At 51.2% G+C, this 67,473-nt stretch overlaps 5 protein-coding genes across 10 annotated transcripts; 3 read left to right on the forward strand and 2 right to left on the reverse strand.

Moving 5' to 3' along the window:
• Positions 1-288: 288 nt before the first annotated feature.
• CWF19L1 (CWF19 like cell cycle control factor 1) lies at positions 289-10,631 on the reverse strand. 2 transcript variants are annotated; one of them, XM_033154350.1, is made up of 14 exons: positions 10,555-10,631; positions 10,352-10,436; positions 10,177-10,255; positions 9,178-9,279; positions 7,773-7,990; positions 6,896-7,014; positions 6,321-6,405; positions 6,054-6,194; positions 5,053-5,164; positions 3,799-3,878; positions 3,146-3,355; positions 2,541-2,660; positions 1,435-1,532; positions 289-1,074 (listed from the first exon to the last, which is right to left on the reverse strand). In XM_033154350.1, the coding sequence occupies exons 1-14, from the start codon at positions 10,578-10,580 to the stop codon at positions 930-932; spliced, it is 1,620 nt and encodes a 539-aa protein (XP_033010241.1). In that variant the 5' UTR covers positions 10,581-10,631; the 3' UTR covers positions 289-929. The 2 variants fall into 2 exon arrangements, with proteins under 2 accessions (XP_033010241.1, XP_033010315.1); XM_033154424.1 differs by lacking the exon at positions 3,146-3,355.
• A 154-nt stretch (positions 10,632-10,785) lies between these two features.
• On the forward strand, positions 10,786-21,297 carry LOC117049743 (erlin-1-like). The gene is made up of 11 exons (XM_033154681.1): positions 10,786-11,018; positions 11,107-11,188; positions 11,438-11,484; positions 12,254-12,315; positions 14,214-14,339; positions 17,255-17,328; positions 17,604-17,662; positions 18,773-18,864; positions 19,796-19,885; positions 20,520-20,599; positions 20,790-21,297. The coding sequence occupies exons 1-11, from the start codon at positions 10,792-10,794 to the stop codon at positions 21,018-21,020; spliced, it is 1,170 nt and encodes a 389-aa protein (XP_033010572.1). The 5' UTR covers positions 10,786-10,791; the 3' UTR covers positions 21,021-21,297.
• Positions 21,298-22,510: 1,213 nt separating this feature from the next.
• Positions 22,511-34,865, reverse strand: TUBGCP2 (tubulin gamma complex associated protein 2). The gene is made up of 17 exons (XM_033154545.1): positions 34,666-34,865; positions 34,318-34,446; positions 33,547-33,738; positions 32,962-33,121; positions 32,120-32,327; positions 31,556-31,755; positions 29,728-29,917; positions 29,409-29,554; positions 28,648-28,828; positions 28,042-28,222; positions 25,679-25,851; positions 25,270-25,398; positions 24,632-24,752; positions 23,988-24,131; positions 23,758-23,886; positions 23,109-23,272; positions 22,511-22,837 (listed from the first exon to the last, which is right to left on the reverse strand). The coding sequence occupies exons 1-17, from the start codon at positions 34,837-34,839 to the stop codon at positions 22,726-22,728; spliced, it is 2,733 nt and encodes a 910-aa protein (XP_033010436.1). The 5' UTR covers positions 34,840-34,865; the 3' UTR covers positions 22,511-22,725.
• Positions 34,866-34,900: 35 nt separating this feature from the next.
• On the forward strand, positions 34,901-38,033 carry ZNF511 (zinc finger protein 511). Its single transcript, XM_033154809.1, has 6 exons — positions 34,901-35,011; positions 35,129-35,199; positions 35,314-35,518; positions 35,833-35,957; positions 36,745-36,942; positions 37,684-38,033. The coding sequence occupies exons 1-6, from the start codon at positions 34,916-34,918 to the stop codon at positions 37,751-37,753; spliced, it is 765 nt and encodes a 254-aa protein (XP_033010700.1). The 5' UTR covers positions 34,901-34,915; the 3' UTR covers positions 37,754-38,033.
• Positions 38,034-39,411: 1,378 nt separating this feature from the next.
• On the forward strand, positions 39,412-47,940 carry LOC117049870 (cytochrome b561). Of its 5 annotated transcripts, XM_033155036.1 has the most exons (7): positions 40,384-40,433; positions 42,077-42,081; positions 43,817-44,051; positions 44,516-44,614; positions 45,105-45,208; positions 46,218-46,375; positions 46,796-47,940. In XM_033155036.1, the coding sequence occupies exons 3-7, from the start codon at positions 43,844-43,846 to the stop codon at positions 46,989-46,991; spliced, it is 765 nt and encodes a 254-aa protein (XP_033010927.1). In that variant the 5' UTR covers positions 40,384-40,433; positions 42,077-42,081; positions 43,817-43,843; the 3' UTR covers positions 46,992-47,940. The 5 variants fall into 5 exon arrangements, with proteins under 5 accessions (XP_033011111.1, XP_033011016.1, XP_033011198.1 ...); XM_033155220.1 differs by lacking the exons at positions 40,384-40,433; positions 42,077-42,081 and adding an exon at positions 39,412-39,446 and having other exon boundaries at positions 43,821-44,051; XM_033155125.1 differs by lacking the exons at positions 40,384-40,433; positions 42,077-42,081 and adding an exon at positions 39,972-40,066 and having other exon boundaries at positions 43,821-44,051.
• Positions 47,941-67,473: the final 19,533 nt, after the last annotated feature.

Consider the following 67,473-nt stretch of genomic DNA (forward strand, 5'->3'; position numbering starts at 1 on the left):
GGGCTGGACTAGATGATCCTCAAGGTCCCTTCCAACTCTACGATTCTAGGATTTGATAAGAGCCAAAATGCTCCTCTCATTCCAGCTGGTATCTCTATGGGTGGGAAGGTCAATGGGCCCAGAGGAAGCGACAAGGCAACACCCCCTGACTCTGTGCTGTCACATTACGGCTGGTATGAAATGAAGGTCCTTTGGAGCAGCCATTAGCCACCCCTTCCCCTCCACACCCCTCCCTCTCTGATAGCCACAGCCCCAACCGACTAGCCAGGAGCAGACAGGCTCAGCCCATTTATTTAAATATATAAAAACACCCTTTTATTTGAGGATTTTCTTATGACAAAACACTTTTTTTGCAGTACAACAATCAGCATATGTTCAAATTATATACATCCCCCCAGAGCAATCCCTAGGAATCCGTCTTTGGCCGGCAGTTAAGATTTCCCAGCAGAAACGAGGAGCAGCATCTTCTGAGCTGAAGCGAAGCCATGAAGAGGGGAAGAGGAGTCTGTCCTGCCATGGCTTCTAATGCCCGTCCTGCCTGGGTGCCCTGGAGGACCTTGTAGCAGAGAGAGACCCCTCTCTCCCTGAACCTCATAGGAGATGCTCTGTGTAGGATGAGTCTGCCTCCCTTTCAGAGGGAACAGCTGCCTTCCCTTCCTCCACAGCACAGTCTGGAGTTGTGCGCAGAACCCCCACTTAGACCCAGCAGCCACCTCTGCTCTGGAAGCCACAGACAGGCCAATGGTAGCTGATTTGGGGTGAGGTGGGGGTCAGGTGGATGTGGCTGGCCACACTCCCTCCACGCGGGAAGTCTCTGTGGCTGTGGAAAAAGAGCCCTCGCAGGGAGGGAAAAGGAGGCTCCTCACCGGAAGAGAGAGGGCAGGATCCAGCTGGTCTGTGCTGCCGCCTGCTCAGTCCTGCCCTGGCCCTTAATCTTCCTGGGCGAGGTCAAAGGGCTCAAAGGCCTGGCGGAAGTCTTGGGCTGCTGCAGCTTCTTCCTCCTGCCCCGCTTGGCAGCTCCTCCAGTCTGCCCGCCCAGGCATGCCCAGGATGGCTTCGCTGGCCAGGACCTCCCTGAGGGAAGAGAGAGGACACCCAGGAAAGCGTCAGCCCTGCCTGCTCTCTCCAAGCGCCCCCAACCCCACCAGGCCCACAGAGCAGTTGGCTTCCCGCCCCCTCCCCAAACCATTCCTGATTGGGGCATCTTCTGCTGGGGGAGGTTGAAGGGGCAGAGATACTGGAGGTTTCCAAGCAGAGGCTGGATGGTTTCAGTTGAGATTCCCGCATTGCCGGGGGCTGGGCTGGATGACAACTGGGATCTCTTCCAACTCTACAATTCTAAGATTCTCTGACCAAGAGAATCCTGGTGCTCAGCAACCACCCAACATGTTCAGAGCCCCTGCTATTTGGGGGGGGGGGGTACAAATGACAAACCTTCCAAACTGGAGGGGAAAGCTCTTCCTAATACGGTGGAAGAGCTTCTCCCCATTATCGAGCTCCACATAGAAATAAGGCGTCCCTGGCTGGACTATCTGAAAGACAAAACCCAAAGCCTCAGAACATCTCTGTGGCAGCATTTCCGCTGCTGGGACCCCAAGGCTCAGGGTGGACAGAACACCAGAGCAGCCTCCTTCTTGCCTTGCCAGCCCCAGGCTGAGCTGGAGGTGCTGGGCCCAGCCTTGGAAGAGGTGTCAACAAGTTATTTGCTAAGTTTATTCTGCCCATTGCCCCAAAGGCAGCAAACACGCCGGGGTAAGGTAGGACCCTGCCCACTTGCAGCCAACTTGCAGCTTTGGTTTTTGAACATTTTGGAAGTTGAACGGTCTTCCGGAACCGATTACATTTGAAAACTGAGGTACCACTGTATTATTATTATTCATGGCTGCAGCAGGACCCAGGAAATCTGGAGACCCTTAAAAGCAGCCACGGAGTGATAGAGAGGCCAATACTCCCTCACCCCCCGTGCAAGTGGCTCTGTGGGCTGCCCCAAGACACAGATGGTCTGGGCAGCTGCCCCAAAGGCCACTGAAGAGGAGTCTTCACACAGCCTAGAAGGGGAAGCCAAAAGGACTCCCGTTCAGGAATCTGTCAGCAGCAGCTGCAGGGCCTGCATGACTCTCAGGCCTTCCTCTGATTACACCTGCCTCCCCCACCCCCCCGAAGGGCCCTGCTATAGGCCTACTTCCTTGTGAGTGTCCCCCTCAGCTGATGGGGAGAGAGGCAGAAACGGCTCCAGGTTAGGTGAGCCACTCTGCAGTCAGTGACTATGGAGCAGGTGGCAAAGGAAGGACTGGTGACTGAGGTCCCCTGGATTAGCTGTGATTCCTGGACCAGATGACCCTTGAAGTCCCTTCCAAACCTGCAATTCTGATTCCTGGCCATCCAGATGAATTTTGCATAAAAAGGTAGCTCCACACAGCCACCAGCCGTCTCTGAGCATGGCCCACCCACAGGGTTTGCTCCAAGGAGGGGGAGTTCCAGCCTTGCTATGGAGGAAATGGACCTTGTGGCCCCAGGAGACCCTGGTGTGCTCCTTCTACCTGCTTCAGAGCAGAGTGCTCTGGGATCTCCAGCAACTCGATCTGCTGCTCCTCCGCCTGGACGATGAAGGCCTCCTTGATGTCTTCCGTAGTGCAGCAGTTAAGGGGAACAGGAACCACCTGGGGGATGAGAATCACAGCACAGAGAACTTGGCATGGTGCATTGCAGCCTAAGAGCAGAACTGCAAAGCAAGCTGAGAGTGCCATCACAGGGGCCCACAGGGCGTCCCTCAGTATAGCTTGTCATCATGGTGAAAGGCAGAGTGCCTCTCCTGCAGGCTTAAACTTATGAAATTTGAGGAAAGAAGGAAAGGAAAGCTTTCCTGTAGCTGTAGGAGGTGAGCAGCAGCAGCCGGGGACTCTGCACCCTCCAGGAGCCCTCCGCTCTCTGGCCTCCTCCACACTCTCTGTGACAGCCAGACGCCGCTCAGACACTGTCTCTGGCCGGCTACGCAGAACTGCCACAACAGCGGCCCAGGCTCTGAGAGCCCAGCAGCAACTGCGATCTGCTCCCCAGAAGGAAAGGGAGGAGGAGCACCCCACTGCTCTCACGCCCATGGCCATCCCTCGCCTGTTCCCGAAGGACTAACCCAGAGGCCTCTCACCTGGAGCTGGAGGTGTTGACTACGGTAGTTCCTCTCAAAGGCCACAAATCTCTTTCCTCTGGCCCTGAAGAACCTTTTCAGGGTGGACTTGTACTGCTCTACTTCTTCCACCACCTCTGATCCCAGGTCCACCATCGACTGACAGTGCCCAATGGGCAAGATGAGGACGTGGTCTGGAGTCAAGCCCCCTTTGGCCAGGGCCAGGTAGCACTGCAGCAGAACCAGGCGCAGAGAAACACAAAGGGTGAGCACCCCCCCCTAGCTCCGGCAGCGACACCAGCTGGGCCAAAGCTGAAGCAGCCCAGAGCCCCAAGATGGCTCTTGTGGCAGTGGCGGCGGCAGGGGGCTCTCCCTGTGGCCATGCTGAGGTTTTCCCGGATCAGCTGCTGCTTCCTTGCACACTGAGAGATACCAAAGAGCAGCTCAAGAGCATCCAGGGACGGGACAGAAAACCACGGGAAGCCCATTAAGAGGGAATCAAGCCTCCCTGCCAGACTTCCTAGCAGCCTCCCCTCCAGGAGGCCAAGTCATGGCCAGCCTCGCTGCATCTCAGTCATGCTGCAGCAACTCCTGTCCTCAGCTGTGAGCCCATCTCAGACCCACACAATGCCCAGCAAGCTCCGAAAGGGACCAAGGAAGAAAGAAGGACTCACGTGCGTGCCGATGCTCACCACCAAATGCTTCTCGACTTCTGGGCTAGCAAGGCAAAACCAGCAGGCGGCTGTTGGCAGGGCTTAAACAGGCAGGTGGGTGGGGGGGGAGAGACAAACACTCACATGTGTGTCGCAGGATGGCCAGCAGGAGGCAGCAAGAGCACTGTTTCCTCCAGGCAACTTGGTGGGCCAGGCCTCCAGAAAGACCCTCCTGCAGGCCAAGGCTGTGCTGGACTCATGTGGGGAAGCTGACATTCCCTCACTTCTTGCACCTGGGCCCCCAAGGCATGGCCACTGCTACTCCCCAAGCACAATGGGGATCTCAGGGGTGGCCTGACAAGCAGAGAACAGGCATGTGCTACGAGGGGGCTCAAGATGACTTGAGAAAGGGAGCCCATCCCCCTTGAGGATCAAAAGCCCACCCAAGGTGGGAAGACACTTTCACCAGCCAGCCACAGACAACTCCCTTCTCTCAGCATAGGATAGTGGCCCAATGGGGACCCTCTGGGCAGGGGGAACTTGGCAACCTCAAGGCTGGACTACTGCAATGTGCTTCATGGGGGGCTGCCCTTGGAAGCAGCTTGAAAGGCTGAATTTGTGCAGCTGCTTGACAGTTGACAGGTTGGAGGCAAGCAGATCCTATAACGTGAATCCTGTTACAGCTCTGCTGGCTGATTGGGCATTTCCAAGCCTCATTCAAAGGGCTGGTTTTGACCTTGGAAGCTCTTTGCGAATTAGGGATTAGCCCTAATGTTTTATTGCTTCTTCTTCTTCTTCTTCTTCTTCTTACTATTATTATTATCCCGTTGGCTGGGCAATCCCAGCAGATGGGCAGGGTATAAATAAGAAATTATTATTATTATTAGGACCCTGTTATCTTCTGGAGCCCCTCTCCCACAAAGGAGACCCCCTGAGGGAGACTGCGAGGGTGGTGCAAGCCTTTCTTGCTGTGGCTCTACATCTGCAGAGTCCTTTCCCCAGCTGCCTCCACTGTGTGTGTGTGTGCTCTTTAATGGTGTAGCGCAATTACCTTTATGTTTGGTACTTTGTTGTAACAAGTAAGCAGCAAGTCTAGAGCCTCCCCCTTAAGTGGCTCTGCCTGCTGCTCAGTCAGGGTCTCCATGGAAGAAGTGTGGAAGCAACCACACAAAAGGCAAATCCAATTCCTGGCCTGAAGGGAGAAGTCCACCCTCTGACCCCCATCTGGCCGAAGGGCTGCCAGCCCATGGAGAGAGGCATGGGCCTGGTACTCACGGGGCTTGCCGGGGGCACGCTTGGGCTGCTGCCCCTTCCCGCCTTCTTGGCGGCGCTTCCTTCCTTTTGGCTTGCTGCTTAAGTCAAAGAAGAACTGGGGAGCCGGCTCCTCCTGCGAAGGAAAGGAGAAGGGCTGCTATCAAGCCACCATCTGGAGAGCAGACTGGGGAAGGACTGCTTCCATGTACTTTGAGGCCTAGCAATCCTTCCTTTGGAACCCTAGGAGCAAAACTCTTTTCTGAAGGAGCTGCAAAGTGGGACTGGGGAGCCCCAAAATATTGAGCAGGACGAGCAGACAGGGCACAGCTGGGCCATACAGGCAGCCTGCTGGGAGTTTCTTTTGGAGGAAACTTGGGAGATGATCCAAATTCAACTCTTGTGCAGTGCAGAGGGAGGATCAGTGGAACTCACGTGTTGTGCCAGGATGAAGGCTGTGTCTGAGAAAGCATCTCAGCTCCCCAGGTGGAACAACCCCCCCTGTACTCCCCCCATGAACTGTTTTTGGGGGATGCAGGGGGGAGAAGGGCAGTCCTGCTGCACATGGAAGTGAATTCTGGCCAGGATCTTCTGGATGCAGAAAAGGGAATGGCCCCTTCTACTGACCATTTCCTGGCTGCTGAAGCCACCAGCTCTGCAACCTCCCTCCCCCATGTGCCCATCACCTCGCCGGCTGGCCAGAAACGGCCAACCCTCCCAAACCCAAATGCTGGGCATCACAAGTGGCTGGTGTGCCACTTGTGGGCTCCCCGTAGTGGACACTTGGCTGGCCATCAAGAGAGGAACAGGATGTGGGACTGAATGGGCCTCCTTTGGCCTGATCCTGCCACTGGGCTCTCCTTACATGTTCTTATACATGCCAGATTTATATTCCACCTTCCTCTTGGGGCAGGAAACACATTAGTGATAAGCCAATTAAAGTGTGTGAAGACAATTCCAATGCAGAAGCAAACGAGGGGGGCCCTTTGCTGGAAATGCACATGCGCAGCCCCCGCCCCCGGTACCTTTTCATCCAGCAGCAGATGGGCACAGCTCTTGCCACCCCCAGGCCTTTGATAGGGGTTCTCTGTCACATCTTGTGGCTGCTTGACCAGCTCTGCAGGCTCCATGGAGCTCATTGGGAGGATGCTGAAGGCGTAGAGATACTGGAGGAAGCGAACAGCAAAGAGAGTCAGGAGAAACGCAAACTGACTTGTTTCCATCAATGAAACGGTGATAACTTTGACAATTCTCATCAGAGGAGACAGGAAGGTCCCCGGAACTCTCTGTACCTTCCTCTTGTCAGAATTGCCCACCCCGGCCAAGGCGATGAACCTGCTGACATGCTGGGCTGCCTCCTGGAGAACCGTGTGGTTCCTGCAGAAGAGAAGAGTCCAGCAGGAACCAGAGGAACCAAAGAAGTGCCATGCACAGGTCAACATGGAATCCGGACAGAGTTCAGCTTCTTCCAGAGAAGCTCAGCAAGCCACACATTGAAAGCCTCCAGGAAAGGAGATTCCAAAACTCCCATGCTGAAAGGTGTCCTGCTTCACAGCACCACTTTCCAGTTATGGGAGGGGCACGAGATGGGCTACAGGTAGAACCATCAATGCAGAACAAATTTGGAATTCTATAAAATCCCGAAATATCAGGGTAGCAAGCAGATTCCCCATCTGCCTCTCCAAGAGGACTCAATGCAAAGAAATTGCCTGGAGAATTTCAAAAGGCCACTTATGCACAGCAATAGTTATTATATAAATAGTAAAATAATAAACAATATCCCCCCCCCCCCCGGCCTAATGCATGGGATTGCATCAACACAGAGACACCAGCCAGTCAGCAAACTGCTATCCCAGGCTCTGCGTACCTGTAGGGAAGTCTTTCGTAATAGACCTTTTGCAGGCCAGCGAAATGGTACCTTGGTTTCAGACTCGCAGCTAGTAAAGATACCAGGCCGGAGCCACATTTCTTAGTGTCTATGTCACCCTGTTTAAAACACAAACACACGTATTTTGTTTCATATTTCTGTGGATTTGTTAGCAGCCCAAAGAAAGAAAGTCCCCCTCTGCCCATGTTTGTGAACTACAGAAGGAAAGGATTGTTTTCTTGGGGAAAGTAAACCTGCTTCCTAGAAAGCCTCTCCCTCCAGCACAGCCCCCTCCACATCTGGGCCCAGGCTGCTGAAAGGCCATCTGGCTTCCATGGTAAACGGCTCACCTGTGGAGGTCTCTGAAGGGGGCCTCGAGCTGCACCCCCCCCTTTGTCTGATCTCAAGCTGGTGCCTGGTGGCTTCCCCATGGCGGGCCCCAGGCCTGAGAAGGGTCTTCAGCCAGAAGCACATCTGGCATTCCGGCTCTCAATTTAATGGAGACTTTCTTCTTCTCTCAGACTTTTGAAACAATGATAGCATTTGGTTTCCACTCCCCATTTTAAACTTTATTGGAGCTGATAACTGTTTACCACAGTTTTGGATATAATGTTATGCATTTCCTTTGTCCATTTTAGAAAGGGTTGGGCTATTTCCTGTTACTTTATTGTCACTGCAAAATTTATTTATTATGCCTGCATCCCACTCTTGTAGTCAGCATTTATTTTCTTTCAACACTGAGCCACATTTATCTACTGCCATCCTCTGGGTTCAGTATTGCATCACCACATATTTTTGTGGTCAGGGTTGCAACCAGAATGTGGATTTCTATGGAACAGAACACACAACCCCCTTCCACCCCAAATTGGATACTTACAGGGATATTTCCAAAGATTTCTACTCCCTTTGGCCAAGAAGATGTCAGCAAGATGTCTACACCTTTGAACTTAGAGGTGGACAGCAGGGAGGTTTTGAGATCAGTCACATCCTTGGTGCTGAAGCAGTGGGCTGGAGTTGGTTCCCCCCCTGTAGACTCAGTCCCACTGAGGTAGGCAATCTGCAGCCCAGAGGCTCCGCTGAATACCCCTTTACGTCCTACATGCACAGCACAGAACAGAACAGGATGGAACCCTTTGACCACCAGCAACGTGCCTGAAGACTGAACACAATTAATTCTACAGGGAGAGCCAGAGAGATCCTAGTTGGGTGTATATGCTGGAATTCTGATTTGTTCAAGAGACAGGGAAGGAGCCTCGCTGCCTTGTGCTGGAAAGAACTTTTCCCTGGCCAGTAAAAATGCCCAGTCTTTTCCCAGCCCCTGGTAGAGCCTGGCAGATCCTTGTGTAGTTATGACCCATTCAATTCATGGGTCAGGTAGATTGGCATGGAGTGGGGTGGGGGCTGAGTGAACAGGGGGAGAAACCTTGGGGAGCCCCACACCATCACCTTCTTGGGGGCATTGAGAGAGGTCAGAGGAACACCATCCCTCTCCTCCAAACAAGAAGGCTGAAGATCAAAAATCTTTGTTCTCCACCAAAGATGGGGCAGATGGTAGCCCTGCTCCCAAGCCCAGACCCCAGCAAGGAATGACCCAAGTGAGAATTCTTGTTTGGCACAGTAACTTCCCATTTGGAAAAAGAAGCAATTTCTGATGGGGATCAGATAAAATCCACACCCTGCTGGTTTGAAGGAAATACAAAATATGGTTCCCACAGAGCCCTAAATCGGGGCCCAAACCATGCCTGAGTCCCAAGAGCAGTCAGCTCCTCCTCCCCTCATCAGCTTTTAGGTGCAAGCCTGAAATTTTTCTATTTGCTCGGGCTTTGGTGGTTCTTCACCTCTACTGTGGTGCTCATCTTTTAGTGGGCATGGGGAAGGATCATCCTTTTTATTGGATTGTTGGACGAGCAGTTTTAGGATTCTGTATGGTACATCATTTTAAATCTGGCTTTTAACTGATTAATCTCTCTGTATTTTTTTAAAAAAGCTAAAACAAAATAGAAAATTCTTTCCAGTAGCACCTTAGAGACCAACTGAGTTTGTTCTTGGTATGAGCTTTCGTGTGCATGCACACTTGTATCTGAAGAAGTGTGCATGTACACGAAAGCTCATACCAAGAACAAACTCAGTTGGTCTCTAAGGTGCTACTAGAAAGAATTTTCTATTTTGTTTCGACTATGGCAGACCAACACGGCTACCCACCTGTAACTTAAAAAAGCTACTCGCAGACATTATTTTCCTTCCTCTTAATTAAATGTAATAAACAATAAGCATAAAGTTACCCAGGTAAGTGATGTTCTCCGCTAGTTCGCATCCGCTGGCATCTGGAAAACATTGTGCTGTTTCACTGTTGTTGGCACCCAAGACGTATGTCTGTATAGGAGCTGAGGAAGACAAAGCCACTGTGGCCCACATGAGCTGAACTTTGCAGGGCAGTTATTTCTCGGTGGTGGCGCCTGCCCTGTGGAACACCCAACAGATGTCAAAAAAACAACTACGGTATCTGACATTTAGAAGGCATCTGAAGGCAGCCCTGTTTAGGAAAGTTTTTAATGATTGATGTTTTAATGTATTTTTAATCTTTTGTTGGAAGCCACCCAGAGTGGCTGGGGAAACCCAGCCAGATGGATGGGGTATAAATAATGATAATAATAATAATAATAATAATAATAATAATTTCTTTCTCCACAGACATTTCAGAGAAAGTGCTGGCTTTTGAAAAAGATATGATTGGGCACCGTGGTGGTAGGCTAGAGGAAGCTTCCACAAGAGAGTGAGCTTCCTACGTAGAAAGGGGTCCTTCACAGGGAGAAGGATGCAGATGTGTAACCCCACAGTGAAAGTCTGAAGGGCCGCAGCCCAGACACAGATCATCACCTTGGCTGGAAAACGGCCTGAGGTGAGGGAAGAGGGGCTTGGAGTCAGGGTTTGAAACACCCATTGTTCTGGGCGCATTTTGTGACAGGTAATTTCATTAGCATGAGCAGTTTCTGAGCTCTAGGTGCAGGAGTGTGCCTAAAATTTCAGATTAAAGCTACAGAGTGGAAGGAAAGGAGGACCCTTTTCTGTTTCCCCACTTCCAGCCACTCTCTGAAGACTGGAGAAGGGACCCTCATAAGCATATTAGGGGGGCGGGCAGGGGAAGCATGGCTTTGTTTTTTGCAGTATACAGATGAGGACTAGGCCATGTGAAAAGTGAACATAAGATTTTAGCTGCAGTTCATTCATTTTCAGCTTTGTATCAGCTCCCCGTTTTCCTGTCTCCTGCAACCTCGCCCTACCTTTCTTGGCTCCTGTCTGGTATTCCTCCCATTCCGGGTCTTGAGCCGAGCCAAAGAAGTTCCCCACGCACAAGAGGAGCTGCAAGAGAAGGCCAAGGGGAGACGTTCAGGAAGGAGGCCCCGAAGGGGAGACTCGGCGCCCCGCCGCTGAGAAGAGGGGGAGAGGCGCCCTTACGTCGAAGGCGCCGCTCTTGCTCTGCACCGCCTGGACGCGGCTGTACAGGGAGCCCAGGCGACCCTCCACGTCCCCGCAGACCAGCCTGGAGGGGAGAGAGAGAGAGAGAGAAAGGGGCGTCAGGGGGGAAGGAAGGCGGGTCTCCGCGCGGACGGAGGGGGAGAGGAGAGGAGGCTCGCTCGGCCGGCCTGTATCGGGCTCACACTCTCAGGGCTCCTCCAGGCGCCATAGCTCTCCCTCGCGCTTCCTCTTTCCGGCGGAAGGGGCGGCGCCAGAGCACTTCCAGCTCGGGCGGGCGGTGCGTCGCCCAAAGTCCTCCGTCCCCCCCCCGGGAAACAGGAGCGAGAGGCGGCGGCGGCGGCGGCGGCGGCGGGAGAGGCGCTTCTGCGCGTGCGGCGCCCCGAGAGAGAAAGAGCGAAGGGAAGAAGGAAGGAAGCGCCATGTCCGGCGGCGGCGGCGGCGGTGGGAGCAGCGGAGGCCTGGCCGGGGAGGGGGACGCCCGTCGCTGGCCCGGCTCGGCTCCTCCGGCGCCGCGCTCCCTTCCCGCCCGACCTCCCCGCTGGGCCGGCGCCGGGGCGAGTCTGGCCGGGGCGGCGGCGGCGCTGCTCCTCCTGCTCGGCGCCTCCGTCCACCAAGTGCAGGAGGGGCACCTGGCCGTCTATTACAGGTGAGGGGGGGGGGAGGGGAGACCCCCAGGGACCCCCCCCCCGACCCCCCTCCGGCCTGTCCGCTCAGCCCCCTCTCTCTCCCCCCAGGGGCGGGGCGCTGCTGGCCACCCTCAGCGGCCCTGGCTACCACCTCATGCTGCCCTTCGTCACCACGCCCAGAGCCGTCCAGGTCTGTATCTCCCCGGGGTGTGTGTGTGTGGAAGCTCTGACTGGCAGCCGCCGCCCTGCCAGCTGCCAGGCAGGAAAAGGGGCCTCTGCCAACCCGCGTGGGGCTCCTGCCGGGGAGGAACAGGCGGGACCTTCCCTGCTCCAGGTTCTCTCCCCCCCCCTCTTCCCTGAGCCCAGCTGCTGCTTCTGGGGTTCGCAGGGACCCTCCGCCCTCCCCCCCCGGGGCTGCTCAGTCTCTCTTCTGTTTCAGACAACGCTGCAAACAGACGAAGTGAAAAACGTGCCCTGCGGGACTAGGTGGGTCGCCCTTTTTTTGGCTCTTGCTGCGTCCGAGGCTGTGTAGGGAGGAGTGCCTTAGGCTGGGTGCGGTGGTGCCTGAGCTCATCTTGGGAAAGATGCTCTCCTGTGGGGCTGCTGGCCTTTATCTTGCCTGGGGGGACTAGTCAGCTGTTTGGCGGTGCCCCAGTCTGGTTCTTGGCAGCTGCTGGATGCAGCCAGGCTACCCAGTTATCATTCAGTTGTAGCAGTGTGAAGGCAAAGGAGGGAGCTGGGGCTGCCTCTAGAGTCCTGTGTTGCTTCCTCTTCATTTTCTCTTGCATGTTGCTCAGTAGATGTGTAGGCTGACTTTCAGTCTGTGCCGATAGCAGTGCAATAACCATGGGCTTTGCGTCTGCTCCAGGTCACTCGGCTGGCGGCTTCATTGCCACCCGCTCTGTGACACAGGCTGTGAGGAACCGCGAAGGCTGTTGTCTTCGTTGGCTCTGGCGGGAGTTGGTGTTGTGGAGGGAAGTGCTGCTGGTGCAGCAGCCCAGCTGGGCGGTCTGTGCCACTCGCTCCTGTGCCTGTTGTTGAGGGCCAAAGGTCATCTGGGGTCTCCTGGTTCCGACCCTGAGATGAGAGCAGGAAGCTGGTTCAGATCAGCCCCCTGCCCACCCCCGGCTCTCTTGCACTTAAATTCTGTGCACGCTGTCTCTGCCTCTCTCCCTCTCGGTGTAGAAAAAGGCTCCAGGAAACTGAGTTTGCCCCAAGGGGTGGCGTAGCTCATCTTCCTCCTTTTTCCTTGCAGTGGAGGAGTCATGATCTACATTGATCGGATAGAGGTGGTGAACATGTTGGCTCCACATGCAGGTATGGTTCCTTTTCCTGTGCCTGAAAGCAAATCCTGGAGGAAGGAGAGAAGCAGAGCCCCTCGGAGACAGGGGCGGGTGGGCTCACCAGCAGAGAGAGCTGAGGGAGGTGGAGGGTTGGCGGGCATGGAAAGGGGCTTGCAGAGGGAAGTTGGAGGGGCTCATGTTGCTGAAAGGAGGGTTTCCTGTTGACTGTTTCTGACTTTTGATGTTGGCCCAGTAAGGATTGCTAGGTTGATGGAAAACAGCCAGGGGCGAGGGTCCGGAAGCTGATGCTCCTCAGTGTTGTTATTGGTGACTGGCATGAGCAAGACTTACCACCCTCTGAACGAACTGATTTTGGTCCAGCCGAAAAGGCTAAATTGCTTCTGAATCTGTCAGAGTCAAAGGTGTGTTTGGGGCATGCTGAGCAGGCAGAGAGAGAGAGACTCTCCTTGGGCACCTACAGGGGAGGCATTGGACAGAGCTGTTCTTGCGGGGCGGGTGGGGTGGTGGTTGGGGCAGCAGGAGAAGGGGGAAGAGAAGGGAAGTGGGGTCCGGAAGGGCACCAGCTGAAAAAGGAGCGCAGGACAGGGCTTCTTGGGGAAGGCAGAGGGTGAGCTCTGAGAAGAAGCTTTGCAGCTGGGCTTCTAGGAAAAAGGAGAGACTGACTCCCACTGGGGCCTGGCTCTCACCACAGTCCCTGCGAGGCTTTGCAGGATGTTGGGAACTGCTGCTCACTGGACTTGTAAAGGTGGACTTCTGTATAGAAGCCTTCAGTTGCAGTTGACGTAGGAGGAAAAAATATTATCAGTCTCCTGTAACATCACATTGTAATGTTTTCATTAGAGCTTCTCACTTTGGAACTGCTGAGTAAAGAATAGGACATTTGCTCATTAGGCCACTGCCATTTTGGGGGGGCTGCAGCCTTAAGCACACTTTCTTGCAAGTAAATCACACTAAAACCAGTTGGACTTCCTTCTGAGTAAATATAGCTAGGATCTGGCTTCAAATGTGTGGACAACCTTTTATACTTACAAGTCATATTCATTTGTTAGCTAGAAATTGTGATTAATTCAGAGAAATACCGTATTTTTCGCTCCATACGACACTCCTGACGCACCTAGTTTTTAGAGGAGGAAAGGGGGAAAGCCCTGGTTTTTTTGAGGATCAGCTCAAATTTCTGCAGCTTTTTTGCAAAGGGAAAAGCCCTGGTTTTTTGAGGATCAGCTCAGATTTGTGCAGCTTTTTTTGCAAAGAGGGGAAAGCAAAGCTTTTTTGCAAAGGGGGGGGGGGAAGCAAAGCTTTTGCAAAGGGGAAAAGCAAAGCTTTTTTGCAAAGGGGGGGAAAGCAAAGCTTTTGCAAAGGGGGAAAGCAAAGCTTTTGCAAAGGGGGGAAAGCAAGAGGAAAAGCCCCATTTTTATGGGATTCAACTCACATTTCTGCAGATTCTTAAGGAGCCCTTTCTACAGTTTGCAGAAAGATAATCTAATCAGCCAGTTACATGTGGCTGGGGAAACAGCCTCCCTCTGCTGGCACATTCAACAATGGAGGCCTGGGCAAGGGGGCGGGGCCCAGAGGGAGCGGAGTCTTATCTCTCTCCCGATCTCTTGCTGATCAGCTGCTGAGTGGGGTCCTTTCAACACTCCCTTCTCTCTCTTTCTTTAAAAAAAGCAGGACCTGCTTTTGGCCCCTGGGCAATTCAGCTCCAGGGACCACCATTCGCTCCATAAGACGCACAGACATTTCCACTTACTTTTTGGGAGGAAAAAAGTGTGTCTTATGGAGCGAAAAATAGGTAGCCCCCATGTGTTCAGGAAACGCTGAGCACCAGCATCTTGAATTTGCCACACAGGTGAAGAGAGCACCAATGGCTTCAGAGTGACTTTCCGGTGATACTTCTGCTGTTCCTTTTCTTAGTTTATGATGTTGTGAAGAACTACACTGCAGATTATGACAAGACCCTCATTTTCAACAAAGTCCATCATGAGCTCAACCAGTTCTGCAGTGCCCACACCCTCCAGGAAGTCTACATTGAGCTCTTTGGTAAGCAGGTGACAGGGGGCTTGCTTTTGTTGGTACCGTTTCCCCAAAGCACATCCAGTGGATTGGAAATGGAGCAAGGATGTTTACACAGTTCCATCTCTCCTCTTCTGGGACTGCATGGAAGAGGAAGCCCACAGAGGTCTTGTGCCTCTTGCTGGGTCAGGACATCGTCTTCCAGCTCTCATCTGATAACGATGATGATGATGATATTTTCTCATATACCGTATTTTTCGCTCCATAGGACGCTCCGGACCATAGGGCGCACCTCATTTTTAGAGGAGGAAAACCAGGGAAAAATATTTTTCTGGTTTTCCTCCTCTAAAACCCATGTGTTTTTTTTTAGAATCAGCTCAAAGTTTTGTAGCTTTTTTGCAAAGGGAAAAGCCCTGCTTTTTGAGGATCAGTTCAGATTTGTGCAGCTTTTGCAAAGGGGGAAAAGCATTGCTTACAAACCAGTAAGCATCAGTACAAACCAGTACAGACAAGTAAGCACCAGCAGGTAATAGGAAGCAAGAGGAAAGCAAACCAGTACAAACCAGTAAGCACCAGTACAAACCAGTACAGACCAGTAAGCACCAGTATAAACCAGTACGCACCAGCAAGCAATAGGAAGCAAGAGGAAAGTGAACCAGTATAAACCAGTAAGCACCAGTACAAACCAGTACAGACCAGTAAGCACCAGTAGGTAATAGGAAGCAAGAAGAAAGCAAACCAGTAAGCACCAGCAAGTAATAGAAAGCAAAAGGAAAAGTAACAGAAAGCCCCAAATGGCTGAAAAACTCAATTTCCCAGGATCCTCAGCCCTCCCAAAGGAACTACTGTGCAAGGGGGCTGGGCGGGGCAGGAAGGGAGCTAGCTCCCTTATCTCCCTCCCAATCTCCTGCAATCAGCTGTTGAGCGGGTTCCTTTCAACACTCTCTTCCCCTCTTGTTAGCCTTTAGCTCTTTCTAAAACAGAAAAAGCAGGATCTGCCTTTCCCCCCTGGGCAATATGGCTCCAGGGACCATGTATTCGCTCCATAAGACGCACAGACATTTCCCCCGACTTTTTAGGAGGAAAAAAGTGCATCTTATGGAGCAAAAAATAGGTATACACCACCCATCTGGTTGGGTATCCCCAGCCACTCTGGGCAGCTTATAACATATCTAAAAAATAATAAAAACTTCAGTCCTTAAAAACTTTCCTTAACAGTGCTGCCTTCAGATGTCTTCCAAAAATCAGATACAGTGGTACCTCGACTTACGAGTGACTCGACCTCCGACGTTTTCGACTTCGGAATCAGTTCCGGAAGCAAAAAAATGGCCACCGCTTCCGAAATTTTCGAGTTACGAAGGGAAAGCGGTGGCACGATACCTCGACTTATGAGGTTTTCAATGCGGTTTTTTTGACTTGCGAATTTTTTTTTCCGTTCCGAGATAGCGCCTTTGACTTACGAAGATTTCAACTTACAAGGGCGCCTTCGGAATGGACTATCTTCGTAAGTCGAGGTACCACTGTAGTTGTTTATTTCATTGACATCTGAGGGGAGGGTGTTCCACATGGAGGGCGCCACTACCGAGGTCCTCTGCCTGGTTCCCTGTAACTTCGCTTCTTGCAGTGAGGGAACCAGCAGAAGATCCTTGGAGGAGGACCTCAGTGTCTGGGCTGAGCGATGGGGGTGAAGATGCTCCTTCAGGTATACTGGGCTGAGGCCGTTTAGGGTTTTAAAGGTCACCACCAACACGTTGAATTGTGCTCGGAAATGTACTGGAAGCCAATGTAGGTCTTTCAAGACCGGTGCTATGTGGTCTCGGCGGCCGCTGCCACTCCTAATCTAGCTGCTGCATTCTGGATTAGTTGTAGTTTCCGGGTCACCTTCAAAGGTAGCCCCACAGAGAGCGCATTGCAGTAGTCCAAGCGAGAGATAACCAGAGCATGCACCACTCTTGCGGGACAGTCTGCGCGCAGGTAGGGTCTCAGCCTGCGTGCCAGATGGAGCTGGTAGACATCTGCCCTGGATACAGAATTGACCTGCACTTCCATGGACAGCTGTGAGTCCAAAATGACTCCCAGGCTGCGCACCTGGTCCTTCGAGACACAGTTACGCCGTTCAGGACCAGGGAGTCCCCGACCCCTGCCCACCCCATCCTCCAAGAACAGTACATCTGTCTTGTCTGGCTTTAACCTCAATCTATTAACCACCATCCATCCGCCAACTGCCTCCAGACACTCATACAGGACTTTCACTGCCCTCACTGTTTCTAATTTGAAGGAGAGGTAGAGCTGGGTCTTCCTGGTCCTCCTGAGGTGCTGGATTAGGAGGAATGCAGGAGCCCTTTGTGTTGTTGGACCTGCCCCAATTTCAGAATCTGCACTCCTGCTTCCTTAGATGTCCGGCAGGCGGGGTAAGAGGCTGCATGACCAGACCGGGATGGAGTGCTTGGGGAATTTGGGATTTCTGAAGAATATTTTTAGGAGAGAGATACAGCTGGCAGCAGGACATTGTGCACCACAGAATTACTCTTGATAGTGAGAACAATATTTATTATGGCATCCTGATATTTTGCCAGCTACTCTTGGGCTTGTCTGGCAGATCCGATTCTCTGCTTTTGGGAATCTTGGACTGGGTTGCCTGAGGGCCCCATCCACAGCTGGGCAGTTGGCAGGGCAGTCTGGTGTCTTCATTGACTCTTGCCTGTGGTTGGCACAGGGGGCGCATGTGGTTCAGTGGCGCAACATCTGCGGTGCATGCAGAATTCCTGTGGCTCAAGTCCTGGCAGCGTTTCTAGGCGAGACTGGGAGCATTTCTGACCTGAAGTCGTTGCGGCTGGTCAGTGCAGGCAGCACAGAGCCAGCTGGAGAAATGCTGGGACTCTTGTGTAGCTGACTCTCTTTGGCTGATGCTCCCTTTCATCTTTTCTTCCCCCTCATCCTAGATCAAATAGATGAAAATCTGAAGTTGGCCCTGCAGCAGGATCTGAATGCCATGGCTCCAGGTCTCACCATCCAGGTAGTGCCCCCCTCCTCTTTTTAGCTTTGGTTTTTCCTTTTCCTGGCTCTTGGTGGATTTAGGACTAGCCCACTTCTCTGCGTGGGGATGCAGGTTGAGGAGGGAGAGCTTCTCTCTGTCAAAAACGGAAACTTGCCATATTGCTGGCTGGGGGGTCCAGTCCAGCAGGATGGGCCCAGATGCAGGGGGCCACTTCATTTCTTTGCAACAGAGGCACTTGCACTTGGGGAGCTGCTGCAGTCTTACGAGGTTTGCTGGCTTTTGTGTGTGTGCAGGCAGTGCGTGTGACGAAGCCCAAGATCCCAGAAGCCATCCGAAGAGATTTTGAACTTGTGTGAGTATTTGCTGAGAGCACCAGAGAAGGGTCAGGCCAAAGTGCAGGGCCAGCGTTTCAGGATTCCCACGGGGCTCTAGGCCAGCATTTCAGGATTCCCACGGGGGCCAACCAAACGCCTCTTCTGGGAAGCCCTGGCAGGCAGGCTGGACCTGAACTCCACCAGTTTTCACCCCCCTTGGGCTCCTCAGCTCCTGCTCTCCTGAGGTATCTCCTCTGTCCAGCCATGAAGGTAGTACACAGCCACAGCGTGGTTTCGTAGACATGGACAGCCTCCTGTGGATTTGTGCCCACTATTTTCTCAGAGGTCTCTCCCCATTCTGTGCAGCCGATGCCAAGGCCAGGGTGGGAGAAGCGCCTCTCAGGCGGCTTTGCTTGGCGTCTCCTTCTCAGGGCTTTCAGGCCTGGGCTCCCCTGCAGTTGCCAGGAGAATCAGAGCGGAGTGTCTCTGCTTGCCAGGCCCCTGCAAAGAGGAAAGGAGCAACCAAGGCTGTTGCTGGATTGCCCTGGGCTGTGCCTGAAACTGCTCAGGTCTGGCCCTTCTATGGCATAGGGGCGGGCATGTGAAGAGAGAGATGGTTATTCGGGGGAGTTGGGGTTTAGATTCTGGCATATGGAGAAGTAGTGGCCGTCAGTTGGACTGCTGTAAACTGGCAGAAGATGGCAGGAGTTGGAGACCACCTGTGGTGCCTGGAGGTATTGGGCAGAGCAGGCCAAGAGATGTGGCTGGAAGGCTGAAGGAAAAACATCTCAGGCAGCTCATTAACTTCAGGACCAGTGCCAATCTGAAGTGCAAATGTTTATCTTGTGGGTTTCCCCCCCAAACCTGCCATGTATCTGAATGAGAAAACATTCTGTCTAGTGAAGGGAAGGGCCAAGATCCAGTGCTGGAAAAGAAAACTTGTGAGTCTGGAGCAGGGCAAAAGCTGGAGGGGATTTAAAGGCCAAGCTCCTGTTTTGCGCAGCACCTTGGGATGCAAACAGCAGAGGAGGGGTCAGCCACCCCCTCCCAGGGACCCTTCCTCCCCAGGGCAGGAGGGGGGGGGGAGGGTGGCTGGGGCCCCACACCAAGGAGGAGCAGGGAGGGACCTTTCCTGTTTTGCCATTCAGGGAAGCAGAGAAGACGAAGCTCCTGATAGCGACCCAGAAGCAGAGAGTGGTGGAGAAGGAGGCCGAGACGGAGAGGAAAAGGGCCCTCATAGGTAACCAGACTCCCTTTGGGGCTTCCTTGGGAGAGTCTCTCTCCCCCCACCCCCGGTCCCTTATCTTCCCTTGGGACAGAAAATGGGGGGGGGGAGGCATGTGTGGTACGATGACCTTAGAGTCTAGGCTTCTGGCTGGGCCTAGACACATCCAAAAAGCATTTCAGTAAAATGCATTGCAAACCTCATGAACAATGGAACTCCACAGCACCATATTTGTTTCATACAATTTATATACCATGTGATGGTTAAAAAACCCTAAAGTGGTTTACTAAAAGCATAAAATCAGAAAATCAGAAAAAGCAGTTAAAAACAGCAATTTAAAACAATTAGATAAGAATTGAAACCAGCAGTAAGCTAAAAGTGGATTAAACATCTTACATTTTTGGGCAGGGTTGTCTAAACAAATATTCTTAGCAGGCGCCAAAAAGTCCACAGTGATGAAGGCACCTGCCTGATGTCAATAGGCAAGGAGTTCTGAAGCGTGGAGGCTGCTGCAATAAAAGATCAGTTTCTGGCAAATGCAGAACGAGACTCCTGTGGCAGCTGTGTAGCTTATTGCTTAACATGGCAAACAGTTGCTAGTGCCTGGTTGCAAAGACAACCTGGAGCCATGGACTCTGGAGAGGGGCCTGTGTCGACCACGACTTCCCTTCTGGCAGAGGCCAGAGTGTCTTCTTTCCCCAGGCCCAGCAGGGCCTTTCTGAGAAGAGGACGTGGCCTGTGAGGTCCCAGTGATGGTGTGTCACAAGCCGGTCCTGCGGGCCCTTTGGGGCTCTTGGATGCCTGCTGCTAGAGCGCTGTTGCCACGGATTTCCTCTCGGGAGTCCTGGAACGCTGGCTGTGGGGCTTGGCTTTGCCTGGCTCTGGAGCATTTGTGCCCTTGGCTGCTGGTGCTACTGGTGTTTGACTGACTGCTCTCTCCTCACAGAAGCAGAGAAGGCGGCTCAGGTGGCAAAGATTCATTGCCAGCAGAGGGTCATGGAGACTTTGATGGAGAAGCAAATTTCTGAGCTTGAAGGTAGCTGTGCAGCCCTTACCTCTATCTCCTCCCTGCCTGCAAAGCAGAAGCTGTGAGCCAAATAACCCCATGTCTCTGGCTGTGCTGCCCACAAGCATTTTGTCTTCAGCCAAGCAGAGCGCTGGGACTTTGCCTGTCTTCTGGGGACTGAGAAGCCAAGTCCGGGTGCAGCCTGGGTGTCTGGCCATAGTTGAGCATTGATGTCCTGGGGATGGCCCAAGGCAGGGGCTCCTTTGCTCCAGATTCACTCGTGTTCATTGGTTTAAGATTGCTTGAGCCTGAAAAACAGACCTGCAGAGCCTGCACAAGCTGTGTGTCTTGTTGAGAGTGAGAAGGGGTGGGTGGGTGTGTCTGTCTTGTCCCCAAAGCTTTGTGCGCAAAGCGTAAGCCAGGTCCCCAAACCAAGGTGGGCAGGGAGGAGCCAGACAGAAAAGGGGCTGCTTTCTGCTCTGGTGAATCCTCTGGACCGTGGGGTTGGGGCTGTTTATTATTTTCATCATGGGTCGAACCAGTGAGAAACCAGCCTGTGCTTGAGTGGGATGTTGCTTTGCTGTGGGTTTCCAGGACCATATCCCCATGGGGCACCCTGGTGATACTCCTTTCTCCTGAGCTGCCTTCATTGGTCCCTTCCCAGACACGGCTTTCGTGGCGCGAGAGAAGGCGAAGGCCAACGCCAACTTCTACATGGCCCAGAGAGCAGCTGCCTCGAACAAGGTGAGTGTTGACTCTTGGCTGCCCGTGTATGCTGGGGGTGGATCCTGAGCCATCCTCTCAGAGAAGGAAAATGATTTTGCCTCAGAAATGCATAATTGGAAGGATGGCTGCACCGTGAGTATCCTGTGGATGCTCATGACACAGAAATCCTTGCCTCATTTGTTCTCCTCTCCCTCCCTGCCCTGTGTAGCTGAAACTGACACCTGCCTTCCTGGAGCTGATGAGGTACCAGGCCGTGGCCTCCAACAGCAAGCTCTACTTTGGCAGCAGCCTCCCCCCGAACCTCTTTCTGGGCTCTTACACCTTTGAGCCGGCAGAGGCGAGGACTGCTAGAGACAGCCGCATCCTCTCCAAAGCAGGAAAGCTGCGCCTCCAGCACGGGGGAGGCGGGGCCAGCTCTGCCACGGCAGCTGCCACTTGATGCCTCTGCTGCACCAGCTGTTGTGTCTGCTCCGTGGTCTGAAACTGCAACTCACCGGCCGCCTCAGATCTGCCTTATTCAGGGCAGCACAAACCGTCCTTGGAAGTTGCGTGGTCCTCCACAGCCCAAGGGTCAGCTTTCATGGAAGTTTTATGGCTGCTGCATCTGCCCCACGGAGGAGGGGTGTGTGTGGGTTGCTCTGGAGGACCTCAGCCGTTAAGTCCATGGAGGGTAGACTCTACCGCAGACCTCCTGTGAGGACAACTTTGACACAGCAGAAGGGGGGGGGGATTGATTTTACCACTGGTGCTTGCTTGGTCATGGGTTTTGTTGGAAAGCTGCTCTTTAGCCTCCTTGCAGGGTTTGCTTGTGATGGAGGAGCATCTGTTGCAAAAAGTGCAGGAGCAGCAGACATACAACCCCCAGGGTGCGTCCTTTTGGAGAGTGTTCCTCACTCAAAACCTTCCTCCAGGTAGTACTTTCAAGCAGATCGGCTTAGGGTGCAAGCTCCCTTGGGTGTTGGTGTGTTGTGCTGCTTTATCATTGCTTCTTTCTCTGTGTCCCCTGGGTGGGGCATTTCCCTTCTGCGGAGCCCACCCCACAGCATGGTACTGGATGCTCCATGGCTCTGAGTGTCTTCATTCTGGGGGCCAACAGTGTATGGCCAGGTTGAATGAACCGCCATGCCAGGGCATGTGCAGAAGTGGGGACACATTTGTTGGGTTGTAACTGTAAAGTGGATTAAACTGGTGGGCAGACTTTGCTTCAAAACTAAAATGCATTTATGGAAGGTAAACCTGCTGACTGGAAGTGTTTCCTGGCCTTTTTTTGTACGGCTTCTATTTCAAAAGAGTGAGAGAGATATATGCAAAATGTTGAACTTTGGATTAAGGGAAAATAAAGTTATTTTCATAATCTTTTCCTATGGCATCTGTATCTACGCTGCAGTTCCTTGATCTAGTGGTTGCCTTCTAGCCTTTAACAAACTGCTCTTCATCACACACAATCTGCATTTCACCAGAGCAGATTAGTCCCCCCCTTGAAATATAATGGTGGTGTGTGTGTGAAGAGAGTGAGTCTGAAGTGCCAGGTTTCTCAGCTCCAAAAAGGCAGGTTGCAGCAACATTGCCAATGCCATATGAACAAGCAAGAAGCTTCCCTTTTTGTGGGTGTTACAGGGGAGCTTTCAATATATGGTGTGGGTGTCCTCTTTAGCAAGCCCACAACTAAGACAGTCTAATGGAAAGGACCCTCTTTCCCAACAGGGCATGTAGAACACAGTGCGGGTGAACACCCACCCACCCACTGCCCCAAGATTATGGGGTGGGGCCTTGCTGTGCCCCTTTTGGCTCCATCACCATCTCATAGGCCTCAACGCCTCCCTCCCACCACCTGTGTCATAATAATAGTAATAATTTATTATTTATACCCCCCCCCCCCCCAAATCTGGCTGGGTTTCCCCAGCCACTCACATGACAGGACTTCAGGAACTGCTTACAGGTACTTTTTATGTCAAGTAAAATACACCAAATTGTTCAGCTGTGTTGAAAAAGTAGATGCATCCAGAAACGCCACAATTCTTTATGGACAAGCAATGGCGGCTGCAGTGGGAGTGTCTTGCTGCAGCTCTAGGTTACCTATGCAATAAAAGTGCTAAATTTACCCAGGGAGTTTTGGGTGCAGCCCCTGGGGAGGGGGAAGGGGGTCACTGGGTGGCCACCAGAGGCCTGGGGGCCCCTGCCTGCAGCACGGCCTTCTGGCTCCGCTCGGCAGACATGTGCTCCAGCCGCTCTGTGTAGAAGCCGTTGAAGTCCAACCTGGGGGGGGGAGAGAGAGAGAGAGAGCGGGGAGGGTGGCAGCAGCACAGGAGCGTGACCAGGAAGTCCCTCTGCCACAGCAGAAGAGCAGGGTCTGGACAGTCCAACCTCCTGCTTCCTGCCATGGCCAAGCAGGCACCCCAGGGAAGAGCCCCCTCCCTGCAGAGCCGCCCTGATGCTGGGAGGAGGACAGAGCCTCCACACGAGCCACAAGCTCCCTCCAGCTGCCCAAGAGATGCTGCTCTGTCTGCCAAAGAGGGTCCCTGCTCACCTGTAAATGATGTTGATCATGCTGTGCTCGCAGTCGTTGGTGCTGTAGATGCTCAGCTTGTCCAGCAGGTCCAGGAGGTGGGCTGAGAAATTGCTGTCAAACTTGTTGATTGTGGCCTCGAAGCCAGAGGTGATGTGCAAGGAATCAGCCTGCTCTGCTAACAGCTGCAGAGAAGGAAGCGGGGGGGGGGGGGGAGTTAAGGCTCACAAGGGAGAAGGGAGGCCAGGCAAGGAAGCGGCCCTGGCCCTGCTGCCATGGTTTATCCTGGGGCAGGATTTTTTGGAGAGCACAAGGACTTGGGAAGGAGCCAACGGGTGCTCAGCACCATGAGAGAAGGGCTCTGTCCACACTTGAGGTGCTTTCCTCAAAAGGCACGAGAGGGATTTGGCTACCTAGCGGACTACGAGACATTGGCAACGACAGCAGGAATGCAGTAGACAAGACCATGGCTCTGTCATGCTAAGCCGTTGTCTGGTCTACCCCCTCGGGGAGTCGTCCTTCCAAGCCTACAGAAGCAGAGCACTGAAGCTGGGGCATCTGCAGGAGGACATGGGCTCTAACATGCAGCTCCAGACCTTCCCAGCATCCCTAAGCAAAGGGTTGGGATCTGCAAATGAAGAGGCACCTTCACCCTCCCCCGCACCCCTACCTTGTTCGCCAGCTGCTTCCGGGCGGATTCCTCTGTGCGCTCCTGCTCAGTGGGGGGGCCCCTCATGGTCCCGTGCTCCACTGTCAGGCGTCCCAGCTCATTGTCCAGCTTTATGCTGTGGGATAATCTCTGGTGGGTGGGACAAAGGCAGGCATGAGCCCAGAGTACACTGGTGCACCCAGGGGGTGCCCCTCGCTCCCCGTGGCAGAGGGACGTAAGAGGGAGCTCACCTGCATGCAGTTGGTGAACATGACGCAGACAGACATCATCTTGGAGAAGATCTTCAGCAGCTCTGGGTTGGTGAGCATGCAGTCCTTCAAGCAGTTGTCCAGGAAGCTGGTGTGGTGGCTCAAGACATCATCAATATTGGAAGCCTGCCCAGAGGAGACAGCAGCCCATCAGAAATGCCCCCCCCCTCCAAGGCAGCAACGAGGGAATCGGAAACAGCCATGGCCAGAAACAGTTCTCTGCTAACTCTGTATGTTGATTGTAACAAAAGTACAATGACAAAGCCTTATTTTCAGGGGCTGAGGCAGGTGGCAAAGGGAGCGCCATCTGACTGTCACATTGGAGGAAAGGGAGCACTATAAGCCGAAACGTAGCCAAGGGGGCTTTGGGGCCAGTGGCCTTCTGTGAGCAGCTACTTCAGGCTCTCCGGCACAGCAGAAAGCTCCTTACCAGCCGGATCCTTGCTTTCCCAAAAAAGAGCCTGACACCCTTCCAACTCACAAATGAAGCCCCTGCTTTAGCGGAAAAAGAAGAAAGCCCCTTGAGAACAGAGGCCCCACCCAGTCCCACCATTGGGAGGCGAAATGAGGAATCGGGGGCCAGGTGTGGCCACAGAGGCTCTGAGAGCCACTGGCCCAAGACTGACCGACTTTAGGTTCTTCTCCAGGACGTGCCAAGTCGGCTCCATCACTTCGAACATCATGTAGTACTGGATATTCTGCACAAAGTTCAGCATCCGTTGGCGGAGAGTGAAGGCACCAGCAAACCTGGGAACAGGGGAGAGGGAGGAGCCTGGAGGGGTAGATGGGAGGAGAGACCCTGTGGGGCAGCAGGATGCTGCCCAGATGCCCAGGAAGGAGCCGAAACCAGCTGCCAGGATGGCAGTGCCAGGCAGGAGGAGCCCTGCAATGGGGGGGGGGGAGGAAGGCAGCAAGGAGAAGAGACCCCCTCCCCCCAGTTCTGACTACCAAGGTCTTTACCCCTTGAGCGGCTTCTGAAGCCTCAGTGCCCCCTTCCAGAATCTGAAGGGGGAGCTCCCAGGGCCAGGGGACTTACAAGGAGAGACCCTCTTGCTGCCAGGGGACAGCAGCCCAATGCCCTCCCATTGGCCTCGTCCATGCAAGAGGGTGTTTATTCTGCAGAAAGCAGGAAGGCCCAGGAAGTGCCCACAGCTCAATGGGCTGAGTACCCACGGCGCATGCGGAGGGGCCAGGCTCCGCTCTGGGCCTGTGCCTACAGAGACTCTGCTGGGGATTGGGTCTGCTTGGCTCAGGGAGAGCTCACCATTTGGAGGAGTGCAGGGAGCACTTCTTGGCCGTCTTGCTGCTGATCCAGACGTTGCACAGCTGGCGCTCCACATGTTTGCAGTAGAACATGTGCCGGAAGAGCATCTGGTAGCGCGTCAAGGCCTTCCTAGGAGACGGGGAGAGGCGTGGAGGAGCTGCTGCTTGGCCAGGGCCCGGAGGGGCCAAGGCAGGTTACCTCAGGGCCAGCGGCCGGCCAGCCAGTCCTCTTTCCTCCAGAGGCACTGAGGAGACCTTTCCAGCATTCCCTTCCCCTCCAGAGTTATGATGCATTGACTGAGGCACATGCATGGAGGAAGGAGGATCAGGATCAGGCCAATGGCTGGCTGTGCTCTGCCCCCTCTGGATGGAAAGGATGAGCCACCATCAGCCGAGCTGCTGTGCCTTACCTGTTGATGATCAGCGAGAGAGGCCACTTCACGATGTAATCAAACGAAAAGGCTTCCAGGCCGCTGAGCGAGAGCTCCGTGGGGTCTGCGTGGATGATGGCCTTCTCCTGCTTGGTTTCAATGGCCAGGACTCTCAGGAGCTGTGTGATGAGATCGTGGGGCATCAAGTCAACCTGGAAAGAGGGGAAAGGGCCGTGAGAGGAAGGAGGCCAGTCAGATACTCAAGCTGCCAAACAGAGCATGTGAACAGACTGTCAACAAACAAATGATAGCAAATATTTGAATTTTCATTCACTGACAGTCCATGAGGCCAAAGTCAAACCCTGAACCAGCAGAAACGCTCCTTAGTAATCTTAAAAAACCTAGAACAAAATAACAACAACAACAACAACAACAACAACAAAAATAAATAAATAAATAAATAAATAATTAATTAATTTATACCCTGCCCATCTGGCTGGGTTTCTCCAGCCACTCTGGGCGGCTTCCAACAAAGTATTAAAATACATTGGACCGTCAAACATTAAAAGGTTCCCTAAACAGGGCTGCCTTCAGATGTCTTCTAAAAGTGGGGTAGTTGTTGTTCTCTTTGACATCTGGTGGGAGGGCGTTCCACAGGGCGGGTGCCACTACCAAGTAGGCCCTCTGCCTGGTTCCCTGTAACTTGGCTTCTCGTAGTGAAGGAACCGCCAGAAGGCCCTGGGCACTGGACCTCAGTGTCTGGGCAGAACGATGTGGGTGGAGACGCTCCTTCAAGTATACTGGACTGAGGCCGTTCAGGGCTTTAAAGGTCAGCACCAACACTTTGAATTGTGCTCGGAAATGTACTGGAAGCCAATGTAGGTCTTTCAAGACCGGTGCTATGTGGTCTCGGCGGCTGCCAGTCACCAGTCACCAGTCTAGCTGCAGCATTCTGGATTAGTTGTAGTTTCCAGGTCACCTTCAAAGGTAGCCCCACAGAGCGCATTGGAGTAGTCCAAGCGAGAGATAACCAGAGCATGCACCACTCTTGCGGGACAGTCTGTGCGCAGGTAGGGACTCAGCCTGCATACCAGATGGAGCTGGTAAACAGCTGCCCTGGACACGGAATTGACCTGCGCCTCCATGGACAGCTGTGAGTCCAAAATGACTCCCAGGCTGCGCACCTGGTCCTTCGAGGCACAGTTACCCCATTCAGGACCAGGGATTCCTCCACACCTGCCTGCCTCCTGTCCCCCCAAAACAGTACTTCTGTCTTGTCAGGATTCAACCTCAATCTGTTAGCCACCATCCATCCTCCAATCGCCTCAAGACACTCACACAGGTTCACCGCCTTCACTGGTTCTGATTTGTAAGAGAGGTGGAGCTGGGTATCACCTGCATATTGATGAACACCCAACCCAAAGCTCCTGATGATCTCTCCCAATGGCTGCATGTAGATGTTGAAAAGCATGGGGGAGAGGACAGAACCCTGAGGCACCCCACAAGTGAGAGCCCAGGGGTTTGAACACTCATCCCCCACCACCACTTTCTGACCACGGCACAGGAGGAAGGAGCGGAACCACTGTATAACAGTGCCCCCAGCTCCCAACCCCTCTAGATGGTCCAGAAGGATGTTATGGTTGATGGTATCAAAAGCCGCTGAGAGATCCAGAAGTAGGAAACAGCTCTCACCTTTGTCCCTAGCCCGACGGAGTTCATTGACCAACACAACCAAGGCAGTTTTAGTCCCATGATGAGGCCTGAATCCCGACTGGAAGGGATCCAAATGGTCTGCTTCTTCCAGGCGTGCCTGGAGTTGTTCAGGAACCACTCGCTCAATCACCTTGCCCAAGAGTGGGATTTGAGACTGGGTGATAGTTGGCCATATTGGCCGTGTCTAAAGATGGTTTTTTAAGAAGCGGTTTGATAACCGCCTCTTTCAGTCGGTCTGGGAAGGCTCCCTAACAGAGAGAAGCCTTCACTACCCCATGAAGCCCATCGCCCAGCCCTTCCCGGCTAGGTTTTATAAGCCAGGATGAGCAAGGATCAAGGAGACAGGTGGTTGGCTTCACTTGTCTAAGCAGCTTGTCCACATCCTTGGAGGCAACAGATTGGAATTGATCCCACGCAACTTGACCAGACAGAACTCTAGCACTCTCCCGCCCTGGCCCTGGCCCTGCTCCCACGGTGGAGTCTACCTCTTCCCGAATCTGAGCGACTTTATCTGCAAAGTCTTTTCTGTGCTTGGGTGGGCAAGGGCTCCACACCAAACGTCCCCCAGAGCCCTGCTAGTCCTGCTAGCCAAGCCAAAGCTACTTGCAGGGTTGCCCAGGCTCAATGGGGAGACACCAGCAGCACCTCTGGGGCTCAGAGGCCTTGCCTTTGTGCCGGACGTCCTTTACCTTCAAGTCATCCTTGAAGGGGTCTGTGTTTGCTGTGCTCATCCGCAGGGCCAGCTCCAGCAGAGCCTCCAGCCGGGTGGGGACGATGTCGTCCACCTGCTTCTTCAGCTCCTCTTCAGTAAGGTCCATGAAATGGACGTAGAAGTCCCCCTGGTCCATGAGGAAGTAGTGCTTGATGGACCTGCTCACAGAAAGGGGCCACCAGTCAACTCACTGTGGCAGGAACGGAGGAGGCAGGAGGGACCCTTCACCCACCGCCTGCCTCCTCCCGCCTGGTAGAAACAGGAAGACGTGGAATAAGAAGTGCTGCAAATATCTTTATGCCATCTGCAATAAAGCAGTCCCTTGCAATTCAGCTGGGAGGCAGGAAATGGGGGGACTCCCTTGAAGTGGGGGGTCCCATGGCCCCTGCCCCTCTGCCCGGCTCCTCCTGCAGCCTCAGGGCAAGTCCATGAAAGTGCCTGCCTCCTGCCCCCTACTGGGAAAGCACAAGCTCCTCCACACTTTTGCCCAGTCATTTCCCAAATCAGCAGCCCCTAAAACTGTCCCAGCTGGCCTGGAGAAGAAAAGCAGCCTGCAAGAGATGCTACCTGGAGGGAAGCAAACCTTAGGTGGGCCACAAGTTCTTTCTCTTCCATGAGGAAATCGAGCAGCACTTTGCTGGCGTAGTTGTAGGCTTTCTCGATCTGCTCCACATATTCCCGCTCCTTCAGTGTGTAGATGACCTCTTTGGCCAGGGGGCAAGTGACGTCACGGCCACACTCCCGAACGACATTCAAATACTTCCCTGCAGGATGGGAGGGACAAAGGGACATGAGGACAGGCTCAGCTCTTCACTAAATGCTCTTCAGACCTTGTACACAAACAAATGAGCACATTTCTTCTCCCTTCCCTGCTGTCACCCTCATCCTCCCAATGCGTAAAACTTAATCTGAAATTAGTCTCCGCTGAAACTCATTTGGTTAGTTTGGGCTGACTTCTCCAATCCGTTAAGGTATTTTTGTATCCCGATTCTGTCTTCTGCAGCATTAGCTACCCCTCCCAGTTTGGTATCCTCTGCAAATTTGATGAGGATCCCCTCAATTCCTTCATCTGTCATCTGCCTCCTTGAAGGAAGGGCAATGGAAAGAAGCCAGATAAATACAACAATCAGCTTTTGGAGCTTGAGAAAAAGCTCACAGGATCTCCTCCATACGACTCGCCCAGAGGCAGAAGGGAAGAGCTGCAAAGGGAACCAGACCTCCCAGGTACTCCACAACCTCTCCCCAGCCCCCACCTCTCCCTCTGCCTGGGGGCTTCTCCATCCACTGCATGATCCTCCCTCCACCCCTCCCACTTTCCTGTCAACCAGGGAGTTGGCTGCTCACCTGTGCTGAGAATTTTGTCTGCAATCTTCTGGAGGAAGGAGGGGATCTGCTGCTGGACGATTGTGTACCTCTGATCCCAGTACTTGTCATTATAGTCCTCTTGGATCTTCTCCTTCTGGAGCTCATGCTCTTCCACCATGAATTCACTGTGGAATTAAAAAGCGGTTAGGCCCATGGCGGGGAGGCGCGGAGCAGGAGGCTTCCCAGGGCACTTCATCCAGGCAGTCCCAGGACACACCGCCCTGCTTGGACTCCCAAACAGACCAGAGGTTTCTCCAGCTCACATGCCAAGAGAGGACCACAAGGTTCCTCTGCCCACCTGTAGGGATCATTGATGATGCCTCGGTAAATCCATTTCTCCAGGATTTCGAAGTAGGGGACGCTGGCGGCCTTGGTCAAGTAGAGGCAGAGCTCCTGGGCTTGGCTGTCTCCTGTGTAGTTGAATGTCTTATCGTGCAGCAGGCTGAGTGTTGACCCTCCAACACACTCCCCTTTGTCCACAGAAGTGGCTGCAACAAAAAGCAAATGCCAAGAAGAATGAAGTCCCGCTGAAGCCAGGGCAGAGGCGCCCATCCCTGGAAGACACACCTGGATGTTGCAGGGGCTCCCCGCCCCCATCTGAAAAGGGGTCAGGAGGAGATGGCTGCTCTGGACCATGGCCCGGGACACCAGCTTACAAGGTGAGCGCCCAAAGAGGAGGCAGTGTTTCCGTGGGGCTCAATAGGCTCAATAGGCCCTTGGGGTTGCTGAAGCGAAACCTGCCTCTCAGATGTCACTTGTGGCCCCCAAAGGTGCTCAAGAACCTCTGAAAAGAGGTCACTGGCAACCATTTCAGGAGCAGAACCTCTGCCAATCCCTGAATGCGTGATTGAGGTGCTCCAGCCAAACTGCTGTGCTGAATCTGAATCATGTACAACTGTTTATTCAAAGAATGTCCCCCCACCCAACCCAATTCAGTTGAAAGAAGCTTCTGCAAAATCAACAAATAATGTACAGCTCACAGACTGCAGACACAGACACACAGAAACAGAGAGAGAGAGCGTGCCAGCATTATTCCCGCAGTCAACAGGAGGGACCAGGGGATTGGTATTAATAAATGTATTATAAATTGTTATTGTTATTGTAAGGGATTTCAGTGAATGCTCATGAGTAATCAGTCGGACGCCGTTGTTTCTAAAACCAAGTTTCTTTATTGTGCAGATATGTACAGTGCAGCACCAAGAAATACGTCTAACTCACCCTTCGTCAGAGTCCGGGAATGGCCCTTTCCGGTTCTTTGCCCAGCAAAAAAGCCGCGGGATGCGGAACCCCCGCCTACCCCCTCTGCGCCCTCCCCCCCAAGCAAGTGAGGAGGCGGAAGAGGCGCGACACCTCCAGTCCCTGCTTGATGCGAGGGCTCTCCTTCCCTGTCAGAGCCCTGACTCCTACTTCCCCGTCCCGTCTCCCCCTCCCTACTGGAGGGATCACTGCCCTCCTCACTGGAGGAAGACAAATTGCTGAGCAGGTGGGGCGGGGGCTCGCGATAGCCTGAAAGTCCTGGCAACCCTTTGGGCTGATGTGAGGGCAGTTATAATGAGGATTTTATTGGATTGTAATTGAAAACTAATAAAAATTATCATCTGCTCTGGGGCTCCAGGGTAGGGGGGACTTGGGAGGCTTCCACAGCATTTGCGGGGGGCGGGGTGTGTAAAAAGGAAGCTCCCCTGCAGCTCCTCTTTCTAGGGCTGAGGGATGGGGCTCCTTGTGGGAAGGAGGAGCAGTGGCATTCCCAGGGGGCCCTGGTCCTCCCTCCAGGGGGTGGGTAGGTCCAGAAGTAGCCCCTTTGACTTTGCTGCCCACAGGAAAAGGAATGACCAAATCACTGGCCTCACCTGAGACTGGCATGAGGGAACCCCTTTTAGCGCTGGGCTGCTGGACTCCCTTGGAAGGACCCTCCCTGCAGCAACATCCCAGCAGTGGACGGAGCCAGAGCTCCACCTGAATACATGGACCCAGCTCCTTCCCCCGCCCCCCCCCCCCTTGATGAAGGAGAGCCATCTCCGCCTCTCCTGGCAGTGGGGCTCCAAGGTCAAAGCCTCCCTCCCTCCCTCCCTTGCCCCCTTCAGGGGAGCTCACCACCCTCCAGAGAGACCCTGCCCCGCACTCACCTAGGGAAGCCAGGATCTCCATAGTCCTCATGGTGGGCTGGATGTAGAACCAGAGCTTCTGCAGGGAGAGCAGGCCTTGGCGCTGCAGGTGCTCCAGCTGTGTCACCAGGGTCATGTACTCCTTGACCAGGGCCCTCATGGCGGCCGCCAGCGCGTGGTTCACCTGCCCGTACTCAAAGGAAGACTTCTCTTCCACAAACCTGTCAGGGCGCAGGACAGAGAGCTGCTGCTGGAAGCCAGCCCCAGCACCTCTGGGCCCCTCCAGAAACGTGGCCCACCAATGTCACACCCCCCCCCACCTGCCCAAGACACAAGGAAGCCTTGTTCTTGTGCAGCTCGGCAATGAGAAGAAGCAGGAAGCTCTCTAGGCAGGTGGGCAGCCCCTCATTGCTCCCTGAGTGCCAGGGGCCTATGGGGCTCTGAGCGGCTGCTGCAGCCCCCAGGTGGAAGGAACACAAGAGGCCCACCCCCCAGCCCTCAGCTGGAGGGATGGGACATAGGCTGTTGCTGCGTCTTCTTCGCCTCCCCCAGCTCCATCCTTGATGAGGAACCCCAGGCTGCTACCTGGTGACAATGGAGTAGCTCGCTGCCACGGGGAGGATCCTGGTGACCAGCTCCTTGACCGACATATCCAGGTTGGGGTCCACCAAGAAAGTGCGGCTCTCTCTGCCCACCAATGGCTGCGCAGTGATGTACCGGCCATCCACCCCAATCAGGACGTAGAGCAAGTCCTCCACCACGGCAGATTCCTGGGCTGCCAGAGGCAAAGTCCCTGGCAGAGGAAAGTGGCATGTCATGCGCTGGCGCCACTCAAACAAATGCATCTAGGGAACCCGCCTGAGGGCCAAAAGGGCAGCTGGCCATTCTTAAAAAGAGCAAGGTCTCTCACCACTGGGAGGGGAGGGGGCATTTTACAGGTGGCTGCATTGAAATGCTCTTTGACTTTATCCCTATTGATATTTTGTGTACCTGGACACGGTTTCGCGTGCTTATTTTTTATGTCAAGCTGTTTGACACTGTTTTTATTGCGCCTGCTGGGCTCATGCATAGAACTCTACTCATATTCACGTGTTTTTAATCTATGGTAAGCTGGCAGTTGTTGGCAGCTATGGGAGAGGAGAGGGCTCTTGGGCTTGGATCCTGCCTATGGATTTCCCATTGGGGGCATCTGGTGGGCCCCTGTGAGGACAGGATGCTGGAATGGATAGACCCCTTTGGCCTGATCCAGCCGCCCCACTCTTCTTGTGTTCTGGACCTTCCGTGCTACACTGCCCAGACCCACGTCAGCAGAGCATCACCAGCTGCCAGGCTGCCCATTAACGGTCCCAGAGAAACACCTAGCAGGCAGGGTAGGCAGAAACAGACCCAGGCTGTGAGACCCTCCGCTCCTCTCATGCAAGACTCACCTATAGGCACCGTGGTGTCCAGGCTCAGGCTGGAGCTAGTGAGGAAGTCCCCGATGAGGGCCGGCCTCTCATACACCCAGGCGGGAAAGGATGGGATGGGCTGCCCAGAGTTCTTCCTGTTCTGCTTGTCCCTGAGCGACTTCCGCACCAGCTCAAGAGACTGCCAAGGAAGAGAGCGAGTGACAGGCCAGCTCAGAAACTGAACTATCAAGCAGCCATGGTGGCAGGGTGTGTGGCAGCTGGGCTCCCACTCACTGCCAGTCTCTGCCCCCTTTGCTCAGGGGGCAAAAGAGGCTGGCACAGTGTTTGCACCCAGGGAGGCCTCTTAGGACCCACCCCCAGTCCCCTTGGCAAACCGGAGAGCAGCCCACCCACCCGGAGCATTGGACAAGGCAGAACTTCCTCTGAAGTAGGCACTACAGGGAGCCCAGCTAGGGGCCTCCTGCAGCTGCCCACTGAGGTCATTGGCTTCCCCATCCCAGGCTTGCTGTGTGTGCGAGAGAAACCCCAACGGTTTTGGCTGCAGCAGAACCTTCCCTTCCCTTCCCTAGTAATGAATCAGGGGACCCGAGAGAAGAGAGGGACCTGTGGGGCGCTTGAGCTGGTTGTGACGGTGCCCAGCTGCTTCCGTAACTCCTCCAGCTCCTGGACGGTCATTTTGGCTGCTGTTGAGGGGATGGAGAAAGTGACGCTGCTGCTGGCTCCACCACTGTTGGCTGCTGTGTTGGCTGCCAGCTCTGCCCTTTCCTTGGCATTTTGCTGCAAGTACTGGAGGGTCTGCAAAAGCCCCACAAAAAGCAGAACTCAGGAACGGCACCAAAAAGCCCAAGAGGCACAGCCCACAAGGTGAGTGGATCTTCCAGCCGCCTCCCCAGTCTTGATATATGACAGCCGAAGTGGAGGCCAAATTCAAATTCAGGCCTCAGGCCAGAGCAACCTGTTTCTCTCTTGTCAGTCTGCTGGGTGGGAGGGGAGAGGGGGGAGCAGGGGGCTCTGGACCCTCCAACCATGGGCTGCAGGTTCCACCCTCTGCTTCTTCTCTTGATGGGGAACTGGTGAGCCAGCGCCAGTTATCAAGGACAGCGCTGGGCTGAGAAATGGCTGGCTGGGGGCAAGGCAGCTTGGCTTGTTCATGCTGACTCGGCAGGGCTGCTTCGGGGGGACCCCACCGAGGTCTGTCCTGTCTCTCTGTCCCCGCTCTGGGCCCCACCCCCCTTCCCCGGATCTGAAACTGCTTTCTTTGTCTCCATCTCCCCCGACCAGGAGCTTTGTCCCCTTCTCAGCTGGAGGGGAGGGGGCTCATGTCTGTCCCATCCTAGGCATCTGTCCCCTTTGGCGCCGCTCTCCTCTCCCCACCTCCTTGTCCTCGGTGAGCTTGGAGAGCAGCTGCACCAGCGAGTCCAGGTGCCGCGTGTTCTTCGACTTCAGCTCGTCGTACTTGGTCAGAAAGTCTTCCGGCGTCCGAGAAAACTCCGCGATCTTCACCTGCGGGGAGAGGGGGAGGGCAGCGGGGGAGGTCAGCGCCCGGCGGGGGGAGGCTCCGAAGCCCCGGGAGGAGGAGGGGGAGTCCCTGGGGAGGGTCCCGGGGCCATCGAGCCCCCCACCACAGGGCGAGGGAGGGAGGGAGGGAGGGAGAGGGGGGCCCGTGGGAGGTCCTTCCTTCCCCCCTTCCCCCCTTCCCCCCTTCCCTCCCCGGGGCCTCGCCTTGGCTCCGAGGGCGGCGGCGGAGGTGGCGAGGAAGGGCCCGCTCTGGCTCCTCTGCAGCAGCTCCACGTAGCCCTCGGCGCCGCCGCCTTCCCCGCAGGAGCCCCTCGCGCGGAGGAGCCGGAGAAGCTCGTTCACGTCGTGGTGGAGCCGGAACTCGCTCATGGCCGCCATGGACCGGGAGAGGAAGCGGAAGCGGGAGAGAGAGAGAGACCCGCCTCTTCCGGCAGCAGGCGAGGAAAGCGGGAGGATGCGGGACGAGGAAGGCGAGCGAGACGGAGGAGGAGGCCCCTTCCGCTTCCGCCCGACCAGGCTCCGCTTCCCCGCCCAGCACCCCTTCTTCGAGGCAGGCGAGCGGGCGGGCGGGCAGAGGGGGGAAGCCCTGGGCTGCCGAAGGGGCCCTCCCGGAAGTGGCGTTATCGGCGGCGCCCCCGCTCATCCGGGTCTTTCTTCCCTTGTTTAGGACGGCGACGTCCAGCGGCATCTCCGCCTCCAGGATGCGCAGCCCAGCGACCCCCCCGGAGGGGCCTCCCGGTAAGCGTCGCCCGCGGGCGCCCCTTCCCCCTCCCTCGTTCGCCCCCTGCGGGGCGGGTCTGGATGGCCTTTGGGTGCCCCTTGCGACCCCCCCCCTCCCCGTGTCTCCCGCAGGCCCCACGCTTCCTTCTCGTGCCCGGCCGTGGGCTGCGCGCAGGTCTTCGACTCCCTGGCCAGCTGCGAGCATCACTACGGCCTCCTGCACCGCAGCGCCTGCTCCGCCTGCCAGCGCACCTTCCCCTCGGCGCACCTGCTGCACCTGCACCTGCTCGAGTGGCACGACGCCCTCTTCGGGCTCATGGCGGAGAAACACAGCCTGGTGAGCGAGGGCAGGGAGGGGGGGGGGGAGAGCCAGAGGCCCTGCCCACCGCCCGAGGGCTGCCCCTAGAAGGCTCCTGACTGCTCCATGAAGTGGCTTATAGTCCGTATAATAGACCATTGGACCAGTAGCCAGCTTCTTCTTCATGATAATAATTTTATGATTTGTATCCTGTCCATCTGACAGTTTTGCCCCAGCCACTGGGCGGCTTCCAACAAAATATAAAAATGCAATAAGACATAAGTTGGTTTTTTTTTAACCCACCCCTGCTTGAGTGGCTGGGACCCCAAATGCTGACCAGCCCCCTTTTCTAGTACCAGTGCCTGGTTGAGAGCTGTCCAGAGAAGTTCAAGAACAGCAAAGAGCGCAAGGAGCACTTGGTCCGGGCTCACTGCTACCCGTCGGACTTCCGCTTTGATAAACCCGTGAAGGCAAAGAGGTAAGTCCTCAGGTGTGGATAACGGGGGGGGGGGGGAGGGAGGCAGACATGCTCACTGTTCAGCAGACCGGCTTTGGACATGGAGCAGGGTGGAGCAGACAAAACTTCTATCTAGTACTGTTTGGCTTTCTTTGGAATCCTGCCCTTTTCACCAAGGAGCCAGGGGCACGGCTCCCCCATCCATGCTATGTCGCCACAACAACCCTGTAAGGTAGGTAAGGCTGGGAGGAAGTGCCTGGCCCCAAAGTCACTTGGTGAGCCTCATGGGTGGGGAGGGATGCTGCTGCTCCAGAGAAGCGGACACGGGGCAATGGATTCAAACTACAAGAAAGAAGATTCCACCTAAACATTAGGAAGAACTTCTGACAGTGAGAGCTGTTCGGCAGTGGAATTTGCTACCAAGGAGTGTGGTGGAGTCTCCTTCTTTGGAGGTCTTTAAGCAGAGGCTTGACAGCCATCTGTCAGGAATGCTTTGATGGTGTTTCCTGCTTGGCAGGGGGTTGGACTGGATGGCCCTTGTGGTCTCCTCCACTCTATGATTCTATGAAATCCTCTTCTAAAAAGTATTTGCCTGCCACTGTGACTGCTGCACCACCCAGGCTCCTGCCTGCATGTTGCAGGAAGAAAAGCAAGCCTGGGGTGAGAAGAAGCTGACAAGGGAGAAGGGCCAGGACTCACAGACAGCCTCCATGTGGTGAGAGAAACTGGGGTGGTGGAGGCAGCAAGGTCCTCATGCCTTTTCATAAAGTTCACAAGGGTTTTGCTCTGGGCTGTGTTTTTGCGCCAGCACAAAGGAAGTGAGATCTCCCTCCAGAGAGAGCGCCTTCCCAATGGATGTGCGGGAGGGAGAAGACTGCAGGGAGCCAGCAGCAGACGATGGCATGGAAGTCGGTCCCAGCGAGAGCACAGAGGAGAAGCCGCCCCAGCCTGGGGCAGAGGACACGCCAGCCTTTCCGCTGCCTGAGAGGACACTCTACAGGACCAGGTCGGTGCCTCTCCTGTAGCGGATGTCCTCGTCTTAGCATCCGCTTGTTCTTTGTGTGTGGAAAATGATGTCAATGCTTGCTTCTTTAGTCAGCCACAAACTAAAAGGGTCACAAAACTTCCAAGAGAAAATAGCTTTCTCATCTTAAAATCCTGCCCCAAACCTTTTAGAATGGCTGGAAGCTGCATGAATGGCATTGTGTGAGTGAAACTCGGGGTGGTTTGCCACTACTAACAAAAAATGTTATTTTAATTTAATGTATATTAAAATTATATCTCCCTTCCTCCTGAAGAAGCACAGGGTAGCATCGTCTTGAAATGTGTACGTCTGTGGCCTCTGGAGTAAGGAAGAGCTGTTCTGCTTTTGGAATATTGTTTGCATGTATATATGTTTGCATAGCTTTGTTACTGAACTGGTGACTGAGTAATTTGTTTTACTAATCAAATGACAATGCTGCATGCACTTGTGGTAACATGAGCTCAATGTGGAGGTAACAGAAATGAGTTAAAATAAGGAACTACACCCATTGTTGAGCCTGAGGGGCTGATCAACAGGAAAGCGGAACAAATTTCGATAGATTTCTGGCCTTCTGTAGTCACACAAATTATCTTCAACGGCAACGCTCACATACGGCATTTGGAAACCCGAGAAGCCCCAGCCAAGCCTCTGATCCACCAGGAGCCCTTTTTACTGCTGGCCACAATGACACTGAAAGCTCTCTTGCTGTTCCTTCTATTCCAGTGTCCCACCCACTGTTTGCTTTGGACAAGGGGCAAAGCGCAGCTTCCAAGGCAGAAAAAAGAAGGCCTGAGGGACCCAAGAGGAATTTCCAGAAGCGGCAGAACAAAGAAAGACTCTTGCAAAGCCCAGATGGCCTTTCCTCGGGCGGAGGAGCTGGTTTTGACCCTTCAGCAGAGGCAAAGTGGGCTCCGGTGTAGGGAGGTGTGCCTGCCCTACCTGGCAGAGACAGCGAACTGAGGCCTTCTCCAACTGTGAGCTGCTCCTGCAGGCTAGGAGTCCCCAGAACCAGAGCTGGGTGCGGAGGGTGAAAATTGTTTCCGTATTTTTGAAAATAAAATTCTTGGTGTTTACAGAGTCCTGGATGTTGAAAAGAGCAGCTGGTTGATTAAGCCACAAGAGGCAAATGGAGGGTCATCTCTCTCTGAACAAAATGCACAAAATACACAATCTGCATCTAAAAGTAATCTGTTCCTGTGTGGCAAGAGATTTCCTATCGTCTATCGTCTCTCCATTGATCAAAGGGGCCAAAGTATGATCTTCCCAGTCAATATCAGTCTTTTGGCAGAAGTAAGGGCACTAAGAGTCCATCTAAGAGAGCCAGTGTGGTGTAGTGGTTAGGAGCAATGGACTCGTAATCTGGTGAACCAGGTTCGATTCCCCGCTCCTCCACATGCAGCTGCTGGGTGACCTTGGGCTAGTCACACTTTTCTGAAGTCTCTCAGCCTCACTCACCTCACAGAGTGTTTGTTGGGGAGGAAAGGAAAGGAGACTGTGAGCCACTTTGAGACTCCTTAGGGTAGTGGCGGGATATCAAATCCAAACTCTTCTTCTTCATCTAGATCGACCAGCTGCCAAGCCCCATGTAATTGGCATGGCATTTAGGATAATGTTATCATCTGACAATTTTATTTCCCCCCCAAATATAGTATTTATACATCCTAAGACTTTAATCCAAAAATTCATAAACGTCAGACATTGCTTAAACTTGATGTTTCAAAGAAGCATTTTCCTAATTACATCTTCTGCAACATGTTGTGCATAGTCCCTTTCAGTACAAAAGTACCAGTACAATTCTAAATATCTTTTGTTGCACAAGATGTAGTTTATAATCTAACAACACATTTACTATGGAAGCTAAGACATAACGTTTCTTAGTGGGTTTATACAAAGAAAATCTCAAAGCAACTTAACAATATAAAATAGAACTGGATAAAACCAGTTAAAAATTGGGGTGGAGGGAGACCCCTAACAAAACAATCTGTATCTATGAAACATCGGTAGATGCTGGTGGCTCTATCTTAAGGTGCCTGTCTTAAAAGGACTGTTTCCAAGAGAGACCTAAAAAGCGACAGGGAGTTCCACCGGGCATCCTCCTTCCTGTGGGGCCACCAGCGCATTGTGAGTTTCTCAAGCAGGGACCCCCCCCCCAGCACAGCCAGCTGCAGACGGCAGGGAGACTCCCTCAGCAGGGAGGGTGGACTTATATCGCCCCCCCCCCCAGCCGGCGCTTCGCTCGTTGGGGCTCAGGGCAGCCCCCATCGCCACCCGAGCCTGCGCCCCTGCACCTGCTCAGCCCGGACGGGCAGGGAGGGGTCCCTTGGCTGCACTCCCTCTTCCTCCCTCGCCCCGCAGCTCCCCCAGTTTCCATGGCGACGTGGTGGGGGTGGGGAGGGAGATGGCAGCTGCCGCCCCCCCCCCAGCCCGGCCGGGAGGAAGAGGCGGACGCAGAGGAGCAGCAGCGACTCGGGCAGAGGCACCGCCAGGTGAGTCGGGGGGGGGGAGGAGAGGGGCGCCTCCGTCGGCTGGCGGGCCCGGAGCCCCTCGAGCAAGCGAGCGCCAAGGTGGCCGCGCATCCTCCAGAGAAGACCCGACTGGTCGCCCCGCCACCCCGTAACTCAGGCCTGGGCGGGTGCGGGGGGGAAAGTGGGACGGGCAACCTCGCCCTCCCCCGCGGAGCGACCCAGAGTTCTCCCCCCCCTTCCGGCCAGCCCAGCCCTCCCCCCCGACCGGGATGGGCTTCCGTCTGCCCACACAGGACCCCTAGCGCTTGCGGGTCTGGCTCCCCCTCCTGATCCCTCTTCAGACGGAGGCTTCTGCAAGGAGGCGCCCTCGATCAGGCGGGTCCTGGCCGGGGTCCTGCCCCTTCGAAGAAGGAGCAGGGGGCCCTTCAAAGGCTGCCCCCCGACTCGCCCCTCTTTGGAAGCAAGGGAGACTGCACTACAGGGGGTTGGACTAGATGACCATGGGGTCCCCTCCAGACCCTGCCATTCTTGGGTCCTATAGACATCGCAGGAAGCCAGGGGCCCAAACCGGTCCCCTCCCGCGGGGCTGCGCGTTTCTCTCCGTCCTTTTCTGGCTTCCTGCCTTGGCGAGAACAGGAAAGGTGAGTCATGTTAGCTGAAGGTGGGTCCATCCAGTCCCGTGTGTTCCCCCCCCCGGCCCTTCTCCGAGGAATCGGACCATCCAGCCCGCCCCAGGCAAGAAGGATCCCCCCGGCTGAGTGGGCGTGGGCAGTTGAGGGCGCCCCTAGTCCGGAGCAGAAGCGCCCTCCCCGCCGCTCTGTGTGCGCAAGGGGCGGAGGTGGCTGCTGGGCACCAGAGGGGCGGGAGGGAGGTCCAGGCTCTCGCCGGAGGAGGAGGAGGAGGAGGAAACGGGAGCCTTGTCTCTCTGCTGCCCAAGGAGCTCCGGAGCTGCCGGCAGACGCGCCTTTTGTGGCTCAGGACGCGGGGCAGAGATCGCAGCAGCAGCAGGTGGGTCTTGGCTGAACTGAGCGCTGCCTGTTGGCGCTGGACTGCGCGGCGGCACCGCAGGAGAGGGAAGCAGAGCTGGGGGTAGTGAAGAGGGGGGCACCGAGGAAGGAGGAGACAGGGCCCCCCTGCTTTGGCCCCTCAGAACCTGGGTCGCTTGGGCTTGGGCTTCCGCCAGGTGAAAGCAGGATTTCTTTGTTTCTGCTAACTGTAATGGGCGCCCAAGAAAGCAGATGCCTCTCTCTTTCAGAAATGGGTGGCATGTGCTGGTCTGCCAGCCACTTCTGAGTGGATCCTACTTGCCAGAGTTCAGCCAAACAGGTGGGGGGGCCTGTGGGCAAGATGCCTTAAATGGTTCTTTTTTATATAAAGTGGAACCTATAATATTTATTTATTTGCAAAAATTTGTGGGAATTTTCAAGTCAGTGCTGGGTTTTTTGTGCAAGGGAAGTCTACAAAGTGTGTGTGTGTGGGGGGGTTTCCTCTGCTGTGACTTGGGGGGCAATTTTTATGAAAATACTGTAGCTTACATATATTTTTGCTGAGTCCCCCACTTTTCTTTCTTGTTGGTATTATCTGCTTTTGGGCCTTCAATATTTCTCCTTTTAGAAACACCCATCCTTCTTGGACTCTCTTCTCTTTGAGTATTTCTGACCATGGGATCACACCCAGTAGCTCCTTAAGCTATATGAAGTTGGCCTTCTTAAAGTCCAGAGTCTGTGTCTGACTACGCTCAGTTTTCCCTTTCCTCTGTATCCTGAAACCCAGGAGAACAGGATCACTTCCTCCCAAGTCTCCAAGATTTCAAGTGCTTCCATTTCGTTGATCAGCTCCTCCCTATTGGTGAGGACCAGATCCAAGATAGATGATCCCCTTGTTGGTTCTTCCACCTTCTGGGAGATGAAATGGTCAGTAAGGCATTGGAGGAATTTGTCAGGCCTTACACTCTTGGACTAGAAGATGACGCCCAGGGTCCCTTTCAACTCTACAATAGCACAGGGGGAAGGCACTTGGGATGTATGAAAGTTGGTTTGAGGTTTCTCTTTTTGCTTTTTTCTCCTTTGGCAGCAACTGGTAACTTCTTTCTATATCCCTCCCCCCTGCACTGTGATTGGGAGTAGGAAGGAGAGCCTGGCAAAGGTGCTCCCTGATTAGAGGCTGGTGCTGTCAGTCACCTCCCCCCCTCCTGCCCTGGGACATCTCTTATATGGCAAGCTTCAAGACACAGGCAGTGTGGGCCTGGCATGGAGGTGGGGGGGGGGGCGTGCAATGCTGCCTTATACTGAGTGGGACCCATTGCTGCATCTTGCTCAGTACTGTCTACACTGACTGGCAGCAGTGGCTTCCAGGATTTCAGGCAAGGACAAACGAAAGCTCATACCAAGAACAAACTTAGTTGGTCTCTAAGGTGCTACTGGAAGGATTTTTTTATTTTTTATTTTGTTTTGACTATGGCAGACCAACATGGCTACCTACCTGTAACTCCAGTTATGGAGGGCCGGGAGGAAAATGCAGCCCCTCCCCCTGGCAAATCAGCACAGCCTAAAGGAAGCCCCTGCCTTGCGCCTCTCCCAAGGGAGGCCTGGTCTGCAGCCAGAAGTTTTCATCTGTTTTAATGGCAGCTCCTGCTCTCTGCTATTGTGGAGCAGCAGACTCCAAAGTGCTCAGGGGGCCAGAGGGGGATCTGGTTGGGGAGCAGGATGTACCCAACATAAGCCTGGATCCTGGAAGCTGAGGTGGGAGTGGGTGTCTATCGGTGAATCTCATTTGCATCGATTCTTGCTCAGAGCTGCAGGCCTTATTAGATCAGCTCAGTTAAGTGGATTAAGTCAATTGGCTTAGCCCCGTCCTTCTCCCTGCTGCAAAGGCCAGCTGTGTGCTGTGCAACAGAACAGGCCCCCAGGGTACACACGTCCCTGGCAGAGGGGCAGGGGGAGCCAGAGCCCAGCAACGCAGCTGGGGGACAACTCACCAGGCTCCTCGGAGGCATTGCAGGCTCTGCTTCTCCACCAGCAAATGGTGGCGCTGAGGTTTTGTCCATAAATGTAAAGTGAAAGGACCCCTGGACAATTAAGTCAAGTCAAGGTGACTACGGGGTTGTGGTGCTCATCTCGCTTTCAGGACAAGGGAGCCGCTGTTTGTCCATAGACAGTTTTTCGTGTCATGTGACTAGCAGGACTAAACCGCTTATGGTGCAATCGGACACCATGACGGAAAACAGAGCACACAGAAATGCCGTTTACCTTCCCGCCACAGCGGTACCTATTTATCTACTTGCACTGGTGTGCTTTCGAACTGCTAGGTTGGCAGGAGCTGGGAAAGAGCCACAGGAACTCATTCCGTTGCGGGGATTTGAACTGCTGACCTTCTGGTCGGCAAGCCCAAGAAGCTCAGTGGTTTAGTCCTGGTTTTGCCCATAAGCACATCTAGGCTCCATCCTGCCCCATCTTTGGGTGGAGACTCAGTAGAAGAGAGAATCTGGAAGGGAGCCTGCAGGGGGTGGTCAGACTTTGCATTTCCCTTTCCCAAGAGCAGAGGATCTTGCATGGATTGGAAACTCCCAGTGCAGAGAGAACATTATCATTGTTGGTTGTGGCCCAACGAAGGCATTTTTGTGTTGTCATGGGGCTTGTGTTTGTTTTAAAGGGGAGGACATTTGCAGACCTTTCTGCTGTGTTGGGTCAAAGTGCAGAGAAGGACCTGAAGATGCAGGTGGGGGGAAAGCGTTTTGGGTGAGGGACCCCTGGGGGGAGTTTGGCCAGAGCGGCCTTCCCCAACATGGTGCTTCCTGTCTGCTCAGATGTTCTGAACTCTCTGGGTCCCATCAGGCACCCCTAAAACATTGCAGAAGGTGGAGGAGCCTCAGACTCTTGCCCCAGAGCTTCTGCTTGGGCTTTCTCCCCTGGGGCCAAGTGGGGCCATGCCAGCTTCCTCTTCTCCCCGATCCTTATAGAGCCACGAAATGGCGAAGGAGAGACCACAGGCAGCCTGGCCCAGTGTCTTAGTTGTGCATGAAAAGTATTCATAGAGCACCCTTCGTGCAAAATTCCAGAGCTGTGTGCAGCAAGCTTTACAAAAGAGATAAAATATCACTTTAAAACAATGCAGACAGATAATTAAGAATCACAACAGGCTCCACTGGAAGTCCAGCAACATCTTGAGAGCCACCTTTGGCTTGTAGAATAACTGGTCCACCCTCTGAGTCTTCTTTGGCCACTGGAATCAACAGAAGATCTGGTGACGGGCACAGCTTCTCCAAGGTGCTGCTGCCAAGTGGAACAAGGAGGGGTGCAGGTCTCCCCCAAATTCCGGTTCCCCTGAGATTTCCAGAGGCAGCCCTTCCCCTCCCTGGGTCTACCTGCTGACAGCTGTGCTCCCCTTGTTTGGCAGCCCCAGGCTCTGCTGAGCACAGCATGGAGGATTCTCCGGCCAGGAGCGCCAGTCCATCTGGCCTCACCTACGCCGTGGCTGCTTCGCAAGTGGTGGGCTTGGCCGTGATCACCCTGACGGGGGCCTGGATGGGCCAATACCGGGGCGGCATTGCCTGGGATGGATCCAAGCTGCAGTTCAATGCCCACCCACTGTGCATGGTCATTGGGATGGTCTTCCTGCAAGGAGACGGTAAGGAAGTGGTGGGATGAGGGCCTTTTGAGAACTGCCTTCCGAGGGAGACAACTGGGAGCTGCTTATTTCAAACCCCTGCCCCTGCTGTAACTGCGTTCACAATTTAGGAGAGGGGGCAGAACAGGATGTGCCGCTATCCCCTGTCTCAAAGGAGGCAGAAGCACATATTGCACTGTCTAGTCCACAAACTGTGTCTGTGCATGGTCATTCAGCCACATGATCAAGGCAGATGCTTCACTAGATTATCTTCCACTCTGTTATTCAAATCCCAGACTTTTGAGAGACACTCAAACTTTTTCAATTATTTATTTGTTTATTTTTTAAAATATATTTATGATTTTATAAGTGTACAAAATACGGAACTGAAGAACGCTACTTGTAGGGTCTGAGCAGAGCAGTTCCTGGCCAGGGGAGCAAGACCCACACCTTGCCCCTCGCCCCTCCCTCTTCTCCTCTTGCAGCCCTCCTGGTATATCGGGTCTTCCGGCATGAGAGCAAGCGCTCCACGAAGATCCTGCATGGGCTGCTCCACGCCCTGGCGCTGGTCATTGCACTGGTTGGTGAGTCCTGAGGGGGGGGGCAGCTGGAATAATCTGCCCCGTTTGCTTGAGCCTCAACCTCCTGCCTGCCTTCTCAGAAGCCCCTCTAAGGGGCATCAGGCTCAAGGGGGTGGTCAGAGGCTTCCCTGAGTCTCAGGGTCAACCCACAGCTCCTCTGACTTCTCCAATAAGCTGGAAGAAGCGGGGCATGTTTTGGACCTCCCTTCCCCCAAAAACATAAGGCTGGGGTGGACGAGGCTGTGGGTGGCTTACTGCGTTCCTCACGTATGCGGATTGGGATACAACTAGCAGGGCTCCCCCAGACAGACAGACAGTCTCCACCACCTGCCATTTCCACCCATCTGCTTCTTCCCAGGCAAGTTGGACCTGCCCATATCCCCATCCCTCGTGCTAAGTGGGGGCCCCCTCTGTTGCAGTTTTGCCTGAGGGTTGGGATGGTGGGGAAAGGCAGGGGGTCACCTGAGGCCTCTCCCTCCCTCCCTCCCTCCAGGTCTGATAGCCGTGTTCCAATTCCACAAGAAGCAGAGCATCCCGGACATGTACAGCCTGCACAGCTGGTGTGGCATCCTGGCCTTTGGCTTCTACTTTGTGCAGGTGAGACAAAAGCAGAGCGGGAGGAAGGAAGGAAGGAAGGAAGGAAGGAAGGAAGTGGGTGGTGTCTGCCTGGCCTCCTTCCAAAGCAGGTCTGTGCCCCAGAGAGCAGCGAGGGAGAAATGCACAAGGGGCAGGAAATCAGAGCAAGAGAAAGGAAGAAACTCTGGCTGCTGATTCCCCTGTTGAAACTACATTTGGTGCTGGGGCTCCCCAGATTCCTCAGCAGCCTTGGAGGGGGGCTTGAGCTGTCCAGGGCTCTGTCAGCATGGACACAAGCGCAAGGAGGGAGGACGCCCTTGAGCCACATCCTTGCTGCATGCTGCAGCCTGACAGCTTCAGAGCTTCCAGCAGCCGCCCACATCCATCTCAGGGGGACCTTTGATTCCAGGAATGGATGGGGGATCTCTGGGAGGGCTCCATCCGCACTGTAGAAACAACACAGGGCCCTTGACACTCTGTCTGCCTGGGGAGCTGGACCTTGGCTCCCAGGAGGCCCATCTTTCTCCAAAGCACAGCAGATCTGCATGGCTGGGGAGCCCTTCCTGCGCACCCTTCTTCCTGGGGGGTCACTTGCAGTGGGACCACATAGAATCTTAAGAGTTGGAAGGGACCCCCCAGGGTCATGTAGTCCAACCCCCTGCCATGAAGGAATCTCAGCTCAAGCATCCATGACAGAGGGCCACCCAACCTCTGCTTAAAAACCTCCAAGGAAGGAGGCGCTGAATCCCCTTTGAGCCAGCCCATGCCCCGCCCCCCACCGTGGCTTCTTGGGATCAGAAGTGAAGGAAGCTGTGGGGGCGGATTGTTGGAAGGGAGACCTTTCGCCCCTAATCCTGGGGCACCACCTGCCTCTCACCAGAGCTTCAAGGCGGTGGCGGCAAGGGAGTTTGCAGTGTTTGAGGGCTGGCTCCTCTTTGCCTCCTGTCAATTCTGGGGGTGGGATGGGCTCCCTGGGAGGTGGACTGTGCTATCTCTTGACTTTGGGGCACTGCCTCCCCTTCCTCCTTAGTGGCTGCTGGGCTGGAGCTTCTTCCTCTTCCCTGGAGCCTCCTTTTCACTTCGCAGCAGATACAAACCACAGCATGTCTTCTTTGGGGCTGCCCTCCTTATCCTTTCCGTTGCCACTGCCCTGTTGGGGATCCTAGAGGTGCTGCTCTTCAACATCAAGTGAGTGGCCCCCACTTTGTGGAAGTGTTTCTGTTTTAACTTACAACCTGATGGCTCTTTCTCTGCTTGGCTTCCTTCTGATAAATCCGGAATTCTGGGCTGTAAAGTGAGGGATGGCGCATAAATGACTGCCTAGGAGGGGTGTTCGTTATAGCTTTTTGCAGTTTACTTGGTTAATATATTCTCAAATCAATATCCTGCAAAATGGCAGCAGTGCTGGGCTTGGAACTGAGTGCCGTCTCCATCGCCTCCTCTGGCCTGGAAGGCAGAATGAGATTCTGAACATGTCTGGTCAGCAGATGAGTTGCCCAAAGCCTTGAGCTGCCTTTTTCTTGAATGAATGAATGAATGAATTAGAAATTGGGGGTGGAGTGGAGATAAAGCGCTTGTGCTAATGTCAACCTTTCTGTTCTTGCTCAGGGAGACTTACAGCTCCTTTGACCCGGAGGGAGTCCTGGCCAACACCTTGGGCCTCCTGCTGGTGGCTTTTGGGGCCATTGTGGGTTACATCTTGACACGGGAGGAGTGGCAAAGGCCCCCCTTGGCTGAGGAGATGGCCCTGTCCATGGATTTCAAGACCCTCACGGAAGAGGGTAGCCCAACAAGCCCCCAATGACGGCTGCCATCACTGCCTGCCTGTGTTTCCATGTGGTGTCTCTCGCTTGTCGTGCAACATGGTGGCTGCCACCTTTCCTGCTGGGCCATGTGTCAGCAAGCCCTCTCCAGAGGACTCTTTGCCACCCCTTTTCATTCAGTGGCCATTGCAAGGGCCTCCTGCCCCTGCTCTGCTCACAGGGGGTCAGTGCCTTGGTCACTCCTGTGAGCTGGGGTGTTGTGCCACTTTCCCTGTGCAGAGGGGATTTAACAGGGACTTCCAGTTTCTGCTCTGGAAGTGGTTCCTCTCTTCCTGCTCAGTGTTAATTAATGGCAGCAGGACAAGGAGTCCCCTGGGGCCATTCCCAGAAGGGGGGCTGACAGCACTCACAAAAAGGGTTCAGGGGTGTTGGGAGGGCAGCTGCAGATTCTGTGCTGCTGGAGGCTGTGACGTCTTGCAGAGCTGCATTAGTAAAAAACAAAATTCTGAAGGCTTTAGACATACACACCTTCCTTCAATTAATTGTCCAATAGATTTAAGCAAGCCTGAATATTTGTAGAGTTTCTCCTGTGTACACAGTGATTATCAGACATAACAACTGGGAGGCTGAGGCAAGAATGTTGCTTGTGCAATTTTGTCTCCTCTTTCTCTACTAGCAGATATTTGATTGAAATGTTTGCTTTTTCCAACTCCAGAAAGCCCTAACATTGACAGTCTCTCACTCATCCTGTTTTCTGGGGTTTGGATGCAGGCATTTCCTCTGACGCAAACTGTAAGAATTACTTAGCTAAGGATGAGGACCACTATGAGCACTCAATAGGCACTAGGACAATACTGATCTTAAGTGTGAAATTATTTTCCTGGGGACTCCTTGCCTTAATACAAATACACTCTCTTGTGTACTGACCAGTATATATTGTGTTTGGTGGATGAGATGGACTTCAATAAATATTTGCAGCAAGTTCTTGAATTGTTTGAAGTTGAATTGTCAATGAAATCTCAGCAGGGCCCTTTAGGACTGGATCTCAGCTGCTGATCAAGCTACACTCCTGAAGCTACTTAGTCCTGTTTAGCTCTTTCAAGAGTCGAGCCCAAATCAAGCCCAAAACTGTTCCACAAACCAGAGGCCCAGCCATCCCAGCATCTTTGTTGTGTTCTGCCAAGGGCAGCTGCTCTTTCTGGATTCGAAGGCAATAAAAATGCTTGGGGTGGCGACCACACGTTACTCATACCCAGCAAGAATGAAGCAGAACAAGCCACATAGCCAACCTGCATACAGCATGTTAAAGCACAAAGACTAACAAGGTAATGCTCAGCACCCCAGTTGGAGTGCCCTAGTGCCACCAGTGTGTCCAGCCCCAACTTATAGGATGCCAGGCAAAGCAAGAAGCCTGGTTCCTAGATTGGGCTTCTTTATTAAGGCATGAAACAGCACACTTAATAGTAAAGTTTCCAGCTTCCAGGCAAGACCTTACTGCTTACGGCTCTTTGAGCCAGACTGATACCCAGAGAGAACTTGCTGTAAGACAGACCCCAAAAAAGAAAATAACAGAACACCACTAGTAATCACATACAACTCCCAAATTAAAACAGTACAACGCATCATCAGAGATCTACAACCTCTCCTAGACAATGACAGTTCTCTTTCTCAAGCTCTGGGAGGAAGACCCTTCATCGCCTACAGACAGCCACCCAATCTCAAACAGCTCCTCACCCACAATAATAATAACAGGACTCAACATGGACACTGGTACCAGAGCCTGCAATAAACCCAGATGCCAACTTTGCTGCCACATAAACCCGGACAACACCATTACTGGTCCCAACAACATCAAACATACCATCTCGGGACCATTTAATTGCTCATCTTCCAACATTGTGTATGCAATCAAATGCCAACAGTGCCCTTCAGCTCTCTATATTGGACAAACAGGCCAAACTCTACGCCAAAGGATAAATGGACATAAATCTGATATCAGGAATCACAAGACAGAGAAACCAGTAGGAGAACACTTCAATCTCCCAGGACATTCTATAAAAGATCTCAAAGTAGCTGTCTTAATACAAAGAAATTTCAGAAATAGACTGGAAAGAGAAGTGGCTGAATTGCAACTAATCACCAAACTTAAAACCATGGAGAAACCTGATCTCACCCCTTGCCTTTCCCTGCAAGACTAATTGCAGCCTTAAGAGTCGTCAACAGGTTTTCCACACCTATCAGCTGATCACCCATTCCCACCACCCTTCTGAGTAATACCCCTCCCCACTCCCTCACTATATTTAAGGATCTGGTGACTTCTGTTTCAGTGTATCTGAAGAAGTGTGCATGCACACGAAAGCTCATACCAAGAACAAACTCAGTTGGTCTCTAAGGTGCTACTGGAAAGAATTTTCTGTTCTGTTTCGGCTCTTTAGTAGTTCAGAACCTTGGACAGCAATGGACTTGGCCCCTCGCAGTCAACCTGCAGCATCTCCAACAGCCCTGGGCCTTGCCTTTAAACCTTGCATCTGGGTTGCAGAGTCTGAGCTGTGTTGAAGTCTTCCCCTTCCTTCTGTCTGGCTCCCTGACTCCTGCTCAAACAGTGTTGCACTGTCAGGAAAGGGGAATGTTAGTTACTCTGTGGTTACAAAGCACGAGGTACCGTATTTACTTGAGTCTAATGCGCCATTGAATCTAATGCGCACCTCAATTTGCAGAACCTTGAAACCAAAAAAAGTATTTGCTGACAAATGTGAATGTGTCATCGAGTCTAATGCACAGCTAAATATTCGCAACGTGATTTGGCCAAAAAAGGTGTGTATTAGATTCAAGTAAATATGGTAATTGGGGCATATTCAATGTGGTGCGATAATTTGAACACAAAAGTCAGATAAACAGGTGTTATTTTGCTTTGTTAGGAGACATGGAAGAATGGAGTTAGTAAGGGATGTATAATGTAACAAGTGTTTTGGGTAAAGCCACATTTTCCCAATGCACATAGGGCTTCCCCATCATTCCCATGTCTTTCATTGCCCTATGTGGCTGAAGTTAATTGCACTGAATATGCTAGAACATGCTGACTACCAAACCGATGGGCCACTGTCCTTACCCAAAGGAAAACCAAAGACAGCAGGCTAGGGCACCCTATATTGTGAACTGCTTTGTGATCTTTGGGTGAAGGGCAGAATACAAATTAAAAAACAAAACAATGTAAAGTAAAGCAAAATAAATAAAATAAAGGAGGCTCTTGTCCTGCCTGCTGGCTGCTCATAGCCATGTAACCTAAGCGTCAGCTGTCATGTAGGCTCTTTCTGGTGCTGCGGCCTGTGCTACATGAGTTTCTCCCCCACTCCTCTAGTACTTTCTTTAGGAAGGAGACCTCACTCCATAGATTAGGAAGGAAGCCAGCTCCATATATTTGCTCTGGAGCTGCTGGTGTAGACTTTCCCCACCTGTTTCAGGTGGCCCTCTACCTTGCTGAAGGTAAGTGCTCTAGAGGAACCTGCAAGGATACAAGAGAGTAAGCAGGAGGCAGAAGAGCCACTGGAGTATCGGAGTCAAACAACATGGGATGCTACAAATCCACCTCAAGCTGCATCTCCTACTGACAGGAAAATGATGAGTATTGTCAAAGCTTTAAAACCTGCTGAGTTGTGTGAATATATCATAGTGTGATCCATGACATCAGTCCAGCTGCTTAATCAGTTGGGAATACATCACTGTGTGATCTATGACAGTGTTTTTCAACCTTTTTTGGGCAAAGGCACACTTGTTTCATGAAAAAAATCACGAGGCACACCACCATTAGAAAATGTTAAAAAATTTAACTCTGTGCCTATATTGACTATATATAAAGTAATTCTCTTGAATAGGAATCAAATAAACACAAAGTATTTTATAATTACTTTATTATGAAATAGTAAGTAAACAGAAATATGAAAAATTATAAAATACTTTATTCAGTGCGCAACCTGGGTCTGTTTGGCTGAACACAAACTTGATATTCGAATTTTTCAATTTTTCCCACGGCACACCAGGCAACATCTCGCGGCACACTAGTGTGCTGCGGAACAGTGGTTGAAAAACACTGATCTATGACATCAATTTAGCTTCTTAAGCAAGAAACCAGAAAATCTTAGCTTTCTTTTTTTAGAGTTACAGGTAGGTAGCCGTGTTGGTCTGCCATAGTCGAAACAAAATAATATATATATATATATATATATATATATATATATATATATATATATATAATTCCTTCCAGTAGCACCTTAGAGACCAACTAAGTTTGTTCTTGGTATGAGCTTTCGTGTGCATGCACACAAAAGCTCATACCAATAACAAACTGAATTGGTCTCTAAGGTGCTACTGGAAGGAATATTTTTTATTTTGTTTTATGTTTTTAGTGTGTTATTATAGTCCTTATGCTTTAAAAGAACACAATTGCTCTTACAAGTCTGATTCATGGGGCTCAGATATAATTGTACAGATTTCAAAATTTTCTCCCCTTGAGTTCATAAATTCTGAGCTTAAATTTACATACACATATTTCAATGCACTGAAATTGGGTTTTTTTTTTTGAGGTAACAAACTTTGGTTCACATAGATCAAAGCTCAGATATCATGAGTTTAACTACATTGTACTAAACTTTGATTTTGTGTACCAAAAATGAATGCATTCTCAGATGGCACTCTTCATTCCACCAGCATTGTTATGCTTATGTGAAGTGGGATTTTGTAGCGCAAGGCCTAGAGGGCCGGAATGCAGTAGTCTTAGGAATCCCCTTGGGAACTTTGAGAAGAAGATGCAGAGTTTGTTTACTGCCAGGCTTGAGGCAGAAATGCTACACACTTCGCCTGGGAGTCCCACTGAACTCAGTGAGGCTGGCTCTTAGTAGAGATGCATGAGATGGTACTGTAAGTTCGGTGTCTATTCTTGCTTACATTTCTTTGATAAACTCAGATGCAAAATGCTTATAATATAATTAGGCACTGAATTTGTATTCTCAGCTTGAATTCTGTGTGTCCCTATCACAGAAGCAGGGTATTTAAAAGAAATCTCATCCAGTGATTTTTTTTAAAGTAGGCTATGGATTCCCCCTGAATTAAGATGCCATTGTTGTTGTTGTTGTTGTTGTTGTTGAGTCGTTCAGTCGTGTCCGACTCTTCGTGACCCCATGGACCAGAGCAGGCCAGGCACGCCTATCCTTCACTGCCTCTCATAGTTTGGCCAAACTCATGTCAGTAGCCTCGAGAACACTGTCCAACCATCTCATCCTCTGTCGTCCCCTTCTCCTTGTGCCCTCCATCTTTCCCAACATCAGGGTCTTTTCCAGGGAGTCTTCTCTTCTCATGAGGTGGCCAAAGTACTGGAGCCTCAACTTCAGGGTCTGTCCTTCTAATGAGCACTCAGGGCTGATTTCTTTGAGAATGGATAGGTTTGATCTTCTTGCAGTCCATGGGACTCTCAAGAGTCTCCTCCAGCACCATAATTCAAAAGCATCAATTCTTCAGTGATCCGCCTTCTTTATGGTCCAGCTCTCACTTCCGTACATTACTACTGGGAAAACCATAGCATTAACTATACGGACCTTTGTCGGCAAGGTGATGTCTTTGCTTTTTAAGATGCTGTCTAGGTTTGTCATTGCTTTTCTCCCAAGAAGCAGGCGTCTTCTAATTTCGTGACTGCTGTCACCATCTGCAGTGATCATGGAACCCAAGAAAGTGAAATCTCTCACTGCCTCCATTTCTTCCCCTTCTATTTGCCAGGAGGTGATGGGACCAGTGGCCATGATCTTAGTTTTTTTGATGTTGAGCTTCAGACCATATTTTGCGCTCTCCTCTTTCACCCTCATTAAAAGGTTCTTTAATTCCTCCTCACTTTGTGCCATCAAGGTAGTATCATCAGCATATCTGAGGTTGTTGATATTTTTTCCGGCAATCTTAATTCCGGTTGGGGATTCATCCAGTCCAGCCTTTCGCATGATGAATTCTGCATATAAGTTAAATAAGCAGGGAGACAATATACAGCCTTGTCGTACTCCTTTCCCAATTTTGAACCAATCAGTTGTTCCATATCCAGTTCTAACTGTAGCTTCTTGTCCCACATAGAGATTTCTCAGGAGACAAATGAGGTGATCCGGCACTCCCATTTCTTTAAGAACTTGCCTATTTTGCTGTGGTCGACACAGTCAAATGCTTTTGCGTAGTCAATGAAGCAGAAGTAGATGTTTTTCTGGAACTCTCTAGCTTTCTCCATAATCCAGAGCATGTTTGCAATTTGGTCTCTGGTTCCTCTGCCCCTTCGAAATCCAGCTTGCACTTCTGGGAGTTCTCGGTCCACATACTGCTTAAGCCTGCCTTGTAGAATTTTAAGCATAACCTTGCTAGCGTGCGAAATGAGTGCAATTGTGCGGTAGTTGGAGCATTCTTTGGCACTGCCCTTCTTTGGGATTGGGATGTAGACTGATCTTCTCCAATCTTCTGGCCACTGCTGAGTTTTCCAAACTTGCTGGCATATTGAGTGTAGCACCTTAACAGCATCATCTTTTAAAATTTTAAATAGTTCAGCTGGAATATCATCACTTCCACTGGCCTTGATGTTAGCGAGGCTTTCTAAGGCCCATTTGACTTCACTCTCCAGGATGTCTGGCTCAAGGTCAGCAACCACATTACCTGGGGTGTATGAGACCTCCATATCTTTCTGGTATAATTCCTCTGTGTATTCTTGCCACCTCTTCTTGATGTCTTCTGCTTCTGTTAGGTCCTTTCCACTTTTGTCCTTAATTGTAGTAATCTTTGTACGAAATGTTCCTTTCATATCTCCAATTTTCTTGAACAAATCTCTGGTTTTTCCCATTCTGTTATTTTCCTCTATTTCTTTGCATTGCTCGTTTAGAAAGGCCCTCTTGTCTCTCCTTGCTATACTTTGGAAATCTGCATTCAATTTCCTGTATCTTTCACGATCTCCCTCGCATTTTGCTTGCCTTCTCTCCCCCGCTATTTGTAAGGCCTCATGGGACAGCCACTTTGCTTTCTTGCATTTCTTTTTCATTGGGATGGTTTTCGTTGCTATCTCCTGTATAATGTTACGAGCCTCCATCCACAGTTCTTCAGGCACTCTATCCACCAAATCTAAATCCTTAAATCTGTTCTTCACTTCAACTGTGTATTCATAAGGAATTTGATTTAGATTGTATCTTACTGGCCCAGTGGTTTTTCCTACTTTCTTCAGTTCAAGCTGGAATTTTGCTATAAGAAACTGATGATATAAGAATTTTGCTACAAGAAACTGTAGCCACAGTCAGCTCCAGGTCTTGTTTTTGCTGAGTGTATAGAGCTTCTCCATCTTTGGCTGCAGAGAATATAATCAATCTGATTTCGATGTTGCCCATCTGGTGATGTCCATGTGTAGAGTCGTCTCTTGTGTTGTTGGAAAAGAGTGTTTGTGATGACCAGCTTGTTCTCTTGACAGAACTCTATTAGCCTTTGCCCTGCTTCATTTTGAACTCCAAGGCCAAACTTGCCAGTTGTTCCTTTTATCTCTTGACTCCCTACTTTAGCATTACAATCCCCTATAATGAGAAGAACATCCTTCTTTGGTGTCATTTCTATAAGATGTTGTAAGTCTTCATAGAATTGATAAATTTCAGTTTCTTCAGCACTTGTAGTTGGTGCATAAACTTGGATTACTGTGATGTTAAAAGGTCAGCCTTGGATTCGTATCGAGATCATTCTATCATTTTTGAAATTACATCCCAGTACAGCTATCGCCACTCTTTTGTTGACTATGAGGGCCACTCCATTTCTTTTACGGGATTCCTGCCCGCAGTAGTAGATATGATAGTCATCCGAACTGAATTCGCCCATTCCTGTCCATTTTAGTTCACTGATGCCTAGGATGTCAATGTTTATTCTTGCCATCTCATTTTTTACCACATCCAGCTTTCCAAGGTTCATGGTTCTTACATTCCAGGTTCCTATGCAATACTTTTCTTTACAGCATTGGACTTTCCTTTCGCTTCCAGGCATATCCGCAACTGAGCGTCCTTTCGGCTTTGGCCCAGCCGCTTCATCAGCTCTGGATCTACTTGTACTTGTCCTCCGCTCTTCCCCAGTAGCATGTTGGACGCCTTCCGACCTGAGTGGCTCATCTTCCAGCGTCATATCTTTTATATGCCTGTTGTCTTTGTCCATGGAGTTTTCTTGGCAGGGATACTGGAGTGGCTTGCCAGTTCCTACTCCAGGTGGATCACGTTTGGTCCAAACTCTCCACTATGACCTGTCCATCTTGAACTTTCCATAGCTTCCCTGAGTAATTCAAGCCCCTTCGCCAAGTAAGGAGGTAATACAAGAATACTTGGCTAGTTTAGATGTATTCAAGTCTCCAGGGCCAGATGAACTACATCCAAGAGTATTAAAAGAACTGGCAGAGGTGATTTCAGAACCACTGGCAGTAATCTTTGAGAAGTCCTGGAGAACAGGCGAAGTCCCAGCAGACTGGAGGAGGGCAAATGTTGTCCCTATTTTCAAAAAGGGGGAAAGAGAAGACCCAAACAATTACCGCCCAGTCAGCCTGACATCAATACCAGGAAAGATTCTAGAGCAGATCATTAAGCAAACGGTCTGTGAGCACCTAGAAAGGAACGCTGTGATCACTAAAAGTCAGCATGGGTTTCTGAAAAATAAGTCATGTCAGACCAATCTGATCTCATTTTTTGACAGTATTACAAGCCTGGTAGATGAAGGGAACGCTGTGGATGTAGCCTATCTTGATTTCAGCAAGGCCTTTGACAAGGTGCCCCATGATATTCTCGTAAAGAAGCTGGTAAAATGCGGGCTAGACAATGCTACCATTCAGTGGATTTGTAACTGGCTGACTGACCGAACCCAAAGGGTACTCATTAATGGCTCCTCTTCATCCTGGAGAGAAGTGACTAGTGGGGTGCCACAGGGTTCTGTCTTGGGCCCAGTCTTATTCAACATCTTCATCAATGACTTGGATGATGGGCTTGAGGGTATCCTGATCAAGTTTGCAGATGACACCAAATTAGGAGGGGTGGCTAATACCCCAGAGGACAGGATCACACTTCAAAATGACCTTAACAGACTAGAGAACTGGGCCAAAGCAAACAAGATGAATTTTAACAGGGAGAAATGTAAAGTACTACACTTGGGCAAAAAAAATAAAAGACACAAATACAGGATGGGTGACACCTGGCTTGAGAGCAGTACATGTGAAAAGGATCTAGGAGTCTTGGTAGACCATAAACTTGACATGAGTCAACAGTGTGATGCAGCAGCTAAAAAAGCCAATGCAATTCTGGGCTGCATCAATAGGAGTATAGCATCTAGATCAAGGGAAGTAATAGTACCACTATATTCTGCTCTGGTAAGACCTCACCTGGAATACTGTGTCCAGTTCTGGGCACCACAGTTCAAGAAGGATACTGACAAGCTGGAACGTGTCCAGAGGAGGGCAACCAAAATGGTCAAAGGCCTGGAAACGATGCCTTATGAGGAACGGCTTAGGGAGCTGGGTATGTTTAACCTGGAGAAAAGAAGGTTAAGGGGTGATCTGATAGCCATATTCAAATATATAAAAGGATGTCATATAGAGGAGGGTGAAAGGTTGTTTTCTGCTGCTCCAGAGAAGCGGACACGGGGCAATGGATTCAAACTACAAGAAAGAAGATTCCACCTAAACATTAGGAAGAACTTCCTGACAGTAAGAGCTGTTCGACAGTGGAATTTGCTGGCAAGGAGTGTGGTGGAGTCTCCTTCATTGGAGGTCTTGAAGCGGAGGCTTGACAGCCATCTGTCAGGAATGCTTTGATGGTGTTTCCTGCTTGGCAGGGGGTTGGACTGGATGGCCCTTGTGGTCTCTTCCAACTCGATGATTCTATGATTCTATGATTCTATGACAAGGCAGTGATCCATGAAGGGGGCCTGCCTTGTAGTGGATGCTATAAGCAAGTGTGGGGAGGCGAGGAGAGGAAGGCTGCGCTCCCCCCTCGCCAATCCCAACAGCCATGGACAGCCAGGACAGGCTCCCGCAGAAGCCCTGGACTGAAGGAAAGAAAGGAAGACATTCTCCCTAGTTCCTTCCAAGCCTACAAGAGCTTCTGGCGTTTGGTCTGGCTTGTTTTGGGTGCCACAGGACTCCTCTCGTTGCCTCTCCATCCAAGAGTCAGGTGCAGCAGCAGCAGATGGGTGCCGCTTGAAGACCTGTTATCTGGACTCTGCCCCATGGGTCGTGCCCACTCCTGAACCCAGAAAGCGCCAGATCTCCTCTTGATCGCCAGCTGCTGGCACCCTTTCTTGCCTTGTCCAAGGGCCCCCTACCCGCCCTGTCTGACTACCTTTCAGGCACAATATCTACCCATAACTCCTCTGGTGGGGAGATAATGTCATGTTTCCCCTGTCAAGAGCAGAGATTTAGAAATAATCACCAGTATGAAAGTGCTTATGTCATTTGAGTAGGATTAGGCTGAAATAGAAACCATGGAGATGAGGAATTCTATCTCTCGCAATCAAATTAAAGTGTTTCTGCCTTTTGTGAAATGCCAGGCTTCATTTGCCGTAATAGGTTGTGACAACTTTGGGCTTTGGTGAAATCCTCTTAGTAAGAATGTTAGGTGGCTTCTTTGTTCTCCACCCTGTAATCATGGAGCTAAGAGCAAAGGTTACATCTCTTGCCTTTGTAGAAGCACCAATAGCGCCTTGTGCAAGTGTGGAATAGTTTTAGCTTTTGCATAGTCATATCCGTTTCTCAATGTATGCAGCATGCAACTCTGGATAACCTGAATTAAGAATGAACAAGGATTACAGGGGGGAAAGTTTCAAGCAGTGTGATACCAAGGTTTTGTGACAAAATATTTGTGAAGTCAGGAGTCCTGCAAGGGGCATCCTGGCATATAGTGCTTACTCTTGAAATGACCCACATGCTGCAAATTTCATACATTACTCCAATGAAACATCAGGAACAACTACTGGGTAAGATCCCATGGTCAGAAATACTCAGAGAGAAGGGAGTCCAAGATTGATGGGAGTTTCCTTAAGATGAAATATTGAAGGTCCAAATGCAGACAATTCCAACAATAAAGAAAAGTGGGAGGCATCTAAGGAAACCGGTGTGGCTGCATAAGGAGCTTACAGATGAACTGAGAGTTAAGGAGGGAATGTATAAGAAATGGAAGAACGGAGAAATCACAAAGGAGGATTATACACAAGTAGCCAACAGATGTAGGGTGAATGTCAGGCGGGCTAAAGCTCAGTATGAACTCAGGCTTGCAAGAGAGGTTAACAATTATAATAAAGGTTTATTCAGCTACTAGCTGACCTGGCCACACGTTGTTGTGGTTTTTAAATTTTTTATGATTGTATTGATTTAGTGAAATTGAAGAAGTTCCCCTGTTCAACTTCCGTCTGCCCCTTCTCCCCCCGTTTTCAATTACCCTCTTTTCAGCCCCCCATTTTCAATTACCCTCTTTTCCGTTCCCCCCTTTCAATGATTTTGTGAAATTGAAGAAGTTCCTCTGTTCAACTTCCATCTGCCCCTTCTCTCTCCCCCCCCCATTTTCAATTACCCCCCCTTTCAATGCTTTTGTGAAATTGAAGAAGTTCCTCTATTCAACTTCTGTCTGCCCCTTTTCTTCCCCCCGTTTTCAATTACCCTCTTTTCACCCCCCTTTTCAATTACCCTCTTTGCAGCACCCCCCATTTTCAATTACCCTATTTTTGGCCCCCCTGTTTTCAATTACCCTCTTTTGCCCACCCCCGTTTTCAGTTACCCTATTTTCAGCCCCCCCTTTTCAATTACTGGTTTGCGATATTGCAAATGGCCGACGGAGTTCTGCCAGGGGGAAGCTGTATTAGCTGCAGTACCAGTATAACTGTTGCTAGAGGGCTGTTTTGCTTGTGACATCTAATAGTGGTGCCAATGTTTAGCTTTTGTAGCTGCACTGTAGCTGTCACTAGAGGGTGATGCTTTGCTGGTGATGTCTAATGTGTGCGGCATTTTTTTGACGTTTATTCTTTATTTTAGGTATATCAGGTGTGGTTTTTTTTTGAATTTTTATGATGCCAGATCCTTCCTTGATGGTCATGTTATGCTTTGTCCTAATTTGATGTGATTTGGTCCAGAACTTATGGAGCACAGTAGTCTCGAACGCGCACGCAATGGGAACATTTATATATATATATATAGATGTTCGAAGGAAGATGAAGAATAAGCAAGTGGTAGGTCATCTGCATGAAGAAGACAGAGAAATGCTCTTGGGTGACAGAGAGAAGGCGGAACTGCTCAACACCTACTTTTTCTCTGTCTTCACACAAAAGGAAAGCAATGACCAACCTAGTGACAAAACAAATGATGCAAAAAAGGAGTTGTAGCCCATGAAAGGAAAGGAGGTAGTAAGGGGACATCTAGCTACTTTAAATGAATTCAGATTTCCAGGGCCTGATGAGCTGCATCCAAGGGAACTAAAGGAGCTTGCGGGTATAATCTCAGCCTTTGCGATCTTTGAGAATTCTTGGTGAACAGGTGAGGAGGTGGTCAAATGTCCCCATTTTCAAAAAGGGAGAAAAATAAGACCCAGGTAACTACCGACTGGTGAGCATAACATCAATATCAGGAAAGGTCCTAGAACAGATAAGTCAACAGTCAATCTATGAGCACTTAGAAAAAGATGCTGTGATTACTCAGACCCAGCATGGGTTTCTCAAAAATATGTCATGCAAGACCAATCTCATTTCTTTTGTTGGTGGAGTTACAGGCTTGCTGGATCAGGGGAATGCTGTGGACATAGTGTATCTTGATTTTAGTAAGGCTTTTGATGAAGTCCCTCATGATGTTCTTGAGAGGAAGCTGGTAAAGTGTGGGCTGGATTAGATAACTGTTAAGTGGATTTGTAGCTGGTTGACTTACTGAACCCAAAGAGTACTCGTTAATGGTTCCTCATCATGCTGGGGAAAAAGTGAAAAGTGGGGTGCTGCAGGGTTCTCTTCTGGGCCCATTGTCTTGCTAAATTACTTGGATGAAGGAATTAAGGGGATGCTCACCCAGTGACACCTTACCAGGATGGATAGCTAATGCTACAGAAGACAGAATTGGGATTCAAGATGACTTTAACAGATTGGAGAAAACTGGGCCAAAGCTAACAAATTGCATTTCAATAGAGACAAATGTAAGCTTCTACACTTAGGCAGGAAGAACCAGATGCACAAATATAAGATGAGGGACATGTGAAAATGATCTAGGGTGTCACAGAGTGAGCTGGCAGAAAAGCACCCTGTTCAAAGTTGGAGTTAACTCTTTATTGTAAAGACACAATCTTCACAGATTTTCCTGAGTGTCAGATCTAATGAGCAGCTCATCCTGGTAGGTCTTATCTCACAAATCAATTGCAGAGACTGAAAGTCACAGCTTTCCCACAGCCACCAAAGTCCCCTCCTCTCCAGGGCTTCCCTCAAGCAATCTGAGACTGTGTCTGCATGCAGCCTGCTCTTCCATTTCAACCCTTTTTTGGTTCTGGGAGATGGAAGGAGAGCTTGTTGCAGCAGGAGGGGGAGATCCCCTTGACTCTTCACCTGTGTGGATCAATGGCTAATCATTACATGGTCCATGACAGTGTGATCCATTCATGCCCTCCTTGAAGTTGCTCTGATTGACCAAAGCCAAGCAATTGAGTCCATGAGTGGACTGGAGGTGAACATCCTAATGAAGCTCGAACCCCCAAGATCCCAGACTGCTGCCAAAGCATTTGGTCTACAGCACTCAACTGCCTGTGCTTGGCACTTGTGACTGAAATTATTAGAGGCACCTTGCCCAGTGAGTCCCAGGTAGCAAACGGCACATGGTTGCAGTTGCTGGGCAAAGGCTCTGTGTCTAACAGCCCCTCATGATGAAAGGTAGACCTAGTTACTGAGAAGGAGCCATTTCACGTTTTGGAAAGTGTCAGTGTGACGCTTCTTGGTCTGTGCGTTAATCATGGCCCCCCGGCTCAGATTTATGCACACCATGAGTGCCTCCCTTTATTCCATAATAAATCTTGCAACTTCTGCTCCTGCTTTGGCCATAATAAAGAGAGGTTTTAATGGCAATTGTGAATTCCAGGAATGAAACTCCCAGCATGCCATTATCCTCAGTCTTGATTACCTCAAAACACCTTGAACATCTCAGCACTGATAAATTGGGCACCCTGATTTCCCTAATTCAATGATAATAGAACCATTTTTAAAAAATGCAGCTCCTGAATTTTGAAACATTCTTTGTTCTAACAATTCGTTCTCATGAATTATTTTGCTTCATTAATTTCATACATAAATTACATTTGAATCATTCTGTTGCTGAGTAAAATACACGGAGATTAAATATATCATGCACATGAGATGCTGATGTTGTACATGGACACAATCAACCCTCCCATTTCCTCCTATCTGGTCATGCCTCACATATTGATCACATTCTTATTTCAGTTACAGGTGGGTAGCCGTGTTGGTCTGCCATAGTCAAAACAAAATAGGAAACAAAATAGGAAATTCTTTCCAGTAGCACCTTAGAGACCAACTGAGTTTGTTCTTTGTATGAGCTTGGTATCTGAAGAAGTGTGCATGCACACGAAAGCTCATACCAAGAACAAACTCAGTTGGTCTCTAAGGTGCTACTGGAAAGAATTTCCTATTTTGTTTCCTATTTTGTTTATTCTTATTTCAGCCACTCAAATGGCTTCAGGGCTGTGCCTTGGAAGCCCATGGGGGTGGGGCGGGGGATGAAGACAGGGCAGGGTGACCCCATCACAACATGAGCCTGTGAGGTGGCCCATGACTAGTACTCAAGCCACTCCATCACACCAGTCCTCAGCAATGTTATTGGTATAAAGCAGGTGAATTGTGGCTGGTGAAGAGCACTTGGCAGACCTCTCAGTGTGGCAGGTGAGAAGGCTAGCTGGATTCCTGAGCTGGTGAGCCTCCCAACTTAGTGTCCTGGTCACTGATGGACTCTGGGATTGTGGCACTCCAGATGCAATTCATCAGGGCCAGAGAAAGATTGGGATTCATTCCGAATGCCTAGGAGTTTTCCTTACTGACCATAGGCTGCCCTCGGTGGACCTACCTCTTCCTTGGTTGTCCTCTTCCTCTAAACATAGTCCCAAAGCCCCTTCCTCCCTTCTAGGTGCCAGCTGGTGGCAGCAGAGCCTACCAGAAAGTGCTCCCAACCTAGATGAGTGCCGCAGCATGAAGAGAGCATGCCTCTGCTGGTGTGCCGACAGACCCCTTCAAATGCTCCCTTCCATCACTGGCTGTGGCATTGTCCAGAACCACCATAGCACAGCTTCTGTCTTGTACGAATGTGCAGTGTCCCACTCCTCCTCCCCTGCTGGCACTGCTCTGTGGGAATGTCTGACTGTTCCACACACCTGCATGTTGCTCAAGGTGAATCAGCACCACTTTTGTTGGGAGCAGTAAGTCATTCCATGGGCACTCCAGGCTGGGCCACAAGATCTGATCACCCCCAAAATACATTCCCTACTTGCACAGGCACTCATGTCGCTGTTCTTGGAGGGGCAGGAAACAAAACTTTTGGTTTGCTTATTGAGACACCCCCAATCTCACACACAAAGTGAACAAAAGCTCCACATAAAAACATTGGAAGAGCCTGGAGTCCAGCATCCTTTCCTCAGTGGTCAGCCAGGTGCCTCAAAGAGAAGCCTGGAAGAAGAACGTGAACACAAGAGCACCTTCCCCTCCTGTGGATCCTAGCAGCTCGTATTTGGAAACATTGCTGTCTCTCCATGGCTATTGGCCCTTGATAGCTCTCCTCTCCCCCATGAATTTGTCTAATCCACTTTTAAAGCCACCCAAGTTGGTGGCCATCACTGCCTCCTGAGGCAGAGAGTTCCATAATTACTCTCTAAAAAGAGAGGCCCTTTCCCTTTGAACTAGGGGGCCTTGTAAATCTGGATGGACTGACGGATGGGAGACAATGGGGGCCCAGACTTGCCTGGAGGGAGAAGGTGATTCAAGAAGTCAGGGCAGAATTCCCTCCTCAGCCCCAGGAGGTCCTGGTTACAGGAACACTGGAGCAAACCACAGCCACGTCTCAGCCCTTGGAGGTGTGTGTGTGTGGGGGGGCTTTGCTTCAGGGCTGCAGTTATTAATTACTGACATTTATTATTCTTGTCAGCCTCTTAATGCCCATTAGATTTTTCAATAGAAGCACTGCAATAAAAGTACAGTTCTTTGGATGGTTTATGATGCTTGTTAATGAGGACACACAAAGGCCTTCTCAGTTATGCACTTTCTGTTCTGGAAGACAGATGTTCCTGGGAAAGGTGGTGGCTGTGGTTGCACAAAGCCAAGTTGCCATGTTTTCAAGTAAGTAGTCTTGCAAGGAGTGATGCTTCTGAGTGAAAGGACATCAGAGTCAGCTAGTGAGAGTTGGCCAGGGGCCCTGTTGGGACAGCCACGTGTGCATCCACTTCCCCCTGAAAAAGAAGCGGTAAGAGGACAGGGACCTGCATAAAATTTGCCTATGCTAACTTCAAGGCATAGATACAGATTTAGAAATATTTTTTAATGCTTTGTAGAAACTCTGTGCTGGGAAAGGGTATGACTTGGGACTCAGCTACATTAGCAAAAAATTAAAAATGTTTTAACTGTGTTATAACACTGTGATGGTGCTGTAGAGTTCGATCCTTCAGCAGCGTGATTTCCCATTATGAACTTTACAATGCGTTTTCCTGAAACGTTTTTGGAATGTGTCTAGATCCAGCCCAGGTGAACTTTGTGAGTGCCTGCTCAGTCTGCAGTCCAGATGCTGCTCTTGTTGACAGGCAACTTCATGGCTCCGACTGCTCTTCCTCCTTCGAGTATTTGAGCTGGACTCAGACTGGATATAATGCTAATTGTCTACAGGCCTGGGTATAAAGAAATGTTTTCACCTGGCACTTAAAGATATGCAATGAAGGCGCCAGGTGAGTCTCCCTGGGGAGGGAGGGAGTCACCACAGAAAAGGCTCATTGTTGTGTTGCTGCCCTCTGGACCTCTTACGAAGAAGGGCCTGAAATGATGATCACAGGGTCCGAGTAGGTTCATATGGGGAGAGACGGGTGAAGTTTCTGAACTTTCTCCAGAGGGAGCCCCACGTATAACGCATTGCAATACTCTAACCTAGAGGTTAAATAACAGTAATTTGGTTCCCATGATGGCACAGAGTGAGGGGGTGTGGCCATTCAGCAGAGAATCCTGCTGATTTGCAAAAGGACTTACTCCTAAATGACTGCAGTTTTGAATAGCTCCAGATTCATTCAAACCACAGGACTATGAATCTTTTCCAAACTGCCTGGCAGAGATTCCTGCCCCCTCACCTAGAATGCATTTTCTGCAAGGTCTTGCTCTGCTTCTTGACCATCTGCACCCAGGGGTGCCTTTCACATGATTTATGCATTGCCATATTGCTATCAGCACTCTGCACTATAGAAGTATTGGGGGGTTTCCGAGCCGACAAGCCATCTGTACTCACATCTTGGGTCAGTGCGCTTCCCATTAGGCACTGGAATCAGCAGTCTCAGCAGAGTAAAATGCACAGCTTCGTCCCTGGATTGCTTGGCTTAATAAAGGCTTCCGAGTCTGTAGCTTTTCTTCTAAAAACTACATTGCAAACTATATACAGATTAGCCTGGAGCACATTCTTCTTGCATTGTGCTCTCCAGCTCACACGAAAGCAAAAGCAACCGCTTCCCACAGAATTGCAACAGCAATACAACAATGTAAACTTCCAGTTGTGGGACGTCATATCCTCTCCAGGTTTAACCCTGTGTTAACCTGATACTCCAACATGCACCAGGAGTGCTGCTGGGCTTGTCTTCTTCATTGGCTCTGCCATCTCGTGAGAGTCATTGCTGGCCGGCTTTTCTTTTCCACCTATCAGTTATCCAGATATTCTGTAATGTTGAGTAGGGCATGCCCTCCTGCTACACCATGCTTTTGGGGCTGGGAGCAGCAGTGGTCCAGGCAAAGACCAGGCAGTGCTCATGACAACGGTAAGGGCACCTTATTAGTATTATTAAAGTTAGAATCATAAAATCATAGAATCATAAAATCATAGAGTTGGAAGAGACCACAAGGGCCATCCAGTCCAACTCCCTGCCAAGCAGGAAACACCATCAAAACATTCCTGACAGATGGCTGTCAAGCCTCTGCTTAAAGACCTCCAAAGAAGGAGACACCACCACACTCCTTGGCAGCAAATTCCACTGTCAAACAGCTCTCACTGTCAGGAAGTTCTTCCTAATGTTTAGGTGGAATCTTCTTTCTTGTAGTTTGAATCCATTGCCCCGTGTCCGCTTCTCTGGAGCAGCAGAAAACAACCTTTCTCCCTCCTCTATAGGACATCCTTTTATATATTTGAATATGGCTATCATATCACCCCTTAACCTTCTCTTCTCCAGGCTAAACATACCCAGCTCCCTAAGCCGTTCCTCATAAGGCATCGTTTCCAGGCCTTTGACCATTTTGGTTGCCCTCCTCTGGACACCTTCCAGCTTGTCAGTATCCTTCTTGAACTGTGCTGCCCAGAACTGGACACAGTATTCCAGGTGAGGTCTGACCAGAGCGGAATACAGTGGTACTATTACTTCCCTTGATCTAGATGCTATACTCCTATTGATGCAGCCCAGAATTGCATTGGCTTTTTTAGTTGCTGCATCACACTGTTGACTCATGTCAAGTTGATGGTCTACCAAGACTCCTAGATCCTTTTCACATGTACTGCTCTCAAGCCAGGTGTCACCCATCCAGTATTTGTGCCTTTTATTTATTTATTTATTTGCCCAAGTGTAGTACTTTACATTTCTCCCTGTTAAAATTCATCTTGTTTGCTTGGCCCAGTTCTCTAATCTGTTAAGGTCATTTTGAAGTGTGATCCTGTCCTCTGGGGTATTAGCCACCCCTCCCAGTTTGGTGTCATCTGCAAAATTGATCAGGATGCCCTCAAGCCCATCATCCAAGTCATTAATAAAGATGTTGAATAAGACTGGGCCCAAGACAGAACCCTGTTGCACCCCACTAGTCACATCTCTCCAGGATGAAGAGGAGCCATTGATGAGCACCCTTTGGGTTTGGTCAGTCAGCCAGTTACAAATCCACTGAATGGTAGCATTGTCTAGCCCACATTTTACCAGCTTCTTTACAAGAATATCATGGGGCACCTTGTCAAAGGTCTTGCTGAAATCAAGATAGGCTACATCCACAGCGTTCCCTTCATCTACCAGGCTTGTAATTCTGTCAAAAAATGAGATCAGTTTGGTCTGACATGACTTATTTTTCAGAAACCCATGCTGACTTTTAGTGATCACAGCATTCCTGTACAGGGGTTAATTCAATGGTGTAAAGAAAATAATCTTATGCTTAACACCAAAAAAACCAAAGAACTTATAATTGACTTTAGGAGAAAGAAAAGTGTATTTTTACCATTGCACATAAATGGCGAGGAGGTGGAGAGGGTTGGCAGTTTTAAATACCTGGGCATTTACATCTCCGAGGACCTCTCATGGACTGTAAATATAAATATGGCTGTGAGGAAGGTGCAGGGGAGGTTGTATTTCCTGAGAATGCTCAGGGGATTGAATCTATCTCAGCACCTACTCCTGTCCTATTATCACAGTACCATTGAGAGTGTCTTAACCTATAGTATACTATCGTGGTATGGGAGCAGCTCTGTAACGGATAAAAAAGCTTTACAGAGAATAATTAAAATTGCCCAGAATGTTATTGGGCTCCAACTACCAACCCTGGACGAGATCTTCACGTCTCGCTGTTTGAAGAAGTCACACAACATCCTGAGAGATCGCACCCATCCTGCTCACAACCTTTTTGAACTGTTGCCTTCGGGCAGAAGATACAGGATAATGAAAACTCGAACCACACGCCTTCTGAATAGTTTCTATCCAAGAGCTTTGATTGCACTTAATAATGATCTCAGGGTCAGTAGTAAGTAATAGTAAGCAGTGAGTAGTAAGGAATGAGACAGGCTCTTAGGTTATACTATGCTTTTAATAGGTTATGTTATACTCTGGATTATGTTATGTTTTAATAGATTATGTTTTAATAAGGATGAGAGTGTTGGAGATATGTGCAAATGTGTATGGTAAATCCGGTCTTTGGGTGTTTGATTTTCGTTGTTGTGTATACTGTGTATATACGGACAATGACAATAAATAAATCTTATCTTATCTTATCTTATCTTTCTAGGTGCTCACAAACCGTTTGCTTAATGAACTGCTCTAGAATCTTTCCTGGTATTGATGTCAGGCTGACTGGGTGGTAATTGTTTCGGTCTTCTCTTTCCCCCTTTTTGAAAATAGGGACAACATTTGCCCTCCTCCAGTCTGCTGGGACTTCGCCTGTTCTCCTGGACTTCCCAAAGATTACTGCCAGTGGTTCTGAAATCACCCCTGCCTGTTCTTTTAATACTCTTGGATGTAGTTCATCTGGCCCTAGAGACTTGAATACATGTAAACTAGC

The sequence above is a fragment of the Lacerta agilis genome, chromosome 1 (assembly GCF_009819535.1).
Source record: "Lacerta agilis isolate rLacAgi1 chromosome 1, rLacAgi1.pri, whole genome shotgun sequence".
Taxonomy (NCBI): domain Eukaryota; kingdom Metazoa; phylum Chordata; class Lepidosauria; order Squamata; family Lacertidae; genus Lacerta; species Lacerta agilis.

Coding starts and splice junctions, on each gene's coding strand:
- CWF19L1 (XM_033154350.1), bottom strand. CDS start 10,580: ATGGCGCCTGGAGGAGCCCTGAGAGT. Junction 2,661..3,145: donor GTCAACACCTCCAGCTCCAG/GTGAGAGGCCTC, acceptor CTCATCCCCCAG/GTGGTTCCTGTTCCCCTTAA. Junction 1,075..1,434: donor TTTCCCCTCCAGTTTGGAAG/GTTTGTCATTTG, acceptor CTCTTCCCTCAG/GGAGGTCCTGGCCAGCGAAG.
- LOC117049743 (XM_033154681.1), top strand. CDS start 10,792: ATGTCCGGCGGCGGCGGCGGCGGTGGGAGCAGCGGAGGCCTGGCCGGG. Junction 11,019..11,106: donor CACCTGGCCGTCTATTACAG/GTGAGGGGGGGG, acceptor CTCTCCCCCCAG/GGGCGGGGCGCTGCTGGCCA. Junction 17,329..17,603: donor CTCCAGGTCTCACCATCCAG/GTAGTGCCCCCC, acceptor GTGTGTGTGCAG/GCAGTGCGTGTGACGAAGCC.
- TUBGCP2 (XM_033154545.1), bottom strand. CDS start 34,839: ATGGCGGCCATGAGCGAGTTCCGGCTCCACCACGACGTGAACGAGCTT. Junction 34,447..34,665: donor CCGCCGCCCTCGGAGCCAAG/GCGAGGCCCCGG, acceptor CTCTCCCCGCAG/GTGAAGATCGCGGAGTTTTC. Junction 28,829..29,408: donor AGACAAAATTCTCAGCACAG/GTGAGCAGCCAA, acceptor CCCATCCTGCAG/GGAAGTATTTGAATGTCGTT.
- ZNF511 (XM_033154809.1), top strand. CDS start 34,916: ATGCGGGACGAGGAAGGCGAGCGAGACGGAGGAGGAGGCCCCTTCCGC. Junction 35,200..35,313: donor CCCCCCGGAGGGGCCTCCCG/GTAAGCGTCGCC, acceptor TGTCTCCCGCAG/GCCCCACGCTTCCTTCTCGT. Junction 35,519..35,832: donor TGGCGGAGAAACACAGCCTG/GTGAGCGAGGGC, acceptor CCCCTTTTCTAG/TACCAGTGCCTGGTTGAGAG.
- LOC117049870 (XM_033154944.1), top strand. CDS start 40,664: ATGCCTCTCTCTTTCAGAAATGGGTGGCATGTGCTGGTCTGCCAGCCA. Junction 44,615..45,104: donor GCTGGTCATTGCACTGGTTG/GTGAGTCCTGAG, acceptor CCCTCCCTCCAG/GTCTGATAGCCGTGTTCCAA. Junction 45,209..46,217: donor TTGGCTTCTACTTTGTGCAG/GTGAGACAAAAG, acceptor CTTCCTCCTTAG/TGGCTGCTGGGCTGGAGCTT.